The 71,230-nt window shown below is 36.5% G+C and overlaps 2 protein-coding genes across 3 annotated transcripts in view; one reads left to right on the top strand and one right to left on the bottom strand.

The window, feature by feature from the left end:
* Positions 1-13,775: 13,775 nt before the first annotated feature.
* Positions 13,776-51,862, top strand: ABCD3 (ATP binding cassette subfamily D member 3). Of its 2 annotated transcripts, XM_085303600.1 has the most exons (23): positions 13,776-13,938; positions 27,263-27,299; positions 29,674-29,772; positions 32,301-32,389; positions 34,061-34,130; positions 35,009-35,106; positions 35,823-35,946; positions 37,021-37,077; positions 39,770-39,912; positions 40,248-40,317; positions 41,733-41,802; positions 41,940-42,037; positions 42,121-42,212; positions 42,800-42,888; positions 42,967-43,039; positions 43,934-43,997; positions 44,420-44,497; positions 44,592-44,657; positions 44,764-44,853; positions 45,076-45,195; positions 45,629-45,733; positions 47,942-47,998; positions 48,766-51,862. In XM_085303600.1, the coding sequence occupies exons 1-23, from the start codon at positions 13,823-13,825 to the stop codon at positions 48,841-48,843; spliced, it is 1,983 nt and encodes a 660-aa protein (XP_085159726.1). In that variant the 5' UTR covers positions 13,776-13,822; the 3' UTR covers positions 48,844-51,862. The 2 variants fall into 2 exon arrangements, with proteins under 2 accessions (XP_085159726.1, XP_085159727.1); XM_085303601.1 differs by lacking the exon at positions 27,263-27,299 and having other exon boundaries at positions 13,858-13,938.
* Positions 51,863-65,493: 13,631 nt separating this feature from the next.
* F3 (coagulation factor III, tissue factor) overlaps positions 65,494-71,230 on the bottom strand; it is a 6,347-nt gene continuing 610 nt past the window's right edge. Inside the window, exons 2-6 of the mRNA XM_085303602.1 lie at positions 70,178-70,292; positions 67,821-68,005; positions 67,245-67,426; positions 66,958-67,117; positions 65,494-65,693 (exon numbers count right to left, since the gene is read on the bottom strand). Of these exons, the coding sequence (XP_085159728.1) occupies positions 65,554-65,693; positions 66,958-67,117; positions 67,245-67,426; positions 67,821-68,005; positions 70,178-70,292 (782 nt within the window). The 3' untranslated portion in view covers positions 65,494-65,553. The remainder of the gene's footprint in view (positions 65,694-66,957; positions 67,118-67,244; positions 67,427-67,820; positions 68,006-70,177; positions 70,293-71,230) is intronic.

Consider the following 71,230-nt stretch of genomic DNA (forward strand, 5'->3'; position numbering starts at 1 on the left):
TTTTTTTTCTAATTCCAATGGCAAGCACTGATTCTCTGTAGCTTCTGATGGGGACACATCCTTAAAACCAAGTGGTATATTACATTAGGATTTTCCTGCTTTGAAACCATTAAAAAAAATCTGAAAAGGAGTTTTGAATATATCAGATACAGTAGGAAAGGGTTAAGCTGTTCAGATCACCTGCTTCAGATGCAATGTAAAACCTTTTTTCCTTCAAGAGGAAAATAAACAGTTCTCTTGTCCCTAGGGTGGTAGCAAGCCCTAACAAGGAAAAGCAGGACACATTCTTTCCTTCCTTTATAACTAGTCACTGAATTGCTCCCAACACATTCCAGATCTGGTAGGATAGCTTAATTGTCTTCACCTGGAGGCCATTGCCTGAATTCCTGTCAGTTAATGTAACACTTATAGAGTGAGACACCTTTTTCCATAACTTTTTTTTTTATGGAATTGGGTTATGTATCCAGTCCTTAAGTTATGTGCASTTTCATGAGTTTATCTTGCTTATGAATATTTGTGAGCTTCCTAGGTGAAACTGTGCCATAATTGTTTGAGTCTAGAAATGTGATCAAACATAATTCCTCACTAAAGACTTAAAGTATGAAGGAAGAAGAATTGTTTATTGTAATAGGTTGTGGTTATGAATGAAATTTGATTGCTTCCTTTACAATGAAAGATCTGTATGGAGAGGGGAAAGCTGTTGGTTTGCTTTCACTGCTGGTGAGATAGGAAAATTTCCACAACACTTGATCAGGAGTGCACTGTTATTCTGTACAGCAACTGAAATTTTGCAAAGCCATTCAAACATAGTAACTTGTGTCACAGAATGTATCAACCAATATTTTAGATCATAATTCCACATTTCTGTAGCTATAGATACCATTCACACAGAATGTCAAGAGGAGTTCTAATGTCCAAATCCTAATGCAGTCTAGATTAGTAATCTACCAGCTAGTTTATACTTTTTTTTCCATACAAGCAACTGAACAATTAAACTAGGAAAAGAACGTACCTGAATACACAGACTCAAAGTAATTGTCATCATTATGTATTTATTCCTAGTATCATTTATGAGGGACTCTATAATAACTTCTGAAACCTCACCCAGGTTGTCTGATTCTGTTCTAAATGTGGCCAAATGTTACTATTGTCACTAATAAGGACTTTAGAATAGCACTGAAAATAGCTGCTTCCTAGGAAACATATTGGCAATTTTGTTGAGGTGTCAAGGAATTCCCCTAGACAACCTGTTACTGCAGTATTGTATATATAGCCAGAATAAGTTTCAAGGTAGTCCCATAAGCTCTTTATTCATACATCCATTACACAAATGAAAATATAATAAGGATGGCTAAACGGCTCTAAGTCTTGGAAATCATGGTAAACATGATTCTGAACAAAGTAAAAATGTGCAGGACTGCAACCAGGATCACAAGCCATAGACTGAGGATACTAACTAATGTTATTTTTACTCATATTTATTTATTGATAAATCTCACTGAATAGAGTAATGGTTCAATTTAAGATTTCTGGCAACAAAATGAGGGGATTATATAACTGGGAGGGAAGTACATATTGTGTATATATATTCTTGTATATATTTTATATCAACAAAACTATATTTAGGGCTGTATTCAGTGATACTGGAAGTCCTATAGGGTCTTGTGATTAACTTCAGAATAAATCTGAGCCAACTGAGGGGCTTGAATGTGTGTAGGGCTTCTACTAGAGTGAAATTAATGTTATTTTCTTCTTAACATCAAGAGGTTAAGTTTTGTGGCCCACCACAAAAAGTATCTGGTAATGTCAATCACTTAGATTTATTGTACATATTCTCCGAATACTTGCATTGACTATTCAGTTGGCATAGTTCTTTAGGCACAATTTTTACATATGTGAAAAGACACAACATACCACAGAAATGGAATGGAATCTGTTTCTCAGGTCTTCTTACAAGTATGGCTCTTCGTTGCTCTCCTGACAAGTGAAGCATTACCCAGAGCAGACCAACAGAAACTTAGATCCATTTAACTACTACAACAATAGAAGAAATATGCACATTAAATACGCTTCCGGTAACTTAAAGGAAAAATAGAGAGATCTGCTATAGACTGTAATAACACCACTAGTTTCACTATTCATATTATTTTTGTACAATGTGTTTTACAGAAATTCTATAAAATCACAGTTAGAAAGGCAAAGAAGGTTACTGTGTTTCACAAACGATTAACACCTGGTTTAGAAGATAATTCGCACTGTTGGTAGTCCACAGACAGAGCCACCGCTAATGCACACATGAGATTTGGATATGAAATGAGATGAACACAGATCAAGAATACAATTATCTGTTAAGGTTACAACAAATGCAAATATTGCCCTCCATAGTCTAGAATATTTGTATCTATAGTATGTAATTCTTGTGTTGATAATTTCCTTTAGCATTTGCTTTTTTACAAAGTTAATAGAGGTGCCCCCTGAGTGATTTACAAATAACCCTGTGGCACCATCGTGTGGCATATTTGGTAATTACAGGACTCTTAACTGCTCCTTCAAGTACTGTACCTGGCTGGGACTTTTCCATAGTACGTGGAGGTGACACTCTCCAGCAGTTCTGGAGCAGAGAGGCTAGTTCTGAATTTAATTTCCATGTCTCTTGCTTTATGTCTATATATAACATTAGCTATTCTAGTAAAGTTTTAGCTTATCCTTGGGAAACTGGCTTGGAGGGAGCTTTCCTTTCTATCCCAGAGCTGATTCAAAAATACTTCTCAACCCACGGCTAGTATGATTAATAGAGATAAGAATATAGAAATGGGAGATATGTGTTTGAAGAAGAAAAATTCAAATTAGATAAGCTGAAAATCTTCATCCTCAAGTTCTCAAATGAACTAGAATATGAAGCCAGTTCCATAGGATACATTTCACAGGGTATTATGAGATTGGAGAACAGGGAACATGGTGTCTAACTTAAAAAGGAGGGAGAGGACAGAATTGATTCATTTATGATAGGTCCTCKGATCTGATCTGAGTTGTCTGCAATAATTTAAGACACATAACGAAAAAGAGATTAATAGGGTTTTTTTTGCCTTTTGCAAAGTAACTATTTCTCTGGATAAAGGCAATGTGACACACCTTACCCAAGTGAATGTTACTAAAACATATGATACAGTGCCCTCAAATTTATTAATGAAGCTGGCAAAGATGAGAATTTTTATAAGGATTATAATATAGGCAAGGAATTGGCTACAAGTAGTACAGTAATGAACGATTTCAGATGGTAAATCCAGTCTAAAAGAAAGCTAATAGTTTTTAATATAGTCATTATGACCTTATCTCTGCTGACATTGAACTGGAAGGCATCATTAATATGGAGGAGAGCTGAAATATTATACAGAAAAAGCTGGCCGATCTCAAGAAATGGAGGCGTGAAACAATGAAACTGCAAACTATAAGAAAATACAAACTATAACATCATATATCTGAGAAATAATAACAAAGACTATAAAGAGAACATACTTGGAAACAGCAAAACAGTCTTAAGTGTTCTAGTTGATACAGGATGATGACAACTTCTTAAATGTGATACAATTGTAAAAACATTAGGATATACTTACCAGCTGAGGTATTTGCAGCAGAAATAGGAGTAACACTGGTAGGACTTCGAGATGGAATATTCAGTAAATCCATACACAAAAAAGTGAAACACCACAGGAGCAAGTGCAGAAATGGCTACTGAGATGACAAGGGAAGAAAAAAGGCTGAGTGAGATTAGACATAATGGTAGTATGTAAATACATTAACCAGGTAAACACAAGGCAGAGATCTGGTTAAGCAAAAGGGTAATGGTGATGAATGACAAGCAAGCATAAACTGACCCTTTATAAATTAAGATTAGGATTTAGGAGAAGGATCCTAACCTAGAGGAATGAGTTTCCAGAATGGATTTCCAGTTGGAACATGAGATCAAAAACTTCAATGGTGAAGATAAATAAAAGGAACAAAGTGACACAGTGCCTCCAACAACAAGAACTGGTCTTGATCCATGTTTCTTCCAGATCTATATTCCTTTATAATACTTAGTGTTATTCTGCAGATTAATTAATTTTGTCTATTTGCAAATATTACCCTAGAATGTGAATTTGTTAGCCATAAGCTGTTTGTGTGTTAGACCTAGTTCAGAGGAAAACTTATGGGGAAAAAAGAGAAACTACATCATGATACCATACCTACCACCACTCCCTTCAATGTTAATTCTGAACAAACTATCCTTCCAGAAATGTTGTTGAGCCTTCCACAAGCTGTCAGCCTAGCCTTGCCTGTGGTAGGTCAGGTACTTCCCAGATGATCCTAATCACCTAAAGGCTAGTTGGACATACTAATTTACTGGAGTTGGCTAGGAAGAAGCTGTATGCTACCTTCAAAAGGAAAGAATGCAGTCAAAGAGGATATCTATATGGCAATGGCTATATAGCAACTGGTCACAAGCACAGCAGAAATTTCCAATTCTTATGGCATAGGTTGATTGAGAGTTTTGTACTACTTTCCATCTTATTTGCATTGGGGGCAAACTCTGAATATGTGAAGAATTAGTTTGGCTTCCAAATCCAAGAATTCACTGTCATGTATACAGTTATTTTGGGTTCTTTTTTAGAACACTCTTTTATTATTTAGTATCTGGGATAAAAACKAGAGCTACTGTGTTTTGATTGGGTGTTAGTGAAAGTATTTCATGCTGTTCAAACTGATTATGTAGCTTTAAAGCAAATCTTAGAACATATTAAGCTCCACCTTTTTTTACTAATAGCTCTCTTGCAATTTGTTGCTATTGTATTTTGGTCAATGACTGAAAACAGCAAATTTCAAGAGCAGAATGAAGAAGCTTTTGAAATGTTCACTGTGAGATTGCACTTTGCATTGAAAATGAAAATGATGAATCTAGGACTTTTGGAGAAGAACCTTAGAGTTAGTTTAGATCATTAACCAAAAGTTGGAAGATTGGTTCAATAAAATTTAACTTATGTGAGGCCTCTTATGCAACCACATTTGAAGTGAATAAGCTTGGAATCTATGACTTGCTATAGTGAATGGGAGGTCTAATTATCCATCTCTTGAACTTCTAGGGAAAGACCATCATCACTTAAATTACCTTTCCAGGAACCTCCTGCCTTTTCTCTTTCTCCCTTTCCTCAGATTGTTATTGCTAGTTTTAATCTTTCTTCTTCTGGGATTTCAGTTACTACTGTTTCCCTCCTTTATCCAAGGTAGGATTCACAGTGCTCTGCTTTCCCCAAGATCCTACTTTATTCATGCATGCAATCTTTTTCTCACAGATACTGCCTTCCTAGCAGCAAACAGAGCTCAGGTGGTTGTTGTGTTATGTTGCTACCCAAGCTTTATTTCCTTTACCAACAAGAGTTTCATATTTTCCTTCCTGAGATGATCACAGAAAAAAGAGAGAGATGTTTCTGAAGTAAGGTCCATCAGTAACCAGAACAATTAAGCTGTGAGCTGCCATAGAAAGTGAATTGGGCCTGCTGAACATCCATCTGAGAATTAGCATGATTTCAATGGTGTCTGAAGTAACCTCTGCAAAATGTCCTTGGCAAGCACTCATCAGCACTTGCATGTCATGATTTTTTGCCACCTTTTAGCAGTTTTGTTCATTCTCCTCTTCCTGCAGGACTGTAGGGCTTTTTGGACTGAAAGGTATTTCAACAATACAACCAGGACAACATAACAGCTCTACTTTTCACTTACTCTGATAGTCATATCAGTCAAGCCCTATTATTTCCAGTTTCAGATTATGAAAAGAAATATGTAATATGCTTTAAGATTGGGACAAAGGTATTCCTGAAGGATAAATGTATGGCACAAGTAAGTTTAAGAGGAAAATAAGGAGGATTAATTTTTTTTTTTTTTTTTTTTTTTTTGCGCTTAATTGTAACAGCCAACTATTAACAGTTTGGTCTATACCTAGTATTTGCTTGCTTCTGCTGTCTGTTTATGCTATTCCCAACAAGTTAGTGTGAGATAAACTAGGGTGTAAACATTCAGTGCATTAGCAAATCTGTGCTAACATGGAAACATGTCTTTACCTGCGGTAAAAACTTATATTCATCTTTCTTCAGATAAGATTGCAATTGGCAGTTGTCCTTTGACTTGAAATGATGTAATTTTGATCCTTATTTACTTAATAGTTAAACTGTCTATCTTCTGTTTATATGTTCTGCATTAAACTGGACTGTGTGGATTCAGTCTTGCAGAACTGGAGCAAAGAATCCTGCCCTAACCTGTAAACTCTGCCCTAGCTGGCAGGCAGGAGAAGATGAGCCTTTAGCTGTGACTTAGGGTGTAGCTGTATGTAGGAAGGGACTGAGAATTTTCTCACGTTGGTTAGAGACTTAGAACTTCATGCCTTAAGGCTGAAGAGTATAGTAAGATTTTTTTTTCTTTCCTTCTGCTGGAAAGGGAAAAACTTCATTTTATTTTTCCAAGAAAGAGACACTAATTTATTTTCTGCAACAATAAAGGCAAATGTGTGCATAKTGTCTCTGTATATACACATACACGCACACAAACTTACATACCTATAGAAACTTTCACCTTTTTTCCTAATAATGTGTAAAACACTGCCTACTTAGTATGGGTGCAGCAGTCTTGATGGGTTATGCACTCTGGCAGTATTGTACATTATATTCTCTGATGAACTGAGTTTCGAATTTTAATTTCTTATGGGCATGAGCTATACTAGAAAGCCTTGTAAGCAACATCTTTGCATGCTGAACAAGTTAAAACACATTTAATTGCAAGCACTGGCTCAGGCACTAGTAATCTAAATTAACTTCTCCTAGTGATCTTGCTTTAAGTGTACTACTTATCAGTAGTAATACAGAACTATTACTAGTAGCAATAGGTAGTATTAGTAAATTATTAGCAAATATTATGAGTAGCAATATGTGGCATTAATAAGTAGTAACATGTAGTAGTAATGTTCTTTCACAAAAAAGATAGAAACCAGAACTTTTCTCTTTGTATGCATCTTCATGGAAAGGAGCTTTACATATCTTTAAAATTTTACTGTTTTTTCATTTTGCTTTTCAGGGTTCTACCTTTGGCCTACTCCCTCTCTGCTGTTCCTGATCCTATACTTGCTTAACAAAAGCTTATTCATGTTTCACATTACTGAATTTTGCTGACCAAATAATACATTTTGCTAGCTATTCTGCAACATATGAAGAACTTGCTGCTTCCTACCTGTTCCATACAACTAACAGATTTATCATGATTTATAACATTATTTTTCCCTATCCTTTTCCATTTCTCTCTTTCTATACCATCTTTGAAAATGATCTGGATGATCCTGAAGGTACCCTCCAGCCCTGTTTTCTATCATTCTGCGATCTGTAATCAGCACTAAGTACCAGGGTCTCTCTTGGTTTCCTCAATCAAATTTAAACTACTTCACCTTCTGTACAGTTCCATTGTGTTCTCTATATTTTCTTATCATTTGTCAAACCATCAGTGATTCAAGATTCACACCTTTCTTCATTTTTTCTTTTCCTGTTACCAGCTCATTTCTTTTCAAATTTGTGAATAATTTCAAATGCTTTGAGAAAGAAGGTAGCTACATGCTATCTATACAATCTAAACCAACATCTCAATTATGACAACTACTGAAAGCCAATATATGCTGAAAAGCACAAGTGAAGTATTTGCGGAAAATGTTGCTAAGTAACGCAACTGTTTTCTGCATATGCATCTTTTGGAGTAGTCCCAAATAATACTGCCAAAAAAGGAGGTCTAAAACTGCACAAGAAGCATGAATTTAGGCTACTTCAGGATGCAGTCTTTAATTATACGGTTGCATAAGGTTTTTTACCACAGACTTGCTGCCTCTTTTAGTGAGTGGACAGTTATTTAGTATTCATCTGCAATATTAAATTCATTTGTAATTGGCATCCAGATCTAGACTTTATTTAATGAACATCATCCAAAAACTACTCAATTTATAAATGTTGTTAAATGCTAAGTATTTTAAAATATTATGTTTAAAGTTAGCTCTACTTAATTGCAAGTAATTAATAGCACAGATACAAGAGATGTCCTGCAAACATATCTAATGATAAATATTCTGAAAACAGGAAAAACACAATCATAGATCAAYTTTGAATGTGTTAAACAACTTATCCCCATGCAGCATCCTGCAGTGTTTTGTAATGTACAATAGAGGGGTCCTGTAGAAAACAGCCTCCTTTCCCATACAATCCTAACTTACTGACCAGCACAGGTTTATGCAAGAACTGCACTTAAACATTTCCTTCATTGTCTTTACCATAAATTGCTAGTTCAGATACCACAGATTTCTGGTCCAGCTAGTTCCATCTCGCACCTTCTCATTAGATTTAAGTGCCCTCTTTCAACGTTTTCCCTCTAGTCAATTAGCTCCAAACCTCCATTCTATTTTTCTCATTAACTCTGAGTCTCATCCTCCCCTTTTGCAATGTGCATCAAATCTGCTTTTCTTGCCCAGTCATAACATTCCCTCCTAATACCAGAATCATTGTTCAGCCCCTCTAATCTCTTTGCTCAGCTGGTCTCCCCATACTTCTGACCCAAGCTGTCAGCCTCCTTTCCTACGCACTCCCTTGCTGAGCCACTCCGGTTTCTATAGCCCTCTTCACTGAGTTCTTGTCCAGCTGTTTATTTCTCTTCCAGCCTCTATTTTGCCTAATGTGTTCCTTTCCTCCCTTATCTGTTCTTATTCCTCTTCCCTCCCCACTGTTAAAGAGATCACTGTTAAAGCAGAAAACTCTTGCCTTTGCTCAGCCCYATTGCCTAGCTTTGTTTTGGTGAGAAACAGACTTTACAGGGAAAGCCTTTGAGCTCACATAGTATGTGATGGCGAGGTAACTGCTCAGTCTGCAGGGAGAAAGCTTGCAGAGACTTGGATAATACATGAGCTGCAAGGAGATCGATTGTGCATGTTTGCCCTAGGAGGTGATGTAGTTTGGTTAGCAGCAGGAGCAATGAGAGACCTGAACATACATAGTGACAGAATCTCCATCCCAAAGCTAAGAATCATTACAGAATGYGTGCAAACTTATTTTTCAAAAGTGAGTAATTTGGCAGAGTGAAGGAACAAGTGTAAAGCTTATTCAGTTATGCTATATGGATACTGTATATGACCTGGTTATCAGTGTGTAAGAGCAAACCCTTAGGTTCCTGTAATGCTCAATGTTTAAGACATAATTATAAGAGCTGCTATAAAAAATAACCAAATTGTGAAACACAATGATTGAAGATCAGGCTTCAATTTTGGAAATCCACTTCAGTTACCATGTTGCTCTTCTGACAGCTACCCTGTTTCAGCTAGGTGAGTGAGTAGCAAAGTGGTAACTGCATCTGAGTGTTAACAAATGCAAAGTATTGTATTATAAAGAAAAAATTCTAATTCTACTTTTATTCTCTAAAAAAAGATCTGACCTGTACTAAAGGAATCATGAAAAAGAAACACTGTTTATACTTGCCAAAGATAGAAGTTGAATGTGTAAAAAACACTAAATACTTGAAAAGGTCCCATTAGTGAGATGAAGCAGAAGACTCAATCATTTTCAGAAACATGCCAATAGGGAGAAGAATTAGGCAGAGTCTAAAAAGCCTGCAGAGGCTCTGAGCATTTCTTCTTTTATACTCTTCTCCACACTTTTTCCCAAATTTTACTTTCTGTTTAACATTGCTACCTTCCTACATTGTGTGTTCCTATAACATCCCCATTATCTGAGGGCCATGCAGGAGGTAGGTAAGAAAAGGACAAGGACAAGAAGGCATTGAATGCAGGAAAGCACAAAAAAAATGGAAGCACCTCGTCTCTCTCTGTTTTGCAGATCAAAGAAAGTTTACGTCCATTTAGTTTTCACACTGCAGGCCTCACTCTGCAGATCAAACACATAATATAATCTGCATAGATTTCATGGAGGTGGACTTTTATGGGTTTTGTGTGGCTGATACCATATCCGTGTTATTTCACCCTTACTGGAGTTTCAAGTTGTATGACGTGGCTAAATGTATAATGATTGCTATGACTGGAATTAGTTGTCTTGATGAGGTTGTCTTTGGAATAATCGGTATCATTAACACAGGCATACACACAGACATGAACTGACACATGAAGCTCAACTTTACATCTAAAGTTTCCTTCTGTTAAAAATCAACCAAGAGACTAACACTGTGGCATAGCTTGCAAGCGCTAGAGCAAAACTGACAAAACCCTAACAACATTTAACATGGATAACCGAATGAATAGAACCATTTATTAAATTATCTGTAAACCATTCTTAATTTTACAACTGTCAACTGAAAGTGGCTGGATATACCCAAGAAAAAACAAATTTGTCGAAAGTCACCATATCAGTCCCTAGAACTGAGCTTCTTGACCCACTATTTACCAAGTTTTCAAATRTCATGGTACTATATTTAAACACCAAATAAGTCAACAATCTCACAGAATTTATACAGACTACTTGTATGCAAATTATGCGAGTGCTAGTCTACAGAATGRAGACCAGCAAAACACCTTAAGAGTACAAACTACTTTCAAATATATTTAACATGTATGGTACAGTTTGCATCTTACAGTTTATATCAATGTACATAAATTAATCTCATTCTTCTGCTGTCTTTCACAACATTTTTAATTTGCTCTGCCTGATATTAATATATGTTGCATTGGACCTACAACAAACAGCATGACTTTTATTTAGTTATTAGATGATATGTTGTTCTCGGAATCTAGTTGGTTATTGCATGCCAAGTGCCAAAAGCAAATAATACAGGTTCTTCCTGTCTAGAGAGAAATCAAATCATAGCATCTTCTTATTTGTTAATCTACACTCCATAAAAGAAAACAACAACAATTATATTCATATACCTATTAGTGGGATGAAATAGTTTCCATCCCGGCTTCTTAAATTCCCATCTCTGACCCATCCCTTAAAAYTCAACTGTCCAAAATCAAGATTGACTGAGAATGTGACTTGAAAATTGGGACTGCTTAGTAGTTTGTTTGTTTATTTGTTTTTTAATCAAGGAGCCACTCCTTCTGACTACTTATTGTGAAATTGAAGCAAAGCACATTCCATTTTGCCTGTTCAAGTGTCTGTGAGGTTGCACTGCAGAACTTATCAGGGAATTGATCCAAGTTAAAGTAAAATCGTGTCTTCTGTTTGAAAAATCAATTTTCTGAGTTATCTCACAACTGATCTCACAAACTATCATAGCTGAGAATGTGGCACCCTGTGTAGGAAAAAAGCAGCCACCTGGGCTGGGGAGTGCTGAGGCAGATACTGTGCTGCTTAACACACAGGACAAGACACAAGACATAGCAGCATGGCCATACTTTATGAAAGTATCTCAATTTCTACTACTTGGTTTTAAGGCTATAATGGTAAATACACTTTTTCTTTCCTTCCTACAGCTTTTACTCTTCCAGAGTGCACTTTCCAGTTTTAATAGCTTTCTTTCTAATCATTTCCTTATGTAGCTAATAAGAAGTATGAATGATACTATGCATCATATCAAAAACAGAGCTATCARTTTGACTTTGCTCTTCAGAGAAACTACACATGCCATTATGCATATAAATGACAGACTCAGTACTGTTAGCTTTTTTCCAAGCTACTTTTCCACCTCAAGTTTTTAAATTTGAGATACTTCTGATATGAGGTATATGTTGCTGTTAACTTGCTACCTTAGAAAACTCATATAGTTGACTTGTACCAGGAATGCATGCCAAGAAAACAAAATGGCTGGATTTATAAGAAAAGAACACACATACACAATATTGAAATGCAGCAGAGCTCAAGCTGCAGAACAAAGGGAAGTTTTGTAATAGCAATATTTGATTAGTCTGGATCATTTTATCAAGGATATGCTTAGCAATGAGTGTTGTTGGAAACTGATGAAATAAAGAATCAATAAAAACCTCATGTTTTGAAGTAAGTACACATTTATCAAATGTGCTAATGAAGTAACCCTGACTAAAAGCAACATTAAAGAGTAAAGACAGTAAGTCAGCAGAAGAAACATTAGAGGACTGGGTGCATGAGACAAGTTTCTTAAAAGATGATAGATATATGTGAAATTATTTAAAGACAAGTTAGAAGGTGAATAAACTATATAATAAGGCATAGTTCTGGCTACCCTCAAAAAGTGGGATAAAGACTGCGGAAGACAAACACAGGAGAATGCAAGTCATGCAAACAACAAAGGTCAGCCTGGCCCAAACAGACGGAGGTTGTATGCAAACAAAGCTGGGCTATATTAGATAGATAGATAGATCGTTCTGTGGAAAGGCACAACCAACCTAAGCCGAAGGAGGGAACAGAATTTGCAAAGAAATGTGTAGCAATACTATGCTGCTCTTTATCTCAGCAAGGATATTGTGAGATGAAAAGTAGCAGCAAGACTATACCTTAAAGATTTCTAGAAGCTTCTGTTTTCATAATGATATGAATGTAAGCTTGATTTGATGAGGAAACTATCCTTGTTTAGGTTCTCACATTTACTACTGTCAAAGTATCTAAGACTTAAAAAACAAGATGGCACCTGCAACTCTGAGCAACAGAAAGAGCAAAATCTTGATGTACCATGAAGTTTATAATCCTTCGTGTTTCTATTGTACATATTCCTGAGGATTAGAAAGCACTTTAAATAACTGATGAACTTTCTTCCGAAACACCAATGTACAGTAGATACGTTAAAGCACAGAAATTACTCATTTGTCTGAGGTCATGCAACAAGTCAGTGCCAAGGACTAGATTCAGTAGCCCTGACTCCAGTACTTTCTAAAATGCGAATGTGGGTGTTTTAAGATCTAAGTATAAATTTACCAGAAGTGGCTAATGATGCCAAAGGATAGGGATAGAGAAAGAAAACTGTATGTAATGATTCACAGTGAAGAAACAGACATCTGTTATCACCAGACTACAGGTTCAGCCCTGCTGCTCCTGCCCTACAGCTGTGAAGGAAACGGGACTACTCAATAACCAGGCTGACCCATGCACGTGCCATTATCCTGCAGTAACACACTCACTTTTAAAAGCCTATATGAGAACATCTTTTCAGTAGATACATTGATTCTAACTGCATCTGATCTGTATTTGACAGGAGTAATTATATTGTCATTTTAATGCAAACCATTCCGCCAGTACAGGCCCCACATACGCAGCTGACCAGTTCCCAGAGAAAGTACAGCCACTTTATACACAGTATGAGGTGTCTTTCTGAGGGGTATTGCCAGGCAGGCAAAGATGCTGTGCAAATATTTATGCTGGCAGGAGCGTTTTTGGTGGTATAGGTCAACTTGGCAAACTGTTATTACCTCTCCTGGGAAAAGCACCTACGCGAGTGGGACTGGTTTTGTCGGGGAGAGCAGGCTGCACCTAGCGCAGCTCGGCCCTTGACAGAGTTGTTTTCCTCTACTGACACGGATGACAATTTAATTTGTCCCACCCTCTGCTTCCTAGCCGACCTCGGMGAGCGCGGCAGAGCCGGCTTGCGGCACACTGCGTAGCGCTGCCGCGGGGGCGCCTTCCCCTCCCCGCCCCGCCCCGCCCGCCCGCCCACCGCGGCCGGGCGCTGGCGCGGGAGCGGCAGTTACCGACGGCGCCGTTACGCAACGCGCCGCCCGCGCCCCGCCGCTCCTGAGGCGAACCCGCCGCGCGGCGCCGAGGGAGGCGCGGCCGGGCGCGCCCCGCCCCCCGTTCCCAGCGTTCCTCGCGGCTGCTCGCCAGGGCTGGGCTGCGCTCGGGGCCGCACTCGCGCCATGGCCGCCTACAGCAAGTACCTCACCGTGCGCCACTCGGCCATCGCCGGCGCCACCGCCGCCGCCTGCGCGCTCCTCTGCCTGCTCAACAAGCGGCGGGCGGCAGCGCAGCATAGGTGAGCGGGCGGCGCGGGGACGGCGCGGCGCGGAATGGCGCGGAATGGCGCGGCAGAGCCCCGTCGCCCTCAGCAGCTTCTAGGCCTGGCCGGGGGCGACCGGCTTTTGTGCTGCTGAGGGGGCTCTGCTGCCGCATCCCTCTCAGGACGGGTGTCTTCAACCCCCCCCCCCCCCCCCCCCCACACACACGTTTCCCCTTAAATGTGGTAAATGCTGCTTTTGCGAATATCCAAGACCTATTGCTTCATTAACTACATTATATTTGTTTTCTCAGGTTACCTGTCTGTAGAATAACACTAACGAACAGCTGACTTTTAAAGAGTTTCCTAGACAAATAATGGACCCGTGTTGTTTTGATGCTGCTGTGTAACAGTGAGGCATGCTAATGAGAATTTCAGAGCAAAGGTATCTGGTTGTGTTACCTATGAGGGTGACTTACTGGTATGTGTTTGGTAATGGGTATATTTGTTAATCTCCTGTGAAGAACCTGGGTACCATATTATGTGGCAGATGCAGAACATGCACGAGACTCAAACCTTTCATTATTTTAGCATGTTTGTGGACGCTGATTGTTGAGTCCTAACTCAACAATATACAATATACTAAAGACCTGCCGTGTTACATTACAGTACAGTTAGATGTTGTGTAGTTATTGTGACCGTATCATGGTGCTGAATGGTGAAATGGACTTACTCAACTGACTTAAGTAATAGCATACCTGTGATTAGGCAATAATCTGGTTTATTTTGCCTAATTCCTTTCATACACATGATTTCTCTGAAGAGCTTTGTAAAGTTGGGTAACTTTATCATATAACGTGCATGAACTGTGATCAGCAGAGCAGTTTCTGGAATTTAAGTTGTGTTGCATGAGACTAGGAAGAGCAAGACCTCAAACTATTGCTGAGAGTTACTGTTTTATCAAAATCATAGGGAAGGATGTTATCTTTCAGATGTCTCTGCCTAATTTAGTGAAATATCATTATAAAAAGATGAAAAACTATGTAGAAAGACATACAAGTAGTGAGCTGGGAGAGCTGCTGATACTGTAGGGCAAGATTTTCACGCTTAACATATTATGATTATGTGAGTAAGAAAGACTAGGTCAGGCAGACCTTTTGGGTGCATCTGTATTAGTAACTGGTTCAGATCAGGCATATGCTTTTTAAGCGAGTATCCTGATTGTCTGTGCTTATCTTACTTTCTCTGATATTGAAGAGTGATCTTAGAGCATACAAACTTGATTACTTTCAGATAGGAGCATATCTTCCAATGTAGATGAAAGTGTGGTGTAGTTCTGAAGTGCATTTAGTATTCTACAATTATTAATGGCTGTTCAGTTGACAGAAGGAGGCTAGAGCCAGTCCAAACTAATCTCTCTCCTCTCAGCGTATGTTTAATGAGGGTTGTGAGTTCTCCAATTATTTTGCTTGCAAATCTGCTGCTGTTGATCTGCAGTAATTGACAATGGCTGTGTCTGTATTAACTTGAGAGTGACTGAATATAATGAAACTGAGCCGTACCATAAGTGTTAAAAATTATAGTTGGAATGTGTTCCTTTCTTAAAAAAATCCAAAAGATTCTATGATGCTTAAAAATAAGGGTTTTTTGGGGAGATATTTTTGAAAAGATGTTTCAGCTAATTAAGTAGTTGGATGAAGCTGAGATAGAGGAAGAGGCATCAGGTCAGATTATCCATACTGCAAAGTATCTTTTGATACCTAGTCTTTTATCTCCGCTGCTGCAATTTTCCCCTCTCAAGCCATTTTGCTTTCTCAAAGCTATTAGAAACGTAGTTGCTAAACCAATCACCATGCTTGTCAACTTGATTGTTCCACCTGTGCATGTGTGGCCTTATGTTTCTGAATCCATCCACAACTTAGATTGTATTTGCTGCTGCTGCTTCATTATGGTTGTGAATTCCAGATTCTGACATCCACCGTTCAGCTATTTGAAAAATAGCCGTGCTGCTTTTGTACTCCCCTACTTGAGTGCTATTTTTGAAGATATTTTTGCCCATCAATCTTTGTTTCTTTTTTCCATGTTTCCTTGTGAGGCAAATCTATCAGGAGCCTTACAGAATGCTACCTGTCAAGACTAGGCAGTAGGTAAGCTATGCTGCTTATACCACCAGCCTAGAAAAAAGAATCCAGTTATTACCATTGCCTTATCTGCTTTCAGTATTGCTGGTTCGTGTATCATTCATTTCCTAGTGCTTTGTTGCTAATATAAATTCTAACATGGTTTTGGAAGGGACTGTTATACAAAATCTTTATATACTCCAACATACTTGCATTGGTATATGATACTGGCATAAAATATGTAGTAAACCTTTGTGCAGTAATGGTAAAAATGTCCAAGGCCTAGTGAACCCTTTAATTTCCATGTTTTTATGTCCCTCTGCTTTAGGCAGAGGGAGAAGTTAGGTGAGTGTGGATGTCCCTAGTAATAAGCAGAAGAATTTTGATTGATAATGTAAATAGTCTGGGAGAGGACTGGTAGTGTATCTGCTGCTTGAAGTTAACTGAATAAAGTATGTGAGCAATAGTGGCAACCTGTGAGATGGTTTATTTTTGCATGTTGTGAATTCCTTTGTCCACCTTTACCTAATCTTTGAAGATCCTGGTGTGGGAGACGAATTTCGGTGCCCTAGCAGTAGGAAGTGTTCTAGTGCAACTGTGAGTTTTACCTTTGAAATTTCCTCTTTCCCAGCCTAGTTTATTTAAGAATACATAAATGAGATAAGATATATCCTTATATTATAGTTTTTACTAGAATAACTCTCTGCTTTTTTTGTAATTTTTGCTGGAATGTTGGCAGTGACTTGGTATCRCTCATAGCTCTGCTGACCAAAGTTGAGAAGAAAAATAGCACAGAAATTAAAGAAACATCCTCTTTTAGTAAAGCAGATGTTAGATTGTTGAATGTATAACAAGAAGTTACTTTACACAGACTTAGGAGTGTTCTTTCTTATTTTAATATGGAACAGTTGGCTATACAAATGATAGTAGGAAAAAGAAAGACAACTTTCACCTACTTTGCTCTCAGACAATAAGGGCAAGGTCTGGTACAACTCATATCAAATAGTAATGTATGAATAATTAAGCTATATATGTTAACCCACTTCAGTAGGTCAAAGATCATTCAATTAGTACTACCTGGATTAGTCACAGCTGTTCTTCTGTAAGAGCTATTACATCACTCATCATCTCTGCAGAACTGAGAGGCGGTATCACTTGCAGTTTGCAGTATATTTTAACCACAAGTTTCTAAAATCCTCCAAAAGAACACAATATAAAACTATTTGCTTATAGTAACTTAGTATTCCAAGTCATTCCAAGTTCCATTGTCAAGTATTGAAAGAAAAATACACTCCACTAGAATTATTCTTTCAAAAAGTCAGTTTCCTTTGAATCACCTTCATTTATTCATGAAATATATTATGTAAATGTAATTACATACATCAGTTTAGAGTCACAAGAAGTGATCTTATTTGAGATACTATTTTATTCTACATACATGATACAGGAAAAAGCAATCCTGACTCAAATCTATCATAAACTGTGTCTACAGACAGAAGTAACTTCACAACTGATAGTCAAGGTCTGGCAGTTGCAAATGGTGCTTCCAGTTAAGGAAATGACTCTTAAATCTATTTTAAAGACCARTGGTTCTATTTTTTGGTGTTGGGTATTGGAGGAAGATTTTAAAAGTGAAGGAATGAAGTGAAATCAGCAAAAATCAAATCAGTAGTCTTTGTACTTTGTTCTGTATCAGCTTAAATCAAGAAAAAAGGTTTAATCTCCAAGACACTGTCACTGAGTAAAATCTAGAAGGACTAATTTTTGCAATGGATTTTTTTTCAAGTAATAAATATTACTGAAATAAAACTTTAAACTAATCTGCACTATTCTTTTCCTAAGTAATGATGTATTGTGCAGTATTAGAAGTACTATCTGGTTGTGTGCAAGTACAAATAGCAGATATTTCTCTGAACAGCTGCTTGTATTACCAGATAGCAGTGTGTTGCTGAGTTACTATGATAACTGAATGATAGTGGTCTCAACATTATTAACAATGCGTATGTTATATTAAACAAAAGGCCAAAATAGTGGAAAAGATGAGTCCCTCTAACCTCCCCCCTACCTTTACATTTCTGCTTCTCTAGTTTGATTCAACTAATTATTTTGCTTATTTAAACAAGACATAAAATCCATATTAGATATAAACATTCAAAAAGATGATAAATGAAGAAGTAGTTATGCAGTTTAGAATTGTAAAAGAAAAACTATGTTGCATAGTACAACATACAGGATTAGATTACTGTGGATGAAAGGTAATATATAACTTCATTTTGTAACCTTTGTCTTGTATATCAGACATTACTACTTAAGACAAGAAGCAGCAGAATATTTGTTTAAGCTTAGATTACTTCARAAATATAACCTTAAAGGGTATTTCTTAAAGATTTTTGATATTGACTGTGATCCATCTAGTTAGAATTGTTTCTGGATCTCTGTGTGTTTTAAAAATAAAGTACATACTTGAGACAATTGGATAATGTACTTCAATTGCTTGCAAAAAGAAAATAGACTCCTACTAGAAGGAGGGACTAGGACTAGTGGAAGGGATTTAGGGTAAAGAGTTTTGAACTACTAAGATTAGGGAAAGGAGAGAGAAAAAAAAAGTAGAGTTAATGGGAAGTAGGAATCTGTGTAGGAAAGGTGGTGGAATGGACTTTAGAATCTGCTTCAGCACACATTGGCCTTCTGTGTCACCCAACATCTTTTTTTTAGAATCCAAGAGGATTCTAATTACAGTATGGAAATTTAACTTTGTAGAAATTAAATGTATGAAACAAGTATTTTGCATCCCTCCTGTGGAGAAAAAGTGTGAAGGGGAAGAACCATGTGTGCTTGGGGCTTTGCTGTTTAGGTTTGGCTAAAGCAAGGGGAGAGGCTTGTTTGTGTAGAGTGGTTACCTCAACAGAGCTGTTAATACATAGTGTACATCAAATAGGGCTTTACACAAGTCATACTAGGTGACACAACTTATGCATTTACCTTTCAGTAGTCCTCTCAGCCTTTTTCCTCTAATGGAGTAGAAGTAGATGTCCTGCAGGTATTATGAGCTGAACTGCTTATGAACTTGCAATTTGGCAGTGATAGTACTTGTATCTGTCTGAAGTGATAGAAACTTGTTCAAATATTTGTAGGAGCTTTTAAATTTAGTACAAACTTTAATACAACAAATGGTACTTGTAACTTTAAGCAAGTCTTGTTTTCTCTACTTATTTATTATTCTGTGTTTATGTACTTGGGATATTATTTTTTCCTTAGTTGGTCTCATTTCTTCAGGTTCTGAAGATGTTTGTGTCAGAGTCTTGTTTGTGAACCTTATGTGAAGGAGCCTGTTCTAGTTTGGAATCCTGCATGACTGTTTGACAAGGAGGATGAAAATATATTGGGGAGAATTAGTAGACTACTTACATGTATGTAAGAGCTTTAAAGGGAAACTACTCCTTTGTGTAAAGGTGGAAGAAGCTGTACAACAGATTCCTCACAGCAATGTTGTTAGGTTTATCCAGAATGTGAAAGTGACTGTTCATACCACTCCTTGTCACACACAGTAACATCAAAGAATAAAACATACAGATAGGATTCCTAGAAAATGCATCTAAAACATAATCTTGAGGCAAAACCTGCTTGAGGCTCAGAAAGCTTGTTTTCAGCTAGGAGGTGTGGAAAAAGGATAAACCAGATGACTCAACCCTGCTCGTAGCATTCAGGTTGCCTTTATTTTGGGTCTGGGTAGTTAATTAGTGGTTTGTCTCCTCTTAAGTTGCATGAAATAATTGCTGCATAAGCCAAGATGTGTGAAACTTCTTAATTAGGGGGAAGTAGGGAATGAGAAGAGTATGTGTTTACACACACACACACACATTTATGTATATATATGTGTGTGTGTGTGTATATATATTTCACTGTTGAAAAAAATGGCTGCTCAGACCAGAGCTCAAGCTTATGGAGAAAGCAATAACTCTTAACATTTTTTTTTTTTTTTTTTTGGCGTATTATTCCATTGTTGTGACACCAGCTTCTACTGAACTCAACTTTCTCTATTACAGTTCAGCTTTACTGCCTTTGTCTCAAACACGTGTGGAAATTTTTTAAGCTTTAGCAATGCAGCAATGATCTGAGCCCCAGCTTGCAGCAGCATAACTGTCTGACCTCCTCAGTCCTCTTCTTGGTTGCCTGAATGCATTCACTCACATTATTCTTATTTATGCTGCAGCTAGCCACCAACTTAGAGCCAGGAAAATTGTTCCCTTGGTTTCTGCATGTGTTTCCAGCGTACTGCTCGAATGGGCATACTTTTGGACTGTGCCCATGCTTCTGAGTAAAGTTGTTGCCCTTGACCTGAAATAACTACTATTGCTCTGTATTCCTGTGGGAGGAGAGATGCACCCTTTAAAGCTGTCTATCAGTGATTTTTATGAACTACACACTATATGTTTTTCTGTATAGCTGTTATTCCTTCACACTATAGCAAGGTATGCTATTGCATTCAATCTTTACAAACATTGGAACTGTGTTCTGTCTTTGGTTACTTTGTCACAGTAGTATCTTGACTGCGAACCTAATCTGGGAGCTGCATAATAATCGTGAACTATTATGAAATTGTCTTATGCATTAAGAAAAGAAAAAGTGAAAATTGCAATTGGGCAATAGGATGGGTCTGCAAAATACAAATTCCTGAAGACTTTAGAAGGCAAAGTTGCTTAATCATAACTGTCTGAAAAGCACTAGCTATCCCTAAAACAGGTGGTACTCTACGGTACTGAGCAGAAGCTAATCATCCTGCTTTACAGAAGGAAGGTAGCATGTCCTGTACTTTATAGCTCCCTTACAGTTAAGCATAAGATGCGTTTTAACAGTATTCTTTCCTCTTTGCCAGTCATTAAACTGGAAGGCTCACTCATCTCTTGACTGCAGTTCCTTGTGTTTAGCTTAACTCAGTGTGGATCACTTCCATTGAATCTTGGTGAACTTTCCTTTGGAAGGTGACGTATTTCTAGAAACTATAATACTTTTACTTTTTCCTGTTTGRCAATAAATACCACAGAACTAATATTCCTGAGACCTTTCAATAACTAGACTCATCTTTGTGGTCTCTTGAAGTCTTTTCCCTGTGCTTCCTAAATCATTTTCTTTAGTAGTGCTGAGGATGATCCTTTTTGAGTAACCAGTGCTGCATGTTTCTTTAGAGGGAATAATTTTGTAAAAGTGCATCTTTTAATTGTGGGTGAGCATATGGCTTGCTTTAAATATTATGGAAAAATGTTTCAGATTTACAAGAGCTTAATTTAGAATAATTCTGTGGTGGAAGTCCTGTCAACTAAACTGCATTCAGTTAGGAGGATTCAGGTAACAGACCTAGAATATTTAGGAYGTTGAAGATGAATTCAAGATCTTTAAATTGGACAGAAAATTCAGTTTTCATCTAATGCAAAATGCAAAGCAGTGGTTAAAAAAAAAAGGATTGTCATCCTCATGTTTTTTTTACTTTCCCCCTGTGGTACATTGTTGCCCTCAAAGCAGGATCAATTTTAATATGCCAAATGCCTGTACAGAGTCCTGAAAGTCTTTGTTAGCTTCTTTAAAATGTATTGCTCTTTTTGCGTGACCTAGTTTCTCAGTGTTGGGGAAAGGTGTTTTGTTGTATTACTGGGTAAGTACTTATCTATTTTGTAGTGAGTTGCTATGCAGTTACCATGCATGTGTGAATGCAAAATTTGGTGTAGTTGTCATCCTGATACTGTTGGTGCCTTTCTTGGCTTTTTGCATGTGTATTTGGTGTACAAGCTCTGTGCAGTTGAATAATAGGTAGCAGGAGAGGTCCGAGATGCTGATTGCAGTTTAACTTCTTCGCGAGATACAAGATCTGTTTTATCTCTAATCTGTTCATGAAGAACAAGAAAAGATGTAGAATCATAGAATAATTCAGGATGGAAGGGACCTTACTCGAAGCAGGATCAACAATGAATTCAGATCAGGTTGCTCAGGGCTTTGCGCAGTCAGATCTAGAAACCTTCCAACAGCAGATGGCCACTTGTTTCAATGCTCCATTATTGTAATAATGAAAACTCTTTTTTCCTTTTGTCCAGTCAGAATGTCCCTAACTCAGTTAATTTGTCTCTTCTTCTGTTGTGCATTAGCGTAAAGAGTCTGTCTTCTCAGTAACCTCTTTGGGTACTGAAAACTGCTGTTAGCCCCCCCCGCCAAAGCCTTCTTTAAGTGTGATCAAGCTCTGTTCCCTCAGCTTCTCTTCATAGAGTGAGTGCTCCAGTCTTCTCCCTGTCTTGATACCTCTGTTGAACTTGTTCTAGTCCATCAACATTTTCCTTGTTCTGTAGGTCCAAAACTGGTGCTAAATGGTAAGCCTGGTAAGGAATGTGTCTAAGACATTGCTGAAGCTAGAACTGACATCTAATGTATGCCTATAGCAATAACTGCAGTATATGTATTTTGTCTGAAGTTTCTGGTGGAACATTTGTTCTTTGCCATTATAGATCCAGTTAAAGGTTTAGAAGGTTTAGACTCCTTCAATTAAGCAGTATCTCAGAGGGCATATTATTTCTGTCAAATTATTTACGTCGAGGTATGTGCAAGCATCAACTGTTAGATATGTTTTGCTTCAGCTTTAAGTCTGACCTCTACCACCAAGGTCATGGAGGATCATCTTCAGAGTGCCTTCTTTCCTTTAGCGGGAAGATAGCAGTTCAAAGAAACACCATCAAAACGCAATCAAGATTAAACTCAGGCTGATCTCTGTTTTGTTACTGTAAATGAAAGTGCAAAGTATGTGAAAATTTTTATAGGAGAAAATCTTTATAGAAGCTTCTTTCCCCACCTCCAGTGAAGAGGAAAATTTTAAAATTACTTAAAGACAGTATAGATGTTCTGGAAGTTTATCCTATAGATGGATCACTGAATCAGAAGTACTTTGTATCTCATTCTGCATGATTTGGCCTTGGCTTTGTGCTCTGTGTTGCTCAAGAGAGGAGTGCAGCAATTATGGTGATTTATAGATGAAGTTGTCTTTAAGGATGAAGTTTTATCTCTTGATTTAAAATTTAAGCCTAAGATAACAGAAGACTGGAGAGGGACTTAACCAGCGTAGTAGTAGTAACTGCTGATTACAGGTAAAGAGATGTATATAGTTCAAATTGTTAATACTTTCCATTAAAAATTTGTATACAAACTATGCAAAAAAGTTCCTGAAATATTGTTTCTTCTTGTAACAATCTATTCTAACTCTGAATCAATATTTTTAAGAAATATTGTATGGATACCATGCTTTTTCTGATGTTCCTTATCTGTTTTATGAACACTGTCTGGATAACCTTTTTCAAAAACCTCACTGTTTCAAAAACATCACTGCCAACCCTCCTTGTATGAAAGGGCATGGAGGAAGCTCAAAAGTTCAAGTCTGTCTATCTTCTAATCCTTGCTGAAGTCTATTGTTTTGCTACTATGTTGGCCAGTCCGTTTTTGTTGTTCTCTGTCTGTAAACAGAGTGAGTTTTAGTCAGTGTCTTCCTGGGTGAAAAAAACAGAAAGCAGACAGCCATCACAGATAAGTTATGGTAAGTAAGTTAAGAAGAAAATTCTGCTGCAGAAGTCTGTATTCTATTGATACAGTAAATAGCCTGAAATATTTAGCTCTTGCATTTCTACAGGTTTCATTACTTCATAGAAGTAAATTGGTAGGGATAGTTCAATTTTCAAAATATTCTCTCAATATGAAAATTGTCATGGTTTGGTTTAAAATCACATTCTTATTTTTAAGCTTATTTTAAGCTGCAAAGTTAGGCATTCATAGGTGCGTAAATGCAATAAATTTTTCTGAGTTTAATTGCTTTATGTTGTATGCTATTATATATATGTGTGTATGTATGTGTGTGTATATATATATATTCTTCTTGATATGGAGAGATTTTAATATTTGATCTTGTAATCTTATTCTGTCACCTTAAGTTTGGGCAGGGAAATGTTTAAATCAAGGTCCTGTATTCTCTTAGTCTCTAACATAACCATTGAATTTTGTTTGACCAAATCGAGTGCTTCAGGACTGGAATTGAAAAGCAGCCCCTCAGAACAAGGGAGGATGGGAGAAACAACTCAAGACTTGCTAATATAGGAGGAAAAAGGGGAGATGAACAGTAAATGTTCACGGCAAAGCTCTGAACTTGAGGGAAAGAGGAACAGAGATGTGCCTTATAGATGCAGATACACTGGCCTGTATAAGCATGTTTTTCACATCACTGCTGAATTCGATTTTACTCCAATTCAGACTTGTGTAAATTCTTCTCACTGTACTAGATTTTCATTGGCGCAAGCAGTCCAGCCCCGTCTCAATATTTGCACTCTAGAGCAAGGGTCTCATTACAGGTACCTTGCGGTGAAATGAGAGCAGCTGCACTAAATATAAATACAGCTCTTCTCAGTTTGATTAGTAACTGCGTGAATTGTAATAGTGATTGGATTAGCATGTGATGAATTGTGCTAACCTGAGCTGTATTGTATCCGTAATCCTACCACATCCTACCAAGCACTTGAGCTTCAAGGCTTATGATAGGGCTATTAAAAATACTCACCATTAGACTCAAACCGGAAAGCATGACACTTTAGTTAGGGTAATATGTCAAGTTAACACCGCAGTAAAAAGCAGCTCTTGTGTTTCTATTTCGAGTAGTCCTTACTCTGGACTTCTCAAAGATGATCCCTACACCAGAGATGTTCGCAGTACAGAATTGGGGCAGCATGTAGCATTTACTCTCTGTGAGCAACAAGGTGTGTGATGCTCCAGCATTAAATAAATGAGAGACCTGAGTGGTGGAAAGCTGAATCTATTCCAAATGCCAGAACTCTCTGCTGTAATCAGATAGCCTTGTTGTACTCTTGCCGACTAATTGAGGGTGTTATTTAGTCTTTAAATTCATTGAAAATGCAACCCCAGTCCTCACAAAGTTCTACAGTAGTATAATGGAGTTTGGAGTAGTGCCAGTAGGTGTTGGGCTAGAGAAATAGGACTCCCTATAAGAAAGAAAAGCTCTGCAGTAATCGGCCTGTAGACGTTTATTCCAGGCAGAATTGGGAGACAGTCTTCTGTTGCAAGCAAAATGGTTTTATTTGTTAAAACAGCAGTGGATTAATTTTGAGAGCAGTATTTTAGCTATGTAGCCACACTTACTTTTCAATTTTAATCTATCATTTATAAATAAGATTGTCTCCTTTCTTGTTGAAATATTAATCTTGTTTTGTGTTCACTTTCTTTTTCAGAAAAAAATTAAAGGTTTTTCCAGTAGACTTTGAATTTACAGATACTTAATTTGTATCATAAGCTTCATAAATATTATAAATACTAACTGTGAGCTCAAACATGAGATGACAATTTCTGAATTTTTCTTTGCTGGATAATCAGTTTCAGCTGAATTCAAAAGTTTCAGCTACTGAATGTATTTCTACAGCTACTGTAGGGAAAAAAGGTTTAAATAAATACATCAAAGGTATTCAGCTGCCAAAACAATTCTAGCCCTCTTGTTTTTAAAGTATTACTATTTAATGTATTCATTTCTGATCCTTTGAAAGCTGAAATAGTTGTGTATAATGAGTAATGTGGTTTCAAACGTTGGCAAGCCTTGAAGCAGCAAAGCAAGGAATTATAGCAGATCTGGAAAAGCAGCGTACTTTACTTTTGCATTATTGCAAGTCATGGATCATTTAGGAAAATACTGACTTAGTATGATTATGATTTAATCTTTCCTAATAATACTACTTTTTTCTTTCTTTTTTTTTTTAATTAAGTTGATCTTGTGTACTTGAAAAATCATGAGATGCATTGAGCAGAAGCAGCTTCTTGTACCAGCAATAAACTCATTCAACACTTGGTCTTTCTACATCACCGATATCTAGCCTCTAAGTTGTCTCTTAGACTTTTCATACTGTTGCCATTTCCACAGACACGTACCCATCAAGGTCCAATCGTGGCGTTACATGTATTTTGAAAATTTATTAAGTTATTTTCTCCTACATTCTGCCCTCTGCTACCCTTTATGTTCTTTGTTTTCTCTCTCGCAGAAGTAGTCTTACAAGATTTCTATCTTCTCAGGCCTCTGTCTCACCATTACCTTTTAATTAAGTTCTTGTTAAACTGGCATCTCTCCCTTCTCGCTTTTCTGGTCCCCTTCCCTTCTTTTCTCACATTCTTCTGCTGCCCTGCCTCTTCCTTCCTTGTAATTAAGTTATTTCTCTTCATTGGGCTAAATCATTGATAGATCTTTCTAATGATCATAAGTTAGAATATATGTGATTTCATTGTCTTACTTTATTTGCAGAGCTTTGAAGCACGAGCATTAAAATGTTGCTGCTGTTAGGGATGCAGGGTGACTGGTTGCACAGCAGTGTCTGCAACAGTCCTGATGTTACAGACAAAAGGAACAATGCCTTTCTCTGTTCTTTCTTTCCTATGATTTCCGCTTGTACTGTCTTGAAACTACATGAATATTGTAGTTTCAAGGCCAGCCTGCTCTAAATATTTTAGTATGTTGTTTGAAAAATGGTTGGTTACGATTTAATTTGGATAGCTATCACTTCTGAGCTGCATACATGCATAAATTCTCCCACTGCTTCATGTGCTTATTAAGCACATGCTAAACAGAGGCTGTCTGTTTAGCACTAATTGAGAATTGTTTTCTTCTTACTGACCTGAAAGATGCAGGGGAAAGAAAAGAAAAAATAACTCTGTTGCATATCTTTGCAGAAACTTGGTTTCACATTTTTTTTTTCTTGTAACAGGCTTATGAACAAATATATAGTAATACGTGTTATTTGTAAGTTGAATATCATGCAAAACAAATCTGTTTGGCTGGTATTGGTAGTGTGAAATATTAAACCTGTCTTGTTTGCCTTGCTGAATCTGCATTCATGTAGTTTTCACTTGTGGTCCCCCATGTAGCTATTCTTACAAAGTGTATATTAGAAATACTGAGACACTAGCAGCTCATGCTGCAGAAGACAAGGTATAACAAAATTCAGAGATGAAGGAGAGACTTCCTCTCCCTACATGAAACTAAATGGTGGAAGGAGGTTTTGTTAAAACAGTAAAATACCAGCACATACGTGACAGAAAAGGTAACCTGCTGTGAAGGCACTGTGTTGGTCTGGATAGAGTCCCAAGCTTTACTATTTGCCTGCTGTGTGTAAACAGAGATCAAAAAAAAATGTTAACAATAAATAAAATACTTTATTTTTCCTCTACAGTAAGAGAAGTGGAAAACAAGCATTGCAGAACAATGAGGTAATTTTTTTCTTCTTGTAACAGTTCTAAATAATACTGATAATTTGGTTTACATTCAGTACCATGACTGAAGTTTTATTGGGGACAGAAATGGATATAGTTTAAATGATCTGAAAGACACTTCAAATTTGCATTGGTGAAACAAATGGAAAACTGGTTAATCATGTATGTCTAAAGTTTGACTGCATAATGGAATGATGTTTGATGCCTATCATGTTTTTTTTTTTCTTTTTTTAAATCTCTTCTCACTTTATGAACACTTAAGGGCTAGTGTTGTAAGTTTAGCTCTATGCATTGTAACAAATAGTTGCTTGTAGATTTGAAGTCATTTGCTGTTAATTTTTTAAAAAGTGCAAGGATAGATGTAGAGTCTGACAGTTTTTAAGAAGTAATTCAAACTTCTGGTAGATTTGACTTTTTTAAAATTCTTTTCAACAGAGTATATCCCTTTCAAAGTATATCCCTTTAAGCCACTTYTTTTAGTTTCATGTTCAAATGAAGTAAAATAGTTAAGTCTGAAGGGCAGAGCCCGTGATTGAAAATATTGGGTCTTTTGATGGTATGGATAAAGAACTATTTCAGATACTTCTAGCATTGCTGAAAACTTAAAGGCTTGTACTGAGTGAATACATTATTATATACAAATATGTTAGTTTCCAGCCAGACCTTTTTACTGTATTACGTACTATAAACATTTGTGTTTTGCAGACCTATACTTACTTGTAAAAACCTAACTAGCTTTTTTATATTCTTACTATTCTTGCATATGATTATACTGAATGAGGGATTAACAGTTTAAATAAAGAAGTTGAGGGAAAGAGGATGTTGGAATTAATGGAAGTGCCAGACAGGTAGAGATGAGGAAGGAGTGGGTAAAGAGGAGGGGAGAACAGGTGCAGCTGAAACAACAAATACATTTATTCAGATATCTTAAGAATTTCACACATCCAGCAGTGCATTGGTCATTGCTATTAAGGAAAAGCAATAATTTCTTAGGGTCATAATTCATTAGACCTCGAGTAATCTTTAGTTGTTGGGCTTACTTGGATTTCTCTGTAAAAGTTATTCTTAACTAAATATTTTTGCACTTGCCAAAAAGCATCCTATCATCCTGTAGTTTTTATTAACACTTTTATTTGAAAGGGAAAATACTGCAGTTGATTTCTTCCCATGGGCTTACTCTGAGAGCRTTTGGAGTAAAGTGGTGCTTAGTGGGGCTCAGAGCTTGCACTTGTTGCCCGTCACGTTGCATATGAAAAAGTAAAGGAAAGGGTTCAGCTGGACTATCAGTACAAGTTTCTGTGGTTTAATGATACTTGTAAATAAATAAATAAATGTGTGTAGGTGAAGTGCTTGCTAGATTTGTTTCAGTTGGTTAATGGTGAATTACAGGCTGTTTTCTCTCTCTTCTATCCCGTCTTCCCAAGTTTTTCTTTCAGATTTCCTGTCTATGTTACAGTATTGCTATAGACATTGATAATTCATGAATTATCTTATAGCATGAAATTGCTTCATATGAGTCTTGAGTATCAAAGACAGCAGGATTATGTTGGTAAGGGGGAGTTTAAGTTCATGGGTGCTCTTTTAGTTTAGTTTCAGAATTTAATTCTCATCTCAAAACAGTAGAGGAAAATAAAGAGAACTGATATGGAATATTAGCTTGTTTAAGAAAAAAAATAGTTTAGTCAGTACAGAAGATAGAGCTCTGGGATAAACAAGTGTAAAATGGCCTAAATAGAAGTTGTTTGAGTGTACAAGGGGGTATTTTTTTCCATCAAGTAGATTTAATCTACCAGGAATGGGTCACACTGTTAAGGGTAAATCACTAAAACATTTTGGTTTCACTTGGAGCAAGCTTGGTCTGTATAATCAGGGAGTTCAGACCACTGGTTGTCTAGACAAAAGATGGAATGCATCTTTTAAAATACTGCATGATAATGTCTTTCGGGGGCAAGCAACTTTAAGAGATGGCAGAATTTATATCTGTTACCAGACAGTAATGTTTTTGTTAATGTTATGTTACAACTTATAATTGGGCATTTTAATGCTGTGCTCTGCATTGTTTGTATTTCATTGTTTAACACAAATTTGAAATAACTTCTTAGATTATAGCAGCTATTTCCTATTGCAGTTTGTTACAATAACTCAGTTCTCTTTACAATTTCTGTTAGCTGTAAGGGCATACACTCCTGATTCTTACATTTCATTTTACTTGTGTGAGCAAGTCTTAAATTGGAGGGAAACATCGCAAACGCGCTGCAGAAAAAAGGTAGCTGCAAATATATAACCTAGATAAGGAAAAATATCACATCAACTTAGTACAGTACAGAAGAAAATCTCACTTTTCCTGTTTTGCTGCTTTTGTGTGATGCAGAAAGAGGGAAAGAAGGAGCGAGCAATGGTGGACAGWGTGTTCATTGCAAGAATATGTCGAATTCTGAAAATAATGGTCCCTAGAACCTTTTGTAAAGAGGTAAGCATTACCTATAATAACAAGTAAAAATGAGTGGTTTTTTTAATATAAATTATATAATTTAAATGAAAACATATACCTCATTTAATAGGATAAAATTGTACTAAATTTCTTAAGGTGTCAACATAATGCATTAAAAATAATATAAAAATCTACATTCATGTTCAGTAGTTGCATCAGTTAAAAAAATGCAGTCTGGTTATGACATAAGCCATTGACTGTCAACTAATAACTGCTATCTGTAGTATGTCTTCTAAAAGGTCATCTGGATGTTGCTTATTTTGCTTGATTGATGCAAGGTAATTCACTTCTCTAGGTAGATGCTTCCTGTCTTGAAATAGCATGCTGTTCCTCCAAATTTTGCTTTTGTAATTTATTTTGGCAAATTCCCTTTCTGGAAGGGATCACCTAGATCTAAATACTAGCATCATTTCAGGAAAGCTGTGCAGAGTAAAACTTAGCAATGTAAAGTTGACTGCCTCARTGTCCTAGTCATGGTTTCCAGAACTCTAAGGCTTTTTTTATTAAGAGAGTTAGCTGAGCTCAGAACTTAAGTGCTGGACTAAAATATATAGGAATTTCAAAATATATCAGGCACAGTGAATTCCAATATGCAGAATGTCAAGCAAGCAAAAAGCCAGCTTAGGTGGACAGGGACCTTCTGACTGAGCTCATATGTGAAAAGGAGGTGCACAGAAGGTGGAAGCAGAACAGGCTACTGAGGAGGAATATAGAGGTTTTTGCCTGTGCACGCAAGGATGGAGTCTGGAAGGCCAAAGCTCAGCTGGAAGTAGAACTAGTCACGGATGTGAAGGGCAACAAAGAGTGCTTCTGTAAGTGCATTAACAGCCAAAGGAAGACTAAGGAAAATGTGAGTCTCTTGCTCAGTGGAGCACGGGACCTATTGTAAAGAACAAAAAAGGCTGAGGTACTCTGTGGTTTTGTTTTTTTTTTTTTCTTTGTTTTTTACTAGCAAGGACTGCCTCTGGCCTCCTAGTTTTCTGAGTCTTCTAGCATAGTCTGTGAGAAATACAACATTGTCCAGAGTAGAGAAAGATGTAGTTGGGGAGTGCTCAAGCCAGCTGGAAAAGCCACGGGACCGGACAGTATGCATTTTATGAGTGCTGAGAGAGTTGGCATCTGTCATCTTAGAAAGGTCATGGCAATCAGAAGAGGTTACCCATGACTAGAGAAAAGCAAACATCGCTCTCCTCTTCAAGGAGGAGGATACTGGAAACTGCAGGCTGGTCAGCCTTGCCTCATTCCTAGGGAGGTTGTGGGCAAATCTCCTTGGAAGCCACCTCCAACCACATGAAGGACAAGAAAGTCATTGTGGACAGCCAGCATGAATTTACAAAGGGCAGATCACATTTGACTAACCTGATTGCTTTCTGTGATGAGATGACTGGCTGTATGGATAAGAGGAAGCAGAGGATGTAATATATTTTGACTTTAGCAAGGCATTTGATGGGTCTCCCATAGAGTCCTGATAGTTAAACTAAATTGGCTAGGTAGGTGCACAGTGAGGTGGGTGGAAAATTGGCTGGATGGTTGGGCTTAAAGGTTTTTGATGAATGGTAAAAGGTCCAATTGGGCACTCTGCTGTTGGAAGGAGATGCTGTTCTCCTCTATTCAGCACTTGTGAGATGGCATCTGTAGTATTGTGCCCAGTTTGGGCATCCCTAGTGCAAGGAAGGCAAAGACTTGCTGGAGGTAGCTCAGGAAAGAGCCATCAAAATGATTAGAAAGCTGGAGCATACGACATAGGACATGCTAGGAAGACTAGCTTTCTTTAACCTTAAGAAGGGAAGGCTTTGGGGAGCTGGTAGTGCTGTCTACATGTACTTGATGGTAAGGTGTGGAAAAGACGGAAACTTCTCTAAGAAATGCTCTTTGGAAAGATGAGAGGCAATGGATACGAGTTCGGACACAGGCAATTCTGATTTGAAGCGAGGGAATAAATTCTTCACTGTGCAGGATAGTCAAAACACTGGAAGAGGTTGCCCAGAGCAGTTGCAAAATCTTTGTTCTTGAAGACCTTTAGAATACAACTAGGCAAGACTGTTAGCAGTTTGATCTAAGTTGCCCCTGTTTGGAGTGGGGAATTGAACTAGGGGACCTTAAGAGATCTCTTCCAACCTATATGACTCTTATGCTTATGGCAGAACAGTGTCTCATGATAACAACAGTTGATACATAAACTTCTGTTATCTCTGCACTTCTCTCCATCTAATAAGACCTAGGTATGGTATAATCATTTCCAGCTGGGCATACATATCAACCAGTGTAGCTCTTTGAAAGACAAACTTTTTCCATAATGAGACTTTCTTTAGTAAAAATGTAATAATGCATTTTATTTATTATAAAATATTGTATGTTAATATATTTCCTGCAAAGTAAGCTAATGTTTTGTTAGCTGAGGCTGACAGAGTAGAAGGTTGTAATGCTTTTTTTATAAGATAGAATAGGAACTTACCAGAAAATGATTTTTATTCATTGTTTAATTGTTACACTTATTTTTGTACTAGACAGGTTATTTGCTACTTATTGCTGTCATGCTGGTAGTCCGCACRTACTGTGATATTTGGATGATTCAAAATGGAACTGTCATTGAAAGGTATATATAAACTTGTTTATGTTTTCTTGTTACACTTTGTGCACTGAGGACTTGAAATGTCATGTTGGAAATGACATGAAATGTCATGTCAATGGTCATGTCATGTCTGTAATAAGGGAGCGCTTTGAAATACTGGAGTGCTATAGTGGTTCTACAGTGAATGAGCTCAGTGTTCTATTATACTTCCACAGTGACATGCATTTTGAGGCTTTTGATCTGTGCATGTGTATAGTAATTCAAAAATGATCATCAGAAGTATGTAATGCTGTTAAATTATACATACTTATTTTTGTCGTGCAATTGTAAGCAGATATAAGGCACTATCCAAGATGTTCCTCTAAAACTTGTAGCTGCTGTTTCGATGGTAAATAACTGTTGAAGATGAAAGCATATGAAATTCTGTGCTTTGCTAATGTTCCGTAACTAGTACAGTACTGAGGCAACTTACTTGGGTCTCAAGCAGTTATCCTTGAATTGATTTAAACTTTTAAACAAGTTCATTTTTTTTCGAAGAAAGAACAAAAAAACTGTTGCTATGTATTTCTCCTGTTTACTCTGGAACCTGTGAACTGTTGTCTTCCTCCCACCTCTTATATTGAAGAGAATTTTTTCTTTTTCAGTGCTTGCCAAAAATACTTATAATTCAGAACTGATTTTAATTTAAAGTAAGGGAACACTAATATAGTTCTATCTTACTATCAGTTCCTCTATTCAGATAGAGGACTCAAGTTCCTGTTCTTTCTAAACTGTTGGTCAGCCAATAACAGTAACTTACTCCCTCTGTCTAGCTTATATGTTAATTAGCACCTCCAATTCAATATGTCAGAAAGATTCAAGATTTCCTACAGTAGTTAGACCTTTATATAGGAGAAGAGTTTATAGATTATTGAGAGAAGGTGTGAATATTCTTATTTTATATCTATTTTTAATTGAGATCGCTTTTCTATAAAAGTTCTTATTTTTCTTAATAAATATCTGAAATTAGACTTTCTAAGGTGTAAGTGGTATTTTATATTGTTAAATAAACTTACAAGAAACTGGTCATAGTTGCTTTTTTAACTGGAGTTACTTTATTGAAAATAAGCCTAAATAAATCATTCTTTTTAAAAATTCTTTTTCCAGTCAGACTTTTTTTTTTGATCCACTTCTTTTGNCCCCCCCCCCCCCGTTGTAGGAATTTGACAAGTAATCACAGTGCAGCAATTGGTACATTTTTTTTTCTCAATTTTGCTTCTTATTGTCCTGTTTTCTCTATTCATTTTTTTTGATTTTTTTTTCTCTTGCATTTCTTTGATTTTGGCACAATTATCCTTCAATTTGATACATTTGTTAATCTTTCAAGAGGTAAGTGCTGCTGCAGCAACCCAGGCTGACCAGAATCTATGAAAGCCGAGAAGGAATGGAAAGAAACTAGTATTCTGCAGTCCTGTATTTGTGAACATTAAATGCAAGCAGCTTCTGCAGCAGCAGGGAGATGGTTGCTTCTAGTATGCTGCTTACCTCTTAAATTGCAGAAGTGTGTAAGACTTGATCCCACAGCTGGCAGAGTGGTTTTCCACAGTGACCTTCTTTCTGTGATCCACTGCGTAGCCTGTTTTTCTGCTCTAGGCTTAGGAAATACTAGTTCACAGTTTCTCTTGCAACTAACACTTAGCTTGCGGTCCTTTGCAGTGCCATCATTGGTCGCAGCAGAAAAGATTTCAAGAAATACTTGTTCAACTTCATTGCTGCAATGCCTGCTGTAAGTGCTTTTTTGTTGCCATATTTTTAGTAGACAACATTTAAAATATAAATTAAGAACCTGAGAAAAGATCTCAAATGAGTGTCTCAAAATCCRCAAAATCAGTTGTTCCACATGCAGGTCTGTGTTAAGATAAATCTCATTTTTGGCTTCAGTATGTGGGAGACTATGTCAGCACAAGTTTCCATATCGATAACTAACAGCAATTTTGCTGACAGAAATATTTAGATTTTTAAGCTTTTTCTTATTGCAGTTTCTCAAAACTATTTAACTTGTCAGCTATAGTACAGCATAATAACATTTTATGGATTGTGATCTGATGTTTAAATATTCTTGTTCTGGGATTCTTTTGATACCATTGAAAATACAGATTTGCTTTTTAGTCTTTACTGCTTTTTCTAAATCTTGTTTCTTTTTTTTTTTTCCACCCTTCAACTTTCTTTCGCTCTGTCAACATTTCGACCGCCCCACTTGATAGGCATAAGTTACTACTATACATTAATAGATAATGTAATTGTTTTAAAGTAGATTTGAGAATGAATCAATCAGTATTAGGTAGTGTTTGTCAAAGGGTGATTATTTACTAGAACTTACTAGGAGAGAGAAAGATAGGTTATTTGAACACTGTTTAACGTCATATCTTCGGATGTGATAAGACCCACTGAGATTTGGGGTTCTTAAAAATGTAAACCACAACCTAATCCATATCTACAGACACTTAGGTATGGTTAATCTTAATTGTGTTAACTGCATTATTAACTTCAAAGGGTCAATTCTTCTCTTAAGTGCTTGCATGATCTGTGAAAATGGATCTAAATTTGTTCATTTTTGTTGACTAAATTTTTGTCTTAAATTATTATGTTGCTATTTGTTTTTAGATCTCTTTAGTGAATAACTTCTTGAAGTATGGTTTAAATGAACTGAAGCTTTGTTTTCGCATAAGACTGACCAAATACCTCTATGAGGAATATCTTAAGTAAGTAACAACTTGTTAAATGTCTAATGGTTTTAAAAATGAAGTTTTTTCATTAAAACTAAAATTTCAAGTATATAGTAGGAAAGTAATGAGCTGCTTAGTATGTATACTGTTTAAAAAGGGCTTTTAGTTACAGTCAGCTTTCAGTTAAGCATGAGTGGTTTATTCCTGGTTGTATGTTGTCCCTGGTACATATATGAAGATAGCAAAATTAGCTCCATTGGAGGAAAAAAAAAAGTTTGATTTCTGCTGATGTGAAAGCTTAACTGTATAGGAATGCACTGTACTGCTCCCATTACTTGGACAGCTCCCATGTCCTTTAGGTACTTTCATGCAGTGAAGAGGTTGTACTAATAAATTTGCAGACTGAATTGGATGCATGAACCTGAGTGGCTGCTTATGTCTTTCTGCACTAAATTTTGATTTTTTTCAGGTGTGCTAGAGCAGGGTTTCATGAGAGTTTACTAACTCAAATGCAGCACCTGTGCCTAGAGCAGTCTGGGGCTGAGCTTCAACTAAGATGACATCCTGGAGCCTAAACATTTCTGSAGGATTTAATCTGAAACTAGTCAGGCAAAAAAATACAAGCTATGTTGGCTCCATACAGTCACTTAATATCGCCACTACTCTCACTTATGGTTGTATGATGTAGGGGTTTTCCAGTTATTTGAGGTGTCAGGTAATTAATTTCTGCCACTCAACCTTTTTTCTTTCAGAGCTTATACATACTACAAAATGGGAAATCTGGACAACAGAATAGCTAATCCAGATCAACTCCTTACCCAGGATGTAGAAAAATTCTGTAATAGTGTAGTGGACCTGTACTCAAACCTTAGCAAGGTGAGTCTTTTATAAGAAAACTTTGGGTAGTAGTTGTGCATGTTTAGGATGTTATGTTAGGGCTTGAAATAATAGTTTGCAATTATAAGTGTGTTTAAACAATACATTGTTTGTAACAGGATCTTATGTCGTGTGTGTTGATCAGAGCATGGTGCCAAAAAGAATTGAGTGAGATATTTTACTGTTGATTCAGTCTCTCACTTTTCCTTGCCCTTTCTAAAGTATTGTTATGGATTGTCATACTTTTTTTTTCTTTAAACAAACGTAATAAAAGAAAAAAGCTACATTCTTTGGCAGTTGAATGCTTATGAATGTACTTTTTATGCTATTTATTTAGGTTTCAGAAGAAAAACAATTTTTTTTTGTTACATATGATTATAATTTTGGGTAGGGAGATGGGCTTGAATGTATGTTTCTGTCTGTTTCCGGTGTAAGCCTTGTGGGTAGTTTTTTTGTTTTTTCAAATGATGTAAAAATTTTTAGGCTTTATTTTCTTTAAGTATTCTTTGAGGCTATATTGTTTATGTAAGCATAAGTGTAAAGGAAAAAAAGTAACTGGATTTAAAAACTTTTGGCTACCGAATCCGTAGTTTGGCTGCTATAGCGTTGAGAGAGGGGGAGAGAAGGTACTGAAGAGGGTTGTTCCACATTGCTTCCCTCAGCTACATAGGCAACTGTATGGCATTGTTCTTCCACTCTGTGTTATCACTTCTCACAATTACTGCGATTAAGAAACGGTTTCAGTCTAACATTTCTTGGGTAGTGAGCAAAGATGTTATAGATTTAAAATAGTGAAGTACTGTTAAGTASTGGGTTTTTTTGTTTGGGTTTTTTTATGGCTAGTATTTTATTTGAAGATCATAGTGCTGTTATGTTTACATCTCGCATGAATGCGGCTGGAAAAATGTCATGTGACTGAGATTCCTTTTATTTAGCAGTTAGTTTGCGTAGTAGGTTAACTGAAATATTGTGCTGTTAAAGCAGAACAATAACTGTTTAGGGGGGATTGGAGCATTTTTATATTGATGTTGTCTTGGTGTTCTAATACACTTTTTTTCTATCCTTCTGTTGCAGCCTTTTTTGGATATAGTTTTATATATCTTCAAGCTAACAAGTGCAATAGGAGCACAGGTAAATTGAGTGTTATTTTCAGTATTAAAAATAATTTCCTCCTCTTTGGCTATAGTATTGCACCTCTTTGGAGTCTTGAGGAAAACACTAGGTGTGAATTATAGATTCATCCATTATTTGAAAACATATGTTGAAAATACACTTGCACATTAATTTTTAATACATGTAAATACTCTCTAGATTGAGGCAAGAGAGAACAATCAAAATTTGCAGACACTCAACAAGCTATTTTAAAACACAATAAAGTTCTTTTTTCCTTCTAGTAGTTACTCAAAAATCCTGTTTAGTGAAGAGTCCTTTTTGGCTGTATTATCTTCCGTGACTTTAATTTAAGGGAGGAACCCAAGTTTCTCTGTTTCTTTACATTCTACATAAGGTAGAGCAATTACTTGCATTGAGTTTGGGGAAGAAGGGAAAATTTGGGGAAGAATTAAGAGAGAGCCTGTACTACTGAAACAAAAAATGCTTCTGAAATGACAGGCTATTAATTGTTTTATTTGATGGATATAGTCACAGACATGAGAAGATTAAAGAAACTATAGTGCAGAACCCGTATTTCTTCCCCAAGTGTTTACTTGATTCGTACTATTTTCACCTATTTCATGGTTCAAATTATCTGTAAATTACAATAATTTTTTTTACTGAAATCTGTTTAAGCGAGCTTATTTGTTGTACTCAAATACTTTAAGGGGAAAAACAATTATAAGGATATTTTAGAAACTACCCATGCGCTGCAAAAAAACAAACAAACAAAAAAAAAAAAACCCTAAAACCAAACTGAAATGTTTTGGTTTTACAGTTAAGATTGTTCTCTGGAAGATAACCAACATTATTTAGCACTCTGACTTTTAAATGCTACAACCATATCTCTTAAATAGCAAAAATTGGGGGGGAGATCAATCTATCTTGGATCCTACTTTGTGTTGCTGCCAAAAAGTGTGTGTTTCTTCATTTAGTGAATATACAGAATACCACATGGTAATAGTGACTTTTTTCTGGGTGTCACAAGGTTGACGTTTCAAGTGTTGAATTAAAAAAGCTAATTTCTTAAAAACAAATAAAAAACAAATTTTATTAAATTCTGTATGACTGTTATATTCTCTGATCCCTGCCCCTTTTTTCTTTAACAAGTTCAATCATTGCAAAAAAAAAATTCTTAAACTTAAAAATACAAAATAAAGCAGTATCCAAAAATACTCAGGTTTCTGCAATAAGTAGGTCTGGGACATGTGATACAGATTTTGGAGTAAAGTGTTGTAAACTATAAAGTTGCCAAAAACAGGCAAAAGTTTTGCTGGCCTGTGTTAGTAAACTAATGTTGTCGTTGATTTTTGGTGGCTCTCTGTATAGCTGTATTAATGCAGCAGGAATTATAAGAATAGATATTTATTTTATAACTCAGGTCATTTGTATGACATAGCTTTAAGGAAGCTTAACATAAGATACAGAAAAATACAAGATCTAGATTAGGATCCAAATAAGTGTGTGTGTGTGAGTGTTTTCTTGACTTTCACAACATCTTAAGAAATTTTCTACAGTTCCTCCAAAGTTTTTGAAGTTACGAAATTATTGTTAAAGAGGAATATTTCTCCATGTTGGCTGACAAATCAAGGGTTAGCACTGAGGTCTCTGGCATTTGTTTTTATCAAATATCGGAAAATCATATCCAATCCGTTTAAGATTACCTTAGGTAATTTTAGGCATTATTAAGCACAAGGCTATTTTGGGGAAAACTGGAAAGCTGTTAAAAGTCTTAGTAAAAGAAAACATCAGATAAACTGCAACAAGCAACTCAGGTTATATCTGTAAGCCAATAGTTTAACATCTCAAACTTCTTTTATGCAATGATAGCCAACCTTTTTTTGCCAAGTTTCCAAAGATTGGCTTGGCTAATGCTCTGTACTTCACATGGTCCTATTTCATCGTCCAAAGGTTTCTGTTTTGTCCTTTATGTCAGCACCCAMCTTTGCCTCTGTCAGCTCTGAGACTAAGCTGATATGCCTAGCTATCCATAGTTACTGAGATATTGTTGCATTGCACCCCTGATACAGATCTGCAAACAGTTTATGACAAATTCAGTTCATGCTTTTGGCTTTTTGCCATGTTGTGCTTCAGTGATATTCAAGCATGTTACAGCTTAAGAGGCTCATGTTAGTGAGCCCTTATTGACCAAAGCTTAGGATTCAGAAGAATAAGAGGTCCGGTCCCTACCAGGACTGCTTGTGAGAAGCAGGAGATGCATTGGTCAAGAAAGGGGCAGGGGGAYTGAAATATTGATGATTATGATAGATGTAGCAAAAATACAGAAAAATAATAGGTAGAAATGAATGGAAGGAAATGAGGAAGAACCAGGGAATTTCTAATAAGCAGGGACAGTAGGACATGGAGACTGCACGGGGGGGGGGGGGGGAAAAAAATTTTGCAAAGAGGGGGGGGGGGGGGGGGAGATAAAAATTTGCATAGAAGGCTGGGATGAGGAGGCCATTTGGGGACAGGGAATTAGGGAAAAAAGCATTGTCTCTAGCATGAAAGAGGAGAAATGTAATGAGAAGTGCAAGAGTTTGGTAATGGAGATAKAAGACAGGAATGAAGGAACTATTGCTTTCTGGGAGTTTTAGGTACAGATGTTGCAGTTTGAGACCATCTAGATGGTGAGTTTTTATTTATTTATCTATCTATTTAATATTCACAGGGTCCAGCTAGCATGATGGCATACTTAATTGTTTCAGGGTTTTTCCTTACACGTTTAAGGAGACCCATTGGCAAGATGACTATTATTGAACAAAAATATGAAGGAGAGTACAGATACGTCAACTCACGGCTTATTACAAACAGGTATAGATTTACTTGGATAATAAGATATAAGTAATACAGTGTATAAACAGAGGCTGGATGTTGAAATATATTTTAAAAATCTGATACAGTGAGTCCTAAGCAAGGTGTGTATATGCTTTATGCAGATTACTATTAAATAAATCTTATGTGTATTATATGGCATATGTATCACCCAGGTCAAAAGAGAAATTGTAGCTGTAGTATTGTGGTTTGTGAAAAAGGAAAAACTCTTCTTATTTCACAAGGTAACTGAAAGAATGAATGTTCCTGTGCTCTGTAGTTGAGTTCTTTAAAGTTCTTTCACAAAATAGTAACATTCTTCTTTTTCTTTTAAGTGAAGAAATTGCTTTTTATAATGGAAACTTAAGAGAAAAACAGACTATTCACAAAACCTTCCGTAAACTGGTAAGATGTTTTTTTAGCCTTTAAAATACTTCAGGAAAAACTAACGAATTTTTGTTGTGATGATTCAAGTTTAATTTTTCTTTTCTCACTGATCTTCTGTCATTTTTTTTTCTATTTTTTTATGGTCGGAGTTTGAAAGTTTTGGATCAGAAGGGTTTAATTAAAAATTGCAATTAAGTTCATGTTCTTGAAACTATTAATGATGTGTTGGCAAGCTTAAACTCACTTCACTGATTGCCAGCTTCACCTCAGTGAATTTGTGTAGCAGTTGGTACTGTGATTTCAATTACGATAATTATTGTGGTTGAAATACGTTACATAAACTTTCTATCAATGTTCTGGTCAGAAAAATACATTATAATACAGAAATGGATATGGAATCCTGCAGTATCTTACCTTTTGAAAAGTTGTCATGTACTAATCTCTATTGAAGTTTTTTGGCTAATTAATAAACAACTGAAATTAATTGAAAGGCTTATCTCTTATCCTATTCAGAATATACTATTGAATACAAACAAAAATATTTGAATTAATATGGAAAATGTAAGAGAAAATTTGAGAAGTGGAGATGTCTAAGGTGGCTGTGCATAGGCAGAAGTAGTTGCTTAAAACTACTTATAGCTCTCATGATTTAAATCCATTGCTTTCCGATTAATTGTTTCTAGTTCTCGTGTTAATACTGACTTTTCTAAATAACTTCAGCACACTGAAAATTACAATGCTCCTTAGTATTGTTTTACTCTCTACTTCTCTAAGTCTTGTCTCTTAGTCTTTGATTCCTTTTCCTATACCTTCAAATTGTATGTTCAGAGCTTAAAGGTCCTTTAGTTCATTCTTCTGTCTACCAGTTCTTTTTTCCTTAATGTCTTTAGTGTTTGCTTTGTCAGACTTTAGTATTTCTATCCACTTTTACTTTTCTCTTCCTACCATAAAATTTCATTCTTTCTTGCAAATTCTGTTCTGAGTGTTCTTTAATCTTATCTGTAGAACTCTCTTCAAGCTTTTCTTAGTCTTGACATATATATTAATGTGCATCAAATTATGGTGGCTTGGTGTTTCAGCTGCTGCAATCATCAAATTTAAAAATAAATTTGTAGGCCATAAGCACAGCACACACTTTTGATGAAATGATTTTTATTTTGCCACTTACCTTTTTTTTTTTTTTTTACCCACCACAACTACTATTCTCTCACTACTCTACCTCAAAACATGGATTGTTTTGATCTAGAGTGCAAGTCATTGCCAGCAAGGACACTTGTGCAACGCTTATCATGGTTAGGTCACAGGCATTATTGAGGTATTTGATTCCAAATATAGTTATTTGTTTTTCAATAAGCCACAAACTCTGTAATGTAATGAAAGTAAGTAAAACAAGTACTGATATAATTTGACCTTTCTATTTCTGTTCTTATCAGGTGGAACATTTGCATAATTTCATCTTGTTCCGGTTCTCTATGGGATTCATTGATACTATCATTGCCAAATGTAAGTGTTTGCCCAGTACTCGTGCTAATGGTCTTCTACAGATAACAAAAGAAGTGCTAAAATCTTTACATGAGCATTTTCTTTTTTTATTACTTCACTTAATGTGTAGCTTAATACTTACCCTTTAAAAACTGCAGACCTTGCCACTGTGGTTGGTTACCTGGTTGTTAGTCGTCCATTTTTGAACCTGGCTGATCCTCGCCATCAAAATAGTACCCATGCAGAACTTCTGGAGGTAAACAGCACAGAATAAAAACAATTTCCTGAATTTAAATTTTGACAGTCCACGTAATTTTTTTCCCCTCCCTTCTCCTTTAGGATTACTACCAAAGTGGAAGAATGCTACTGAGAATGTCTCAGGCTTTGGGCAGAATAGTCCTAGCAGGTCGTGAAATGACAAGATTGGCTGGGTAAACTTAACAGTAGATGAATAAAATAATATCTCTTAAATTTGTTGTTGCCATTTTTCATCTCCTTTCTTAAAAAGGAGACTGTAGAATTAAAATAAAATGAACTTTTTTGCTTTGTTCATTAAAGCACCCTAAAAATCTAGAGGTTAGAAGCTTTTGATTTGAAAAACAGTATATTTGAAGCAATGTTAATCATCTCCACTAGTAATTTCATATTTGAATAGTAGCAGCATACAGTTTGGATGATTAACTGAAAATGCATTGTAAAATACATGTAAATCAATTATGTATTACTTATTTTACTAAAACGTTTTAGTTTTTTCTTCTTTTTTAAGAAGAAAAATTCTTCTCCAAAGTAAAAGAATTTGACTATTATGAGAAGAGGTTCTTGTAAAAAATTGCTGAAGTTGGAGACTCTCAGCACAACTCTAAGTACTTCTGTTCCTATACTAGGTTAATTTTATTGAAATCTGCTGAGTAACTTTGTTTTGAGAGTTTAAGAGTACTCATTTAGTGCTTGTGTGGAAAACTGTAATTCCCAAAACTTCTGAAGATTGGTTATTTACAGTTTATTTGTTTTTTTTTAGTTTCACAGCTCGAATTACAGAATTAATGCAGGTTCTAAAGGACTTGAACAGTGGCAAATATCAGCGCACTATGGTATCACAAGAGAAGGGTAAATGTAACATATAATATACAATACTTGCATCTGTATGTAGTAATCCAATCTAATACTACTTTTTCTTAATTTAAGATGCAGATAGARCGCAAGCTTTTACTCTGATTCCCGGATCTGGAGAAATCATCAACACTGATAACCTTATCAAGTATGTATACAAAGTTACCCCAACTTTAATATTTTTAAACTACTCTTGCTTTTTAGTCTTTTTCTCTACCACTTCAGTAGAGCTTTTAGTACACATTATTACAATATGCGATTCAAGCTGTACATAACTTATTTTCAAATGATTCCCCCTTCCTTAACTCAGCATTCCTATTCTGTAAGTCAATCCTTTCCCTTTAATGTTAGCAGAAGATATTATATCATCTGCTGCATGGACTTAGCCTTTTCAATAATATTGCCTGCTCTCCTTTGAAAAACTACTTCCCAGATGGTTTTAATACTTCTATGAGATTTTGACTTAGGAATATGTTGGTTACAGATTTTATTCTCTGGTATAATTCAGCTGTACAAATCATTGGCAAGTCTGTGTTCATTTTTAAAATATTTCTGTATATTTCTGTATGGTTTGAAGTACTTGATAGTTCATTAATATGCTGATGTAGCAATCCGTTTTTCATTTTTTTTACAGTCTGAAAAACATAGTGCTGACATAGTAGAACTATAGTTTAGTAAAACTTTAATTTTAGTATAACTAAAGAACTAGAATTTATTTAACTAAAGAATTTAGTTAAAAATTAGAAGTTAAAGTTTACATCCACAGGATGCTTTAAGGCTGACGGTTTGGAAGGCTTCAGAAGACAGTTACCCAAATGTATGGGTGGGGGGGGAATCAGTAGCGGTCTATTAAACACAGAGATACCACTTTGTTTCAAGAACTTCCTTAGCTGTTGGTAGTTAGAAGCTGGGGCAATATACTTAATGAAGTATTGCTGAAGTCTTGCCCTGTTCCTAAAGTCTTTCAGTAAATATCCAATGCTAGCTGCTGTTAGGCAACTGTTCTCACTTTTTTTTTTCCCCCGTATCGTTTTACAATTAGGTTTGATCATGTTCCATTGGTGACACCTAATGGAGATGTTTTAATTCAAGACCTTAATTTTGAGGTAATGCTTTAAATATCGTAGAAAAATGTTATGCTTCATAAACATTTTAAAGTGAAGATGATTGTTTCAGACCTGCTCTGAATTAAGAATAAATTAAAAGCAAGCAAACAAAAATAGAAGACAATATGTGTTTATATAGTATGCCTAATATTTGAACAGAATTCATTGTGGTAATAGTTTTTTAAAAAAATGTAATAAGCTATGGCCCCCCAAAATGTTTTCATTGTTAAAAGCCTGTTTTTCTCAAGCCACAGTTGGTGCTAAACCTGATGGAAAAATTTTAATTGGTGGAAATTACTCAGTGTAATGACAAATACTGTTATGTATAAGCCTGTGAGGACAATAGCATAACTTACTGTTCATACAAACTTTCAGCAGTGCTTTCTCATTTCCATTTATGTGTGTTGGCTTTACGTTCTTAGGTTCGATCTGGTGCAAATGTTCTGATTTGTGGGCCAAATGGCTGTGGGAAAAGCTCGCTTTTTCGTGTTCTTGGTGAGGTAAGGGAATAATTTCAAATAAAAGGTGGGTAACTCCAAAACGCTGTTGTAATCAGACTTCTTTTTCTCAAATTTAAACACTTTCTTGTTGCAGTTATGGCCTTTGTTTGGTGGGCGTCTAACTAAACCTGTAAGAGGAAAGTTGTTTTATGTTCCTCAGGTAAGGCAAAGTACTTTACTTAGTGACAGTTGCATTCACTTTCTCCTTAATTTGACTCTATTTATAAATATTTTTACATACCTTATTATTTGTAACTTTATCTCAGAGGCCATATATGACTCTTGGAACGCTCAGAGATCAAGTTATATATCCAGATACTTTAGAAGATCAACGAAAGAAAGGGATTTCTGACCAGGTAACAGTAATTAGTTCAGTAGCCCTTATTTGCCTCACTTAATTCTCATCTTAAAAATATTTAAGTCACTATTTAAAAAATACTGCATAGTTTGTTTTTAGTATTAGTAGTATGATTGATGGTATACCTTCATAATAGTATAACATCTTACAGGTTTTTTTCCAATTGTTTCTTATCTAAAATTCACTTAAGCTTTTCTTGTCATTACTGTTTCAATAAAAGGTACTGAAGGAGTATTTGGATAATGTCCAGCTGGGTCAAATCTTGGAACGCGAAGGAGGCTGGGATAGTGTTCAGGACTGGATGGATGTACTCAGCGGAGGAGAAAAACAGAGAATGGCAGTATGTCTCAAAAACATAAATATTTATCAAATACAGGAAATAGGCTGAAAATAAAATTGGAGTTGTAAGCATGTTTTGTTAATAAATATTTATTTTACTTAACAACAACAAAAAAAACCTAAATACCTGAATATTGAGAACTACCTAAAACAATGCCTACCTGTAACCTATTTTAGTAGGAAACTTCGAACATTTATCACTATTTACGCTTTTGTTTWTGTAAGCAAAATATGTAAAGTAATGGTTTCTCAAAAATCTGCAAAGATAATTTGCAACTCTGAAATACCCAGTCTCCAGTGCAGATTTTTTTTTTTCATTTTTTTTAATGTCATACTGCAGTAAGTTTCTGGATGCTAATTCTTAGTTTAAATTCTAATATTGCAATATTGATTGTAGTTCTCTATCCACAATAGTTTTTTGGTTTGCATTCCAGATGGCAAGATTATTTTATCATAAGCCCCAGTTTGCAATTCTGGATGAATGCACTAGCGCTGTTAGTGTTGACGTAGAGGGCTACATTTACAGCCATTGCCGTAAGGTAAGCGCTATCACTTTGTTTTCCAGTAAATATGTGAGAAAGCACTAGTATGTTCTCACTGTTCTGTGGCATGGAATTTTTAGTGTGAAAAGACTGAACTGTGGAAGTAAACCTGCTAGCAACAGCAGTTGCTCTGTCTTTGAATGATAGTCCTCATATAATGGATGCACATGCGCTTTATCACTTTGAGATACAGTTTTTTTTTTCCTGTGATAGTGCCTACGGAGTACAATCTTGCATCTTACCTGTTTTCCATTGTATTCTGCATATTCGTATCTAAAGTAGAACATGTGCGCTCTATTTCGTGTCTTCTCAGCCATATTTTATCTGCATAGCAAATTATTCACCATCTGGTCATAATTCAGGACAGTCCACATGTCTTTGTGGCACCTTACAGAAAGATGATCTTTTTGCCTTCATGTGATTTGTGAAGGCCAGGCTGCATCCTTCAGCTATGGACAAGTCCTCTCTACTGCCATGAAGAAAAGTATTTCTGATAAGTGCTCTGCCTAGCATTGCTTGAATTCTCATGGTAGAGAAAAGATCAGGAGTCTACGTTGCAGAACTAAGTGTGCAGCAGATGCATGACAACTTTTGCATCCAGGTGCCTAAGATCTTCCCAAGTCAGTGCTCTGTAAGGAGGACTTTGCCACTGCCAAACAACTCTAGATCACTACTACTTTTGGATCCATGAGGTTACAGTACTAAGAAAATTTATTTTTTTTTCACTCGGCATTCATCCAGTCATTTCCCGTAACTGAGAAGATGAAAAGAGAGGTTGCCCAGTAATGGGAATTCTTTGAAATATGTAGTCCAAAACTATTTGTAATCTTTTCCTCAAAATCTCCAGTTTCTGGAATTATCTCTCTGTGGGTGAGAGCAAACTTGAAATGATACAAAGGTGGACTCTACCTTATGCCCAGTGCAGAGTTAAACAAAGCATAAAAGGGCATGCAAAGTCCCTTTATGCACACTGTAAAGCAATAAGTGTTCTGCAGTCTCGGTGGTTAGTTTAAATTTACATGTGGCCTCTGTATAGCAGAGAATTCTTGGTATTAGTCAGTAACCTTACTACTTCAGATATACTATTAGAATGTCAAGTGAAGACCATTTAACCTGAAGAAACTTTATACTTTTCCTGTTTCAAGAGGGTTTCCTTTTGCCAGGACATCAAAWTTAAAGGGATGGAAATTATTATTTTCATTTATCTATCTGGAGATATGAAAAAGCCAAACATTCTAGGAAAGCTGTCTAAACACAGTAATGTTAAGTATTCTCTTCTTTTTCCTTCTCTTGTTATACTTATCCCTACCAGAGCCTAAGAAATGCCATGTAAAATATCAATAATATTGATTTCACCTCCTAGCCTGGAGGCTTGAAATAGCATTCATTATTGAGTAGCAATATCTTCAGAATGATAACAGGGAGAAACTGTGCATCTACTGAAATATTTGCTTAAAACTTCTGGTAGGACTTTTAAGCAGCCTTCTCTAGTAATAGTAGTAAATTGATACTAATGAGGACTCTGCAAAAGGTTTGGCATTTCTTGAATTAATTTTAGCATATTAACATCGACATACTGAAAGTTTTGTAAAACACTTTTGTGTGTATTTGTTACTCTGTTAACACTTGAATGCCAGTTGCTACTTTTGTTCTACAGTTACCATTGCAAAGTAGTATGCATTTTACTGGAAAATTAACCTGCTTAATCTGTTGTTGCAGGAAGGAGGAAGAGCAGGAAAAAAAAGGCATGGTTTATCATAAGAACCATTTTGTCTTTTAATCTGTGTCATCATTAGGAGAGCCTAGTTAACAGAGTTGCTGGGAAACAAAGGCAGATCCATTCACCTTTAAATTTTCAGTTTAAGTTTATAATTAATAACCTTTTGTAGTTTTGTTCTTGGTTTTTTTCTTTTTCCTGTTAAAACTGCTGTTCTTTTAAACACTAGGTTCATTATTTTTTAGCTTTCTCCTACCTTCACTCCCCTGCCCAGGTCAAATACTAAGTTATCAGGAGGAAAAGAATGTGGAAATCAAAACTTAAACAAAACCCCACTCTTTTTTTATTGTAGAATTTTGTATTGAGACTATATGTCAATAGTTTGAAGTTTGTGTTTATAAATTTCACCATTTTAGTAAGCTGAAAAATAAAGCAATTTCATTTTTCTTACAGGTTAAGTATTTACTGTGTGTTTCTTATTCTTGTAGGTTGGCATCACTCTCTTCACTGTCTCCCACAGAAAGTCACTTTGGAAACATCATGATGTATGTAGACTTTGATTTTGCTAAGAATATCTGTAGCTTGGTTGGGGGATTTGTTGTTTGACTTTATTAAATTGATTTGAAAACTCAATGTTCTCATTTTTACTTTCTAGTTTATGATGTTCTGCCTTTAAAAAGGCTTTACTTCACAGTGCTGTTGCAGTAATTGAAATACTCATACACTTCTGGTTATGAAAGTTGAAGAAACCATAATCCTTAAATGTATCTGTAAATGTAGTCTCAAAAACAGGAAAGACTTTTAGCTTATTAGTGGCTGTCTTGGATATCTTTCTTAGCCCCAAACAAAACTTGGAATAGAGTCAAGTAAAACAGCATAAAGTGTTGCTTTGAAAAGGTACCTAATATACCTGTGCACCTTTATATGTACATTTTTTTTCCAAATTAAGATTTTTATGTGTGTGTGTGTGTGTGTATATATATATATATATATATATATTTTTTTTTTACACAGGCAAACTCTTTGTGGGGAAAAAAAAATCTTCCGTCAATACACAGGGATGAATGTGAACCTAAATTATACTGTCTTAACGAACAAGATATTAATGTTAGGTTTAGGTATAACCATCTGCAGACTGATGATATGAACAGAAACAGCATAGCTTTTTTTTCAGAGATAATTGGGTTTACTGAAATGTTGTATAAGAGTTTTAAGATTTTTGCACTGAAACTGCTTCAAAATGCAATTTGTTTTTGCTTTGTAAAGTTAGTATTTTGAGGAGAAGTTAACATGTATGTTTCTCACTTCACAGTTTTACTTGCACATGGATGGTAGAGGAAATTACGAGTTCAAGAAGATAACTGAAGACACAGTTGAATTTGGATCTTAAAATTCATAAACTACACTGCTACAGAGACTGATAATTACAGGAAACATGTAGAATGGCAGACATTGTACAATAAAACTATTCAGCTTGTTTTTTAAACAAATTAACTAGGATAACCAAAACAAGCTGTAAAGCATTTACTATTATGTAGGATATTGCTAATTGTGTATATGTTGGTTTAATTATTAATATGTACTAAGAATGTCCTTATTCTTGTGGTTTAAAAACCTGCCTAAATTAAATTGGGCTTAAATCGGTGTAACCTGATTCATCCTGGGATGCAAACCATTTGAAATCAGCTGATTTGACTTTTGTAGACCTTGTTTCCCTTCAGTGAAAAGCCCTGTTAAAATTAGGGTTGCTACCTCTCTTGCGCCTGCAAAGCGTCTTGGATATTTTGCTCTGTTCTATGCATATTTCTGAGTTATCTCACATGGTGCAGGATGATCTCCGGTGTTCAGATCTGTGCCCTGACAGAGTGATGAAAGAGCCTTTTCCTTGACCAAGCCTTGTGATGTAGCCAATACGCCCTTCGTGGTAAAAGATGAACTAAACCTAAAAGATAGAGTTAATTTCCTTGGCTAAGAAAATTAAGCTTGTTCTTTAGGTTTTGGATTCTCTTTAGCTTTTGTCTGTGCATAAGATGATGTGCTGCTCACCTCTCTTTCTCTCACAACTTAGCAAGAGCTTCATCCTTCCCCTACTCCAACCTTCTCCTGTCAGAGAAATTCTGTGATAATGAAGAGTTGAGAGGTGGTTGAGGGAGGAAAGGGCTAACAGGAAAAACAAGAGAAGTGATGTTTTGTGTATCAACTGGATCTTTGAACATTTTTCACCTGGGGTTGTTCATATTTTCTGCTCTGAAGAAATGAATGGCTTCCACAAGTAATAGTAGACAAGAGTGTGGAATCACTCATTCTTATCTTGAAATCAATAGGAGTTAGAACGGACTCAGAAATATATCCTAAATTGTCCATCTTCTGGAAAATAATGTTAGTCTGTGAAGTAGCAGGCTGTTGTCTGTCCTGTGTGTTCAGTCCTGTGATACAGCAGTTGTTTTTCAAAGTCTCTCCCTTCTTCCCTCTTCAAAAAAAAAAATTTCAAATCTCTTCATGGTTTTAGCTGCTGTTCAGATCTGAGTTTGAAAATAAGTGGTGATGGTATTTTTTGTTATTAGTCTATGTAGAACCTAAAACGATGCCTTTCATCCTTCAAATTTTCTTCTCATCAATAGGGCTCTTGATTTCTGATACCAGTTATTCACCAGTGATTCTCACTGCTGTCAATGGGCTGCTAATCCCTGTTGGTTTTCTTACTCTCCAGATGCCAAATCTCATTAAAGAAACTAAACTTTTTAAATAGCTTTCTGTAACCAATTCTTGATTAAAAATGATTATTATGGCTACCATATCATATTGACAAGCACAAATGCAGCAAAATTATTTCTGTGATCAGAGAATATAAAGATATAAATCAAACTGAATTATTGTTTGAGCTCTTAAAAAAAAAAAAAAAAGACTTGTACAGTGAAGGTCTAGTTCTTTAGTGTTCTACATCAGATACAACATAGGAATGCACTACATGAAAGCATGCATAAAATAAGCAATAAATGTGTTCTCTGTACATCTTTTATCAAGGGTTTAGATTTTTAAAAATCTTTTTATAAAATTGATTGGTACTTGAATGCACTGCTCTGCTAATATTTACCCAGTTTAACTAGTCGTTATCTTTCATATTGAGATTTCTACCTGTTAATATTTATCGTAATTCTTGCCCATACCTGTCGTTAGTAATGTTCTTTCATAGTACTCAGATGCCAAAAGCTATTCTAGTATAGGAATCTAGTGACCACAATAGATTGATAGTAGAGGGCATCAGTGAAAAACAAAAATATCTCTCTGAAATCTAGCATTTTGTGGAAATAAGACACCAGAATAAATTTTTGTGCATGTTCCACAAGAAGGGAAATAGTCATATTTTACTATTTTTTCTGTACACTCAAATTCTCATATCAGCCTAATTTTATAATGTAGCAGGTAACAGCATGCTGTGTGTGAGGCTGTAGTCCCCTTTCATTGTAACCATGAAAATGTGGCTGCCAGATGACTGTTTTGTGAAAGTTGTCAACTCAAATGCAACTACTTTTCTTTAAAGGAATGTTTTAGTAGCCTTTTAGAAAGACAACCCCTCCCCCCCCCCCCCCAAAAAAAAAAACTTTAAAGCGAAAAAGTTGCTATTTTCCATGGGAGTAGGGCAAATTCTATAGTGCAGAAATAGACTTGGAATAGCTTAGTTGTTAGAGTAACAAGTAGAACCTTGCACAGCACATTGATGTAGCACTGTAGCAACTGCTCCCATGGTACTTTAAATTGTTTGATAACAAAATTTTATATGATCTTAGAGTTACTTTAAAAAGTAAATCCAGTTCCATAACAATGGAGGAATAGGTTTGCCTTTATAGATATTATGAAATTTGAAAATTGAGGATGCTCATACTGTAGGGCCAGGAACTTGATTTCTAAAAATTTGTTTCTAAATATACTGAGAGGAAAGAAAACTATTCTTCAGAACTTGATTGTAAAAGAGGCTTATAAAGAAAATGTAAAAATGAGTGATGTTTTAGAATGGTATTTTTAAAAGGCCTTACACTGAACTACTTAAAGATGGACTTTGTCTAATGAAGGAATGTAAAACCTAATGAAAATGATCAAGTCTCAGTTCTGTTGCAGAATTGCACTGTGATACTATATATTAGCTTTTAGGTCTTTTTAATAGCACAAGTTGAAGTTTGGAAATTAGAATTTTAATCTGTCCTAGTCAAACAGTACTGATAAATGCCTTCAGTCTCAAACTGTTGGTGCTTTGAAAATGCTCTGGTGATAGTCACATGGCTGCATTTCAGCAGTGGGTGGGAAACATCCCTGTGTGTAAATACTGTAAAGTGCTTTGGAGGGGGGAATGGCGCTATATAAATGTAAGACATTAAGTGCCTCTGAAATAATAAATCTGAACAGAAAATGTATCTAGGCTTTTTATATTTCTTGATGGTGTGATTAGGAATTTTGTAATAGTACAGTGAATGCACGTTCAACAAGTTTAAATTACTTTAATGAACCTTATTGGCTTACATTCAGCTTATAAAGTCCGTGTTATTCTCTGAAGTTCATGCTGGAATCAGCCAGACAATGCTACCAGTGGTAGGCATAACAAAGATGAGGTAAATACGTGTAGATATGCACCTATAGCAATCAGATGATAGGTGCATTAACTTTTGAAATCAACACCAATTATGATTTCTCTTCCCTCTCTGTTGTCTCYTGGCCATTTCTTTTCCCTTCAATTTTACTGCAGACCTGAGTAARGTTGTAATGTTGGCACCTAGGTGATAAATTGAGTGCTCCCTGATTCTTGGACTTCAAAAAAGGTGACTGAGGACTGGTTATTTATTGTATTCATTATTTCCCTTTTTCTTTTTTATTCCCCCGCTTCCCATTTCTTCTGTTTATCATCTGTTCCTGCTAGATGTAAGCACTGTCAAGATACTTGGAACTCAGTAATGTAGGGTGAAGCCAAACTTTACTTGAATGAACTGATTTTAAGGGTCTTCTCTTGTAATCAGTGCTTTCTAATGTTAGTACTAATTTCTTCTCCTGGCTGGCATCAGATGTGCAAGTAGTGTATTGTGTAGTTTTCTTAGAATAGAGCACTCTCTGTAGGAAATTCCTCAACCTAGGATACAATTTAATAATGTGGTTAACAGCTCATACTCAGCTGGTTAACAGGGGAAAAGTGCTGGAACCACTGTTAACGTAACTAGTAATATTTGTAGAAGTGTAATAGTACTAACAGTATTAGAGCTTGTTATATTATAATGTAATAGTTAGCTTTGGAAAGCTAACTATAAGCTTCCAAAAGCATTTTTTCATTATTCTTCAATCTTTTCTTTTCTAGAATGATTCCTACTCCTAAGAACTCAGGCTTGTGGGTTTCTTTTCTTACATACCTTCATACTTCACTACAGATTCTAGCTCTGGCTTAGTTGTTTCATTGAAGAATATGTATATATTTAAGGAAATGAATCAGTGGTTGCCTGATCTGCACTTGCTGCTGTTTAAAGAAAGGTCAGTTTGAGGTGAGAATGGTGGAAGAGTCCATTCATCACTATTTAAGCAAAGCATTGAGGTAGTGTTGAAAAGGGCAGAAATGTGTATATTGACAATTGTTTTTTTTTCCTCAGATGTCAGCAGTTAAGCCAGTTCTACGCTATTTTCAGAGACAACTAGGCAGATTGTTAAACCTATTGTTAGCAGGAAATTGTGTAAATAGGAATTGTAAAATTATCAGTTCAGTGCATGCATACCTCTTCCAACTACTGAATTGAACAGCAGGATTAATATTTCTACTTAATCTTTTGAGAAATCCTTTCTCTCTGTAGGCATGGCTTATATTGCTAACTTTAATGAATAGAAGAAATCCACACTGGTTCCTCCCGGGAAACTTTCTATTGTGGATGTGACATATAATACATAGAGCAGTGTGAAGTCTGTTAATTGTGCAACTCTTGGCTCTCTGCTAGCTAGTTTGCTCCAAATGCTTGGTTTGCKAGCCTGAACATTTTAGTCATTCTTTATGTTAGGAAAAGACATTAGTTTATGGAACAGTAAAACTGAAATTGAGGAACAACAGATTTAAATGCATGTTCAAGAGTCAATCTTTATAGCTAAACCTTTTCTGAGGACCTTTGGAAGCCCTGGTCCAGTACTTCTGAAAGATTATATAAAGCTCCAAACAGCTATCTGTTCTCAGCAAAAATTGAACTTCCTTGGAAGGTTAAGTTTTTGGGAGGTGAGGATGCTTTCTAGATGCCTAGTATGAGTCTGGAATGAGCTGCTCTAGGAAACAAATTGTTGTGAACCTTGTCATCTTTCATCTCAAATTCAAAGCATGCTTTGCTACATAGCAAGGATATATATTAAAAAAAAAAAAAAAAAAAAACAGGAAACACACAAAAAACCAACTACCCAACCTAATTTTCTTCTGGGAGAGGTTGACACTGAACTGCATGTCATGACTAGTACTCATATTTTTCCTTTTCTAGATGTTATGCAGGTGAAAATGAAGCCACCTAAACCTAAATATAAGATTATTTATGTTAGCACCATTTGAAAGTGTCTCATACTATAAAGAGAATTCTGGAGTTATTGCCACTCCACTAGCTCTGTGCTGTGCGCAAGAGGAGGGGATGGTGTAGCGAGAAACAAAGCAGCTCAGTGTGCTGCTTTTCAGAGTGCTACTATGACAGTCACTCGACAGCCTTGCCATTAAGTCTCAGCTAATATTTACAACTTGAATGACTTATTACACTTCTTCAACATAAGGAATTCAATCTGCATGCTTTGCAAATCCATAAAAAAGAAATAGTCTATGGTTTTGAATTGCAGAGAAGGAATTATTTTAGTGATTTTTTTCCCCCCTCCCCCCTCCCCCATGGGATTGAGCTCTTCAGGCTCAACAGATAGCAGTCCACAGATTCTTCTTTGGGATTTTGAAGTGGTCTAAAATGTGGGRAAAAAAAACTTTTAAGATACAAGCTAAAAATGCATTATTAAAATTTATATAAAATTATATGATAGATACTATGAAAGATGTTCATAGAAACTTTCATGATAATGATGACCCAAACTTCAAGTCTGAAAATCAGAAGGGAAATTATTATCTTGGTTTATAGATGAAACCAAACACAACTTTATTAGGTCTCATTTATATGTCAGTAAGAAAGTCAACAATGTACACGTTTGAATTCCTCCTCTCTTTAGAAAGATGCTGTAGTAATGTTTATTTTTAAGTATGATGTGTTTGCTTCTTCATTAGTTGTAGATAGCTGTTGGTTTGTTCCAGTCCTTTTCATGATCATGGATAGTGGTTGCTCTGTTTCATGAATTAATGATGAGCAGTTGTTGGGCAGGGGGAGATTGATTGATTGTTTTTTTTCTTCTCACAGGTGTGCTGTGCTGATCTACAACCCAGCCCAGGCAGATGACTGCCCTTTTCTCCTTTTCTCAGGAAAGGGTAGCCAGTAATATCTGGCTGAGATGCTGAGGGTGATTTGGAGCTAGCAGAACCTGTCTGCTCTCAAAGTGCCTTTGCCTTCCCTGTTCTCTCTGCAGTTTAGTCATTACTTCTGTTACAGAGTCCAGCAAGAATGAATGATCTCCTTAATCTGATTTAATACTTAGGGTTGGGTGTCTCCTAATTWTGCCTACTTCTGGCAAACTCAGCAGCATGAGAACAGCTGGTGCAGAGACCTCAAAGTTTCGTGGTAGACGTTAAACAGGTGAGAAGTCTGAGGTTGTATTTTTTTTCAGGGACTGTAAGTGTTGCTTACTGAAGAGGAATTGGGTAATGCATCTTCTCTTTTTAATAGAAACACAATGTAGTCAAGCAAAAGGCTTGAAATACTTAAGAATAGGTTTTTAGGTTTTGGGGTTTTTCTGAAAAAAAAAAGTCTCATTCAGCAGGTCTGTCTCCTTCAAGYTGTCAGTGTAGAAGTAGTGTATGTGGGTTCTCATCCATGCTGCCCAGTCTGGAATTGTGAGTATGCAAAGCAGAAGATAGTGTGTTTAAAACAAAGTGCTGCAGGAAATAGATTTTGTCTTGTCAAATGCAAATTTGGTTTAGCCTTTTTGAAGGTACCTGTTTAGTTATTGTTTTAGGGTAGTTTGCATATTCTTTCCTTATGTATTCATTTACTTTTTAATTAGCTAACCTACAGCTCTGTTCCCTGACTTCACTGGGGAACAGATTGCTACCACCCACTTCCTGATATGGTCAGACTTTTATTATGATATCTTAAACTTCTCCAGGAAGTTTGGAATGATAGAGGTTCCTATAATGTATTTATACTTTCTGATGAAACTTATGTGCATCCAAACAGGAACAGGTTTCATACTGAAACAAAAATACAGCCAAGCTGGGTTACTATAACAGCAATTTATCTTTATTTTTTTTTTTAGTAAAATAAATGCTCTTCAAAGATGCTCAGTCATCCCTGAACTTCTGCATCATTTTCTTTCCTTGGATATAAAAGCAGAGCTAGATTAAACTCCCATAACTTCACAAGCAGATGCTAACTTAAGAAAAAATGTAAAAAATTGGACAGATTCAAAGTTTAGGTAGGAATAACGAGTCTAAAAACTTGGAAAAATTCCGTGGAGATTGACTTGAGGAATAGAAGACATTTTGCCGATAATTCTATGAGGAATGCACCATGTGAAATAATCATGCACTCGGCATTTTTCAATATGAAATATGGGGAATTTGGACACTCCATTTCTGTGGGATATATCTGTCGCAAACCATATTTGACATAATCACAACTGCTCTCAGTATGCTTAGAAAGCTCACTCTTACTGACCTTCAGCAAGTCTGTAGTGTAGAGATTTAATACAATGACTTTTACTGGCAAAAAGAGTTCTTGTAGCATACTACCCAGCCCCGTTCCCCAGTCTGCTATGCACAAGCTAGCATCCCTGTTCCCCATCCGCTCATTCTGGGGAAAAAATGGCATGTAGACATGCTGCACCGAAACAGAAAAGAGTTGGAAGAATGAGGTCAATGCTCTCCAGGCAAAACTAGGCATACTGAGACTGGTTTACTTGGGTAGAATGACGGAACATCACCTGCATGACTGAGTTAAGTTTTCTGGATAAAAATAACTTCACAGTTAAGAAAATAAGCTGTGATTTGTGCCTAAGCTTGAGTACAGAAAGCTTGGGAAGTGCTACTCCAGAAAAGTCACGCTACATGCAGTCATCCATTTAGGTGAGCGTGCACTTTATTTCTTTGGACTGAAAGGTTTCTTACAAGCAGGTACCAAAACTGTTTCATTAACTTAAATCTTTGAGTCATGATAAGTAATGCGAAGGTAACCCTCAAAATAAACCTTATTTATTTTATTACAGTATACTGCTGCAGAAATGTATTGGCACAAAAGCAGCAGAGCTAAAAACAACTGCCTCAGAAGCTGCTAACGTGACAGAATACTAGAAGATGCCTGTAGAATGGCAAATGAGCAGAAGTATCTAGGGAAGCAATGGTTAAAAAGGAAGGCGTATGTGCAGGAAAATTCTTAAAACTCATGCAATCTTTTATATTACAACAGAACTTCTGGAAAATCAGAGACCATAAGCAATTTTTTTTTCGTACGTAGAAGGGTATTAATTAATGCCGAAGTTCAAATCTACATAGTGGATTTGAACACCTTTTTTTTGATACCCACAAATGCTATCTGAACAATAAAAATTCAGGAAAAGATTTTCTRTATTAGAGTAGCTATATTTATAGTAGTCCTAAGTAGAAGATTTTGGAAGGGTTATTTAAACTTGATGCATCAAGATTTACAGAAAAATTTGTATTTTCTCTGTAAGCCTCCTTCCCCTTCTCTGAGGCATTGGGTACATCATGCTGGTTAGACACAAGAACAGACACAAGCTGGGCCTTATAGACAGTATTAGTTTCTGCATGCACAGTATATTTGATTGTCCTAGAGGCTGTTATATATTGTAGTGGTCCATGTGCTGCAACTTTGCGACACAGTCTGACAGAATTGCAGCCTCTCTCTGAGGACCTGTTTCTCTGTCAACTTCTTTTTCTGAGACTGTCTCTAGCATGGAAGGTCATTTCCTCAAAAGATTTTTTTGTTTGCTTTTTATGGGACGAACTTGGGATTCTTAAGCACAAATAGCCTCTACTACAAATACAGTTGTATTCCAGCTAATCTGTTGCTATTTGTGTCTCATTTTCTTTCCTAGCTGCTGGACGAATAGCATGTTGTTATAGCTCCTAACATAGTTTGTATTTCAGCTTAACTTATGTGGCTTTTACAGCACAATTTGTGCCATGTGCAGTTACTACTGTACTCCTGGGATGTAGCACAGGGCTATTGACTGCAGGGCTTTAAATAAAGCAATAGGCCCTTTAACAGCTGCTGTTCCTAGCATAGTAGATATATAATACCATAAATAAATACACTTTTCCATGGATGGGAGTGTTAATTGTAAAAGGTAAATTCTCTGTCATCCCAATACAAGAGCAAGAGAAACCAAAATTTGCTTTTACTTAAGGTGGAATACAGCACACCTTTAGTAGCCTACCCCAAGATTTTAAACAGACACACCATTGCCTCTGCTATGTTAGCTAAAGAACTGAAATCAATCATCCTCTCATGTCAAGTAACAATCTTACAATATATAGATGATACTCTGATCATAGGACCAGATGAGGAAATGGTTTGCCAAAGTGTGAAAGCTATTATCCAGTGTATTACAGGAAATAAATATTAGCATTCCTGGCTCAAAAGGGCAAGAACCAAGCAGGTAGCTGATGAATAGAAGGATGGAAAACTGTGCCTGGATCTGTATTAGCATTCTGGTCTATATATAGACCTGCTTTATTAGCCCCTTTTGGGTTTGGGGAGTCACACTTCCCTGAATTCGGTATTCTAGCAGACCACTCTGATTTGCTGAATAAAAAATGCAGTGTGGGAATGGGAACAGAAACATCATGAAGCCTAAAGTGCTTTAAAAGATGAGATTTTTGATTACTAATCTAAGACCCATGCAGCCTCCACACCCATTTACACTCCATATAGGCACAGCTGCTAAGGGATATCGGTGGAGATTACAGCGAAGAGATGCACAAGGTGGAAGGGATTACCCCCTTACCTTGGCTCTTAATCGCAACACGGCTCCTACCAGAACAGCACTCCAAAGGAGAAAGGGCTACTGGCAGCATAGGAAGGGCTGCCGACTACTGAGACGGTAACTCAAGAAAGGGAGACTACTCCTAAGGGTAGCGCAGAAGACTGCCATGCAGCAGGGGGCTTTGTACATATATCACTGGGTGATATGAGCTGGGACGAGTAAGGAGAAAGAATGATCAGTGTGGAGTGTGCCAGGGTCAAACAGGTGGGAAAGCTAAACAGTGGTTGAGTCAAAGGGTGGTGACCAGAGGCTTCCCCAGAGGAGATTAGCACCTGGACCTGGGTGGCAGGGCTCAGAGCTATGGAGCTGGTTCTGGAGCAAGGAGCTCCTCGTGTCTACATGGGCTCGTGCTATATGGACTGGTGTCATCCACTGGCTAGGGAACTGGGTGAAAAACAATTGGCAAGAAAACGCTAGATGCTATGGGGCAAAACAAGGGTGGGAAAAAATTTAGTATTTAGCCCAATCTAGGAATATACCCACAAGATCTGCCAGGTATCTGCCCAGGACATGCATTCTGCCTCAGAATTTTGTAATGGGACAGAAGAATGATGAAACGGACTGTTAAACAAGAGCTATGCAAGAGTTAATCCCTTAATAGGTCTAAGAGAGGGATCAGTTAAATAAACAACAAAACCCCCATGGGATATCCCATAAATAAGGAATTTCTGACAGTAGCTGCATGCATTTCTATAAAAGAAGTGAAACCCTGTCGAAGTCATGGAGGTGAAGCTATGGTTAAACAGCTGACAGAGGGATCAATCCAGGCCTCTCTCTTGGCTTACAAAGAAAACAAGCCTGGTAACTGGACTGGACACCCAGAAGCTGCCTCTTAGCAGCTTGTGCCTTTTCACGTTGCCTGTGGAAGAACTTGAGTATTGACGATAAGTCACAACCCATCTTTAAAACTACAGTTCCAAGAGAAATACCTTCTGTAATAGCATGAGGTCAAGGACTGATAGTAGACTATAAYGATATGTTAACCTTAAGATCTAAAGTTAATCTAAATGTAACTATATGTAGTAACGCTGGTTGGGAAGCTGCACATGGCTTTGACAATAGAGTAAAGTGGGTACTACAGACGTGTAAGGCAACATTTGTCATTGTAACGTGACATATACTTTTGACCAAATCACCAAGCAGACTTACTGGATAACTTCTCATATGACTGAAAAAGCATCTTATTTTGCACTGTTTAATATGCCAGTAACACTTGGAGTAACCTTCCATCAACAGGACAACTTTCTCAAACAAAATACCAAGATTACTCAACATCTCTCTGAAATTGGAAAATGTTTAGAAGAAAGAGAAGAAAAATGATCTATGATAATAATGAACTGATTTCGTTAGCAAAAGTGGAAACCAGTCTTAGTGAACATCATTGGTACAGTATCTTTAAAGGTTGGTCACCTTTAAAGCTACCAATGTGTTGCAACTGATGTTACATCCAATGCTCATACTGTTAATAACCATTGTATTGTTATTTCTTATAAAATTAGTATTGACTTGTTAACTTAAAAATCAAATAATACTCATGAATGAAATATTAACTCTATTTAAATCATGTACTGAGCTATTATAAATTACTCTTTTCCCATATATATAAGTTCTTACCCCCTGCTGTGCACAGGCCAGAGGGCTTGCTCTGCAACATCAGTAATCACTGATGTTGGTCTGAACCAAGAAGTGGGATGTGACTGACCAATAAAGCCCKGCAATGGAAGAAAGTTCAGGGGAGATGGGCAAGGTGAGGTGCCCAGGAAGCCCAGGGAGGGAGGCAGGTTACAGCTGTTGCAAAGAAAGCTGAATTTATCTCAGCACAGCGGGGACTGGTCTGTCAGGTGTAGATCAACTGACACATACCACAGTTGAGTGACACAGCTGTTTGTGTAATGTTTCTCCCTGAGTTAATCAGAGGAGTGTAACTGCCTCCCCGAGTTAGCAAGACCAGCATGGGGAGAGTGGATGTGCGGCTCAGCCTAGCACAGAGTATAGAAACTACACAAATAACAGAAGAGTATCAGAGAGAGCATCGGGCTTGAGCTGGTTGCGACCCACGTATTGCTTCGTGGAGGCTAGGGACAATCAGCATCAGGCCGGGGAGCATGTGATAGAGACTGTACTGGGATTTAGATTTGTATTGCAATTCAGTTGTATATTGCAATTGCTATATTCTGCTAAGTGTAACTTAGGTGTGTATTGTGATTTCAGTATATTGTGGTATCACTCTGCTAAACTGGAACCCCRTGTAATGTCAAATATCTTCAAATAAGTAAAGTAGATATTAAACATTCCACCTTCCATATGTGGAATATCTAAAAGATCCTGGCCAGAAAGTATTGGAGTCTGACAGCTTGATGCTTTATGAAACAACTGAACATACTATATTCATGACCAAAGTGGAAATATGGCAAATCAGATTGACTATGGCTAATAAAGCATGCAGGCAGCAGGGGAAAACCTCCTCAGTTAATCAGGAGCGTGCTCTTTAATTACGATTTTTTTTTCCTTGAATAATGAGTGCATTTTATTGGAGCAGATTTTAAAATCTTGCTTGTCGTGCTAGGTCTTCTACTGCACTGGATTTTCAATTGAGTTATGTGATTACTGGAGAATTAATTAAAGATTATAATGTGATCTCATTTGGAAAATATTTCTCTATTCAGAGAAGGAGGTTTTTAATTAAACTAGTCTTCTGATCAAATATTTTTGTAAATACAGATGAATAATGTTTGAATACTTTGCTTTTTAAATATTTCCTGAAGTTATAGTGTTTAAAAATAGAAGAAAGATTCATCATCATCATCATCATCATCCTGTAACTGAGATCTAGAACTGTAAGTCTTCAAGTTCAGATTAGTAACTTCACTGCTAGTTAAACAAGCTATTAAAAAAGTTACTATTTAAAGGTCAGTCTGCACTCTGAGGAGGGCACTAAGAACAGTTGTTAGTGTGTGTTCTGGAGGCTGTTGATCTAGTTATGGTGGCCAAGAGAAGTTGCAGTGAGCAAAAAATGCTGCCATGCTATGAACATATACATATGTTCATATACATATACATGGTCATATGAATTAAGGAATATATACTTTTTCAGGTGCTAAATTTTTATTTAAAATAGATCTTAACAAGCTAGCTACAGAAATGAGGTATGATTGCATCTCTGGGGAAGAACAGATGAGGAGGATGTGTAGGGGCTGCGGGAAAAGAATGGAAACAACAACAAAGGAGAAGGACTCAGCTTTGCTGCTGCTTACTTCCCTTCCTGCTGCTCGCAGGAGCAAAATGTCGAAGCATTTCACTATTAGGACACAGTTCTTGATAAGATGAGAGAGGAGCAAGGGGGAAAAGGTGACAAAACCTGCAATTGGGTATAGAAAGTAGTACCAGCTGTAAGAAGCCCTGGTGGCAGTGAGTATGGTTGCTTATTTATTCCCACGTAGTAGTAGGTTTTACTGGAAACAATCACCCCTGAGGCAAATCTTCCTTTGAACTTGCCTAGCCTAGCTACACYGAACAACAAATAGGGAAGGGTCAGCTTTCTGTGAGAGGCTCCGTTTGTCAGCAGGATGGGATACGGTGTTAGGGGCCGCACAGCGCGGTGCACARCACTGCAGCTCGTAGTTCTGGAAAGATACTCAGTCAGGGCAAGTCCTTTTGCTGTCCTCTGTAGCAGGCTGTACCTGTTTTCTCTATTTGTCAAACACAAACGCCAGGACTTCTCTCTCCCTTAGTGACAAGCATGGTTACAACTATGTGGACGCTAAGATTGGGTAATTGGAGATTACTGAATTAACTCTCAGGTCTAGTACTGTACAGCCAGAGCCTGCTGAAGGCAGCAGAGCTATACAAGCCCGGGGAAGACAGACTAGGCATATCTACCTATTTTAACTTTTAGCTTGTAAGCAGAATCTTATTTCTTGGGCAAAGGCGTAGCGTTCCTGTGTATTGCAAGTTCTGAAATTGTGTAGCATTCAATACCAAGCTGAAAAATAATCAGTGTTACAAAACTGAACCAAGAAGGTAATCTTTCACAGCTGTTTATTTGCACTTAGTGCAGAAACTCTTTGTCCTGAGTTGTCACATGAACCATGATCCAAGTTAAGCTTATAATCGCATTCTTCTCATTACATGCCCCTCAGCACCAGCCTTCCCACAGGGAAAAGCTGAGTCTGCTATACTAGAAATACACTAGCTAAGCTGTTTGCCATCATTCCTATCGTGTACTTTTATGAAGTCCTGTACAGATGTTCATTTTAAGTAATGTTAGGACTGGCAGAAATGTAGCAGTGTACTATTCACTACTCCTTTATTCACTTACATGAAGGTGACAAGGGGCAAAGAGGAGGAGCACTTAGGACCATCAGCAGGAACACGCTTACGGGAATTAGTTCAGAAGATAAGCTGGAGAGCTAAGCCTTCGATTTCCAAGATCGATTCCCTGGGCAACTGTTCCTTCTTAAAGCAGCATGGTGCTGAAACTGGCCAGGTGTGTGTTGTGGATAGGAACTGGTATTTCTTCCCCCTGACAATACCTTTATCAATGATTTTTTATGCCTACTCTGATACTCTGAGAAAGTAAAATCTCTGCATGAAGTATTTTGCACAGGCTGTATGCAGTGGCCCAAGGGATAATACTTCCAGAAGTTCTGCATTCTCGACTGTCTTCACAAATGGCAAAAACCCTTCCTGAAATAGGACCCAGTAATATCTCCTCAAAAATGCTGAGTAGCCAGTGTCATGCGGGTAGGGAACAGAAGTGCTGTGGCTTTCCAGAACTTATGCAGTAGTCTGTTATTTTTAATGTTTTTTAAGGTAGTTTGCTTCTCTGTTGGTGTTCTTTAACAAAAACAACCTTCATACAAAAATCTCTAATTGCCTGAAGTTTGATTTACATCTGTATTCTATGTAGAGTACAGCAATATTTTAATGAATGCTGTGTTGTGCTCCACAGGCCTTCCTTATGAGCTGTTTTTGAGCTTTTACTGCATGGAACTGAGGAAGCAGAACAGCATGGGGAAGGGGCAGAGTGATCCCTTCAGAATGCCTTTAACTTTACTCCCACAAGCTCTAATATTTTCGATTGCTGTTGTGAGGCTCTCTTTCTATGCAAAGCTCGTGTGTGCAGCAGGAAATGCATTAAGCATTTTCTGCAGGTTACACCACCCTATCTTTAAAATTGGAATTAAATAAAAAAACCTCAAAACCCACTCTCATTTCTACAGTAATTCTTACCCTATATGAAGTATTATCTATTATAGTAGAATAAGGATGAAAAATATAAAATATTGTAAAAATCTGTAGGTTGAGATCATTTTACAGAATGTTACTTCTTTTCATAAACAAAAATGTTATTCTAAGGCATATATAAGGCTTTGAGATATACATCTAAATAGTGTCAACCATAAGATGCATTTTTTTCTTTCTGTAGGGCATTTTTTTTTTTGGGGGGGGGGGGGTACCCACAGATACCAATAGTAGCAATAGATACCAACATTAGTTGCAGTGGTTCCTTTCTCTGGGCCAGACCCCACGCCATTTTGGATAAACTAGCACCACAAGTGGTAGAGCACCAGTATGGTAAGACATCTCCATAGGCATCCAACATACTTTCTATTAGACTGACAAACTGAATGCAAGCACTGAATAACCACTCAGATAAGCAGTCAGCTGAGCAGCAACTCAGGACTCTTTGAAATCTTTTATCAGTTCTGTAGCTTCTTATTTTTTATCCGTACATAAAATAGACTTACCAAGGTAACTACTGTCTATAGTCCTGGTGAGATTTCAAACAGCCTACCTACACCACTGTCCCAAGAGTACATTTCCTAAATATATTTTTAATTTCAGTTCAGGAATGAATATTGTGCTTCATTTAAAAAAGAAAGGAAAGAAAGTTATTTTCCCAGTCACCTTTATTTCACTAGAAACATATAAATTACCATCATAAATACAGATATCACCAATATAAAAATTAGATTATTTTATAAAATAAATATTAAAATAGTCATAGCAAAAGGTACCTCCAAATCCCATCACCAAGATTGTTTGAATCTATACCAACATAAACTGTTAATTCACCATTTAATTAAAAAAAAAAATCAGTGTTCAATACGCAGTAAATACTGCTACCTACTCAGTGTTTGCATGAAGTGAGTTACTACTGACTCAAAAACTGCACTGTGTTCATCCTGACACTATCTTGGAATTACAAGATTACCCTATTTGTACAACTCTAGGTTTAGTGTAATTTGGATATGCCTTTTCCAGATGGACAGCAGCTACCTACTTCAAGAGTGTTCCATAGAAGTTACCAATACAATGATTTCAATTAGTTTAGTTTTGATTGCCTATATCCAAAGATAAATTCACCAAACCAGCTTTATCCAAGAAGTGCAGTAAGAGTAGTAGTATCTTTTTCAAATCTGAACTAACAGATCATTTCTCCAGTTAATAATGTTATAAAAAGACAGATAAATACAAAAAAAAAAAAGTTTTGTTTCATAGAAACAGAAAAATGTTCCTTTTCATTAGGTAAAGGACACTAGTGTTTAGAAAAAGTAGTGTTTTTTCCCCTCACAAGTACCATAAGTTTTCTGGTTCATTAAGGCCATACTTTCAGAATGACCGTACCTGGTCAAATCAGAGGTCTGTCTAGTTCAGGATCCTCTGTCACAAAGACAAATAAAGGCTGCTTTGGGAAGAGTATATGAACAGGATAAGCATATTGTAGTATCTTCCCAGAATACTTTTCCAGCTTCCAGCTATTAGTGGCACAGGCGTTTCCTAATATCTTTGTGTCTATAATGTATTTTTCATCTGTGACTGTCTCACGGAGTTTTGAATCCACAGAAGTTTGGGCTTCACAGTCTCCTGTAGCACAGAATTGGAAATGTTTTACTTTTTTTTTTTTTTTTGCTTTGGAATTGCCACTAGTATCCATGATAGTTATTCCTTAAATACTATTAAGTGGTTCCTTTTCTCTTGCAGGTTTTGCATTCTTGCGTTTACATAGGATCACTGACAGGACAATGGCAAGAGTGATGACTGCAATTGCTATCACTGCTATGATAATGAAGACTTCAGCTCCATATTCTGTAGGGGAGGAAAAGAATCCAAGACTCAGTAATCAGAAAACACAGTAGTTTTTCCTCAAAGTTGTGTTTGGCTAAGTCCCCATTCTGAGGTGTCGAATACCTCTCATTTAGTGCTACAAACCCTTAGCACCCATTCTACTTAACTCAGAAATGCTTTCTGTATTTTCCAGTACCACAGCAGTGATCAACTCTGTGTGAACATGACTCATTTTAATGTGAATTTGTTAATCTGTATTAAAGCTTAATTTCAACTAGTTCACACCAGGTTTTAATCTAACTATACTTAAGTTAGTCTGCTAAAATACCATGCTATCACCACAGCAGCAAGCCCAATCATCCCCCATGCTATTACATTATCTACGTGAAATTAGGTCCAAGTAGAAATTTCTTCTAACTTAGAAGCTGTAAAAAGACCACCAAAGGATTTTTTATTCAAACTATAGTCTACTAGAATTCAACAATTGTAGTAAAAATATGTATTTAGATGAGAATATTCATTTCAGAGAGAGAGAAAATTCTGGAAGTTTTTCACTTAGAGTGAAAATATTCCTTCCTGGTGRAGAAAGAAGATATGATAAAGATAAAATATTTTAATAAAGATTTTTGACTTAATATTGAACAAAATGTTATCCAGGTTGTTTTTCTGGAATTGGATGGCTCGTTCACTGACAACCCACTAACTTGTTTACCAGTAAAGAAGTAGAGGTGCCAATCTCAGAGCTTGCAATGATACAGTAAAGAAAGTCTGAGTCTCCTCACCTGCTTTTAAGATAACAACTAAATCATGAGGGAAAAAAAACACTGAGAGTTTTCCTAGTTCAGTTTAAACTACAATTCAGTGGAAATGCCTGTTGCATAGTTTTCCAGTATTCCTGTATTTTACAGTTGGTGCTTCAGGCACTTACCCTAGGATCTTTATTGGAAGGATATGAAGAAAACAGCGAGAAAACAAAAAAAAGAAGCTCGAGGCTTCTGGAACCTCAGTGATTCTGTGATTAACTCAGCCAATCTAAAACTAAATCAAAACAGTTTTAACAAAACCTTAAAAACAATTCCAATTAGCGAAAGATGGCAATTCTTACTTAATTGGAGTTCTTCCCATTAGTTTTCCTGTCCAGTCTCTATCCTCTCATTTAAACAGCAAATWGTTTGTTTTATAATGTAGGCACCACACTTAGAAGATGTATAAAAATATGCTCATAATTGAAATGTCTTTGTTAGAAATCCTGAAGATGTTGTGACAGACTTCATCAAATACATACCATCTAAAATATTTCTTCCTACACTGGTACAAAGCACCATGCTTTCCTGACCATCACGGTTTTCTCTGCGAGAGGGAATGATTCCCTGTATGTAGAAGCAATAGTTCTTCGTGCTGTCAACATTTATTTCGAATTTATGGCTTTTTGTTGTTGCATCTTTCTGTAAGAATAAAAAAAAATAAACTTCAAGATGTTCTCTGCAAAAGCTTTAGCTGTTAAGGAAGCTCAGAAATTATATGACTATAGTATAGCTACAGAATATATGAAAATGTAGAGTAAGACCTTACCTTTCCAGAACTTTGGTCTTTCCAGTAATAAAGTTTATACTGCAGATCATGTTTGAAAATATCTCGAATACTTTGAAAGCTTCCATTGGGAAATGTATATGGTGTAAGTGGATCTTTGAACACAATGTTCAGTTTGGAATCTTTTTGTGTATAATTCTGGATCTCTGGTTTTCCAAGAATAGCTAAACAAGGATTTTTAAGAATTAACAAACTGCCATCATCTTTTCTATACAATATGTTTTTTTCTCTTCTTCCCTCTACTTCTCTTCCCTTCTCTATTGCAAGTTTGCAGAGTCAAAACAGTACAGGGAAATCCAAGATTATTAACAAATATTTTTATCTAGCTAATGAAAAGCTCTACTCAGTGATGTGAGAGACAAACGACAACTAACATCTTATGCAGTCCCCGGCAATGGGAAAAGYATCATACCTGAAGATCTTATTACCAGATATTAGTAGTACTACTATAAGAACCTATAGAAAAAATCTTTAAGCCCAATCCAAACATTGCTTTAATCAGCAGAAATCTTCTCAAGATAAAGTTCATGGTAACATTAAATTGACAGTCCTACTTACTCTGATTATAAGGTGTGAATTTTTCAGAGACTGCAAAAGGTGGTTCTTCAAAGTTATCCATCCTTGAGGATGTTACAGACAGTATATGTGCYGTATAGGTCTCTTTTACATTCCTGAGCACATCAGTAACATCACACTCTGTTTCTGCTGTCAGAATACATTTTTTTTGTGTGTCAGATGTCTGTCTGAAAAGAGTAAGAAGTGTCAACACTTTCTAAGATTTTTAAAAACTATTCATATATGTTAAAATAATATTTCCTTCCTTACAGAGTATACAGATTTCCCTCACTCAGTGTAATATTCTTGCAGGTGTACTAGTCTGAAATGGACAAGGTAAAACCCCCCAAACACTTTGCTGTAACAAGTATAATTCAAAGTGGGAAGCAAGTGAATCAAATATGAATCATGCTATTCATTATATATCTATAGATATATATAGATACATATATCATATATATTGATATATATATATCAATATATATTATATTGGATATGTGTAGGAATTAAAAGTGATAGAAAGCCATCAACAGTTCGGATTCTGGCTTTTTCTGCAGTTGGCTTACAATAAAAATATAAGGGGATGCATAAATCACTGAAAGCTTTATCTCTGATCAATAATGCATATGAAAACTATTGCCTAAAGAAACATCAGTTATCCTAAGAAGCCCTGCTCTCATGAATATTAATTAATCTAATGACAATGTCTCATCATATGTTGCTTGTGTTTGCATCTGTGTAGGTATAAATGTCACTAAGAACCAAAGAGAGCACTTTCAATTAGAGTTACATTATAAAAGGCAATAAAAAAATTAATAAAAAACATGACTGACTAATGTCTCTGTTTTTAAATGATAAAAGGCAGGGTCATTTACTTGAGAAATAATAATTAAAATTGGAAAAAAAGTATTAGCATCCTACTTTGCTTCCTAATAAATGGAAACAGAAAAATAGATTTGGTATTACTGATTCAGTTCTTTTCCCTGTCTTTGCTGGTGAACCAAGAACAAAAAAAGAATTAGTGAAATCAGCTGGAAGATTGAGAGTGTTGAGTTTTTGAAAGTTAACAAAGTTTTCCTCAAACTAGCTTAAGATCTGGCAAGTGAGAGAGTTTTATTTAAAAGTTGCCTGAACTCCCTTCCTACTTCACTAGATTTCCTATGAAGCCACAAATCTGTGAGTTTCAGTGGTCTGCAGATGCTTTGAGAAGGGACAGAAGAGATTTGATGTTTGTAACAAAACAAACATATGCTTTTAAATGTACATATGGATCAGAAAGTAAAAATTGAAATGTACTTAAGACAATCCAGTCTAAAGAAGTTCCTCGGTATCAGAACTATACCTGATTCTGTACTGAATTTTGGACAGACTTCCAAATTTTTGCAAGCAGAAWTGCCTGTAAGAAACTCCAGGTTCACAAAACAGTTTACCTGGCAGCCTGCTGGATAAGGTTCTGTGTCCATGAGAAACCTTTTTGTAGGATCAAGCTCTTACGGTATATTGTGCCATTCTGATCAAGCATGTGCTTTAAAGTCTATTAATTTAATCGCTCTTTTCAGATTGAAGGATAGAAGAGGACATTGGACCATTGCATAGGTATTTCATTTATTAGTCATGAGAGAACTCTCATTTCTAGACAACTTTTACAGCCAGAGGTGGCTACAGTACTATGTATTCATTACTGTGTGGGAGAGTTCATGCATTTTCCCTTTGGGGCATGTTTAATAATGGTCTGTGAATTAATAGGAGAGCTAAGTACTACATAGATTTATTACTGAGCTTCACTGAAGTTTTAAAAGAAATTTTAGACACAATCAAATAGACTGGCTGTTTTTCGCAGTCCGCAGTATTTCATAACCTCTATAATCCTGACAACAGACAACGCTTTGATAGAGCTAGAGAAGCAAAGGTCATTTTTATTGTTACCCAGCATTTCGTTGATGGTGATTCACTGATTAGTATAAAATTCAGACTCATTTATCTGACACCTCCTAAGATTAAAGAAAGAACAAAGACTCAGTCCAGACACCTTGAAAAACATAAAAAGGTACTCTATCAAGTGTATTTTGCATGGTCTGATAGCCAGCCACATGAATGTACTAGGCCTGCACTGAACCCCAGAACTGAAATGCTGATCTGAAACTGAACTACCCATTTCTGAAGTGGATGAAACCACAATCATGAATCAGATATTCCTCAGTTGACTATGAAGAAAGTGTAACTATTGGGTAGGCAGTTTTCCTAAATGCTCATTTKGGGGTTATTTTCCTGTTACTCTCAGTCTCAAAAATATTCAGTCACACTATCTGCATCTTCTTCGACTGCTATTAATGTAGACACCTTTGATGTTATCTACTTACCCGTGTATTTCTACTGTGTAGAAGTAATCAGATGGTTTTGGTTGCCATCGTAGTATTGTTTTAAAATTGATTGAAGACCAAGTTATATTAACTGCTATTGGTAATTCTGGACTGCCTTTAAATAGAGAAAAAAAGTGCCATCAGTCACATACACACAATTCCTGGCTCCCTGCATTCACTGTTTGGTTCAAAGAAGCCGTTGTTGCTACTCGCTGCTTGAAGTTCTGAGGGAAAAGGCTTGGTCCTGCCCTCCAGGCTCATGCTTGTCTTACTAAAGGAATGTGTCCTTACAGAAGTGAGAAATATGAAACGTGTCTGGAGCTCGCCTAACACTTCCTTGTACGTTTTTGAAACAAGATCTCTTAAGAGACTAAAAAAGCTTGAAGATATTCATGAGAATGTTGAAGCACCAAAACAAATGTGTTATAGTTCAAATTCATTCCTAGCTGTAGAAGCCATTAACTGGTAGCTTCCTGATTTATTTTAGGAAGATACATTCTCTGGGAAAAAAAAAATATATATAAAGTCTCTCTACATGCTTATACTGGAGAGGGGCTACCCCAGGATGAAGTTGCAGCCYAGGCAAATGGGACGAAGGGCAGAGGTGCCTTGCATGCCCAGGGCGGCTGCTCTGGCGACACGCGCTCTGGGAACTGCGAGGGAAGAACCACAGGGGAAAACCCCACACCACAGGGAAGAGCCACAGCCTCTGTGGCCTATGAACATTAAGGTTTCCCTTGGTGATATCCTAATTATTTCTAAATACAGCCTTCTCTGCCCCTTCTATAAGMTGGAAACTAGAGACAATGAAAAGAAATGGGACGAATCACTTCCTATTACTGATGGTCAGCAACTGACCTATGAAATGCCCCTTCTTTGCTCCCCAACGCCTCCCTAGCTATGAACATTAAATATCCTTTTCAGGAAAACAAAACAACCCCCCCCCACCACTCGCATACTGAAGCATAAYCGAGGCGGAGCCGGGGTCCCTGGGGCAGCCGGGCGGGAGCCATTACCCTGCACAGGCCCCGCGCGGGCACAAGCCCCCCGCCG

This window comes from Rhea americana, unplaced genomic scaffold (assembly GCF_003343005.1).
Source record: "Rhea americana isolate MKP2758 unplaced genomic scaffold, rheAme1 scaffold_2, whole genome shotgun sequence".
In the NCBI taxonomy this organism is placed as follows: domain Eukaryota; kingdom Metazoa; phylum Chordata; class Aves; order Rheiformes; family Rheidae; genus Rhea; species Rhea americana.